This window comes from Phragmites australis, chromosome 12 (genome assembly GCF_958298935.1).
Source record: "Phragmites australis chromosome 12, lpPhrAust1.1, whole genome shotgun sequence".
NCBI classification, from domain to species: Eukaryota; Viridiplantae; Streptophyta; class Magnoliopsida; order Poales; family Poaceae; genus Phragmites; species Phragmites australis.
This window is the reverse complement of record NC_084932.1, coordinates 18545322-18617410: the sequence shown is the minus strand read 5'-3', so window position 1 is coordinate 18617410 and position 72089 is coordinate 18545322. Positions and strand designations below refer to the sequence as shown.

General features: G+C 44.6%; 1 protein-coding gene and 2 pseudogenes across 1 annotated transcript; 1 reads left to right on the top strand and 2 right to left on the bottom strand.

Annotated features, from left to right (window-relative positions):
• Nucleotides 1-24916: 24916 nt before the first annotated feature.
• On the bottom strand, nucleotides 24917-25906 carry LOC133886094 (mavicyanin-like). Its single transcript, XM_062325824.1, has 2 exons — nucleotides 25597-25906; nucleotides 24917-25504 (listed from the first exon to the last, which is right to left on the bottom strand). Exons 1-2 carry the CDS (start codon nucleotides 25775-25777, stop codon nucleotides 25158-25160), a joined length of 528 nt encoding a protein of 175 aa, XP_062181808.1. The 5' UTR covers nucleotides 25778-25906; the 3' UTR covers nucleotides 24917-25157.
• Nucleotides 25907-27398: 1492 nt separating this feature from the next.
• On the top strand, nucleotides 27399-29619 carry LOC133886366 (aldehyde dehydrogenase family 2 member C4-like; annotated as a pseudogene).
• Nucleotides 29620-47172: 17553 nt separating this feature from the next.
• LOC133887547 (WAT1-related protein At5g07050-like) lies at nucleotides 47173-67590 on the bottom strand (annotated as a pseudogene).
• Between the last annotated feature and the right edge of the window lie 4499 nt (nucleotides 67591-72089).

Below are 72089 nucleotides of genomic sequence, written 5' to 3'. Positions count from 1 at the left end.
TGGAGGTGCCAACCTGTAAGAAAAAGGTGCCACTGCCCCCTCAACAACACTACGCGATGGCTGGTGACAACACAGGGCAAGGAACATGCCGGCGGCAACAGCTACACGGCGGTGGAGAGCAAAGCTGTAACACCCTGAGTTTTAGCATTTAAAAATATAGCAAAATTCACTCCAAATTAAAAAAAATTCTAATTATTAAACTGGTATAAAATCAAGGAAATATATATTTGAATATGTATATACTTGTATGTGTGTATTCAAATATATTATTTGGCTAAGTATTCCAAAGATCACTGAATTAGTTTCTGAATTAATTCCTGCAATAAGTTGATCATATGCATTTTGGTTTAATTGTTCTTATGGTTCTTTGAGTGAAGATTTGGAATTGAAGGTCTCTCAATTTCAAATCTATTTCTTAGATTCAACTCAACTGAAATCCAAATTGAATTCAACTCTTTTGAATTCAAACCTGTCTCAAATCCCGAGGATTCACCTTCGAATCTTTTTCATAATTCAAATACCCATATTTGGATTAATGCCAAACTCAACTTCAAACCAACTTCAAATATTCTTTTTGAATCAATCTCAAATCCTATCTGAATCCATATTTGATCAAATCATTGTCGAATTCGTATACACATGCAATTCGAATCCTCTTTCCGAAGTGATTTCAATCTCTAATTCAAATACGATTTGAATTACTCGATCCAATTCAAATTCAAGTCATTCATTGAATCATCCATTCTGATCCAATACAATTTACTAAATTTGGACATTTACAAATTCAATTTAGTTACATTCGAATTGAATCATACAAATCTAGTTCAAATTCAAATACATCTATTTGAATTATCACACATTCCGTTTACCATTCAAATACATCAATTTGGTTGGTTACACAAAATATCTCACACTCTCTCACTCTTTCTCTCTCCCTTCCCTGGCACACTGCGCCAACCACCTTTCACCCATGCCTGCTCCTCTCTCCTCCCCCATGGCTGCCTCACTGATCTTCTCATCTGGGTGGCAAAAGCCAATTTCTCTTCCTCTCCTCTCTTCTTCACCTGCAAGCTTCCCCCATATATACATACACACACAAGCATGCATACGGAGCACACAAAGCACAAAATAGCAGCGGCAGCTCCCCTCTCTGCTCCTCTCTTCCGCATAGCACAAGCACCCTCACACAACAGCAGCAGCACACCGGCACCGTTCTGCTCCTCCTCCCCACCTGCACAACTGGCAAACATCCACACACAAGCATCACAACAACAATAGCAGCTCCACACCGTCACCCGCGTGCAGCCGTGCCGTGCTGCGCCCAGCCTTGCTGCTCCTCGACACCGCGTGTACAACCGTGAGTACTCCATCGTGCCATCGCCGTGCACGCGCCATAGTGCCATCATGCTGCTGGCTCACGTCACCGTCGCTCGTGATGTCACCGTCGTCCATGGTGAGCCTTCCCTCTTCCTCTTCGGCGCCTCCCTCTGCACCGCACGCGCCGTGTTGTGCCGTGCTGTGCATGCCGCCCAGCCCGCTGGCCCGTGCCGTGCCATGTGTCCCTCCAGTGCGCCGTTGCCGCTGTGCATCCTCCGGCTAGCCCGCACCGTAGCTCAGCTGCCCGCTCCTCCCCGTCATCGTTTAAACCTTTTCAAAAGTTTATTACCTTATTTAAAATTGTTTCAAAAGCTTTGTTACCAGATTATCTTGTTTTGAAACTGTTCGAAAGCTTTGCTACTAGGTTATATTTGTTTCAAAAGGTTAACAGTAGAGAATATAACTGGATACCTGCATAAAACCTACTTTATGGTGAAAACTATGCCGTAAAGCCTTATTCTTGGAATATCCATTATGCATCTATCAACCCCTTGAAGTAGTATAGGACTTATTGAGTACCTTCCTTACTCAGTCTTGTTGCTTTCAGATTGTTGAGATGGAGATCAATCTCAACCCAGATGAAGTTGAAGAGAAGAAGTCTAAGGTTGCATCCGCACCCGAGTTGCCCGTGGCATTGTGTTGCATCGTTGTTTGCTCTGTTCCGCTGTAGGCTCTTCTGCCTAGCTGGTCTGTTGTGGATCCTTGTCCACCAGACCATCTTTTTGCTTTTCAGGTAATTATTTTAATTATTTTGTTTGAAGTATGTATTTGATATAATTCTGTTGAATTCTGGGCGTATCAGCTACTTGATCCAGGGACTAATACGTGAGGCACAGGGGAACCCGGGTTCGGGGTGCTGACAAAAGCTCACAGCAACGCGCGACAACTAGCTAAGAGAGGGTCATGGGGATGCCTACAAGCTATGTACGTGGTGCTAGGGGGACAAGAGGCTCACCGAAAAGGTCGACGATGGCGTGTTGCTTGCGGTGGCTAGCGGCTTATCGAATAGGTGATGGCAGACGGCTCGGCTCCGTTCGCAGGCAACTCATGTCAGCTTCCGGTGGACGGGCGGCTGCACAGGGATGGCATCAAGCTCCTAGGCTCCTCGGCAGCAGGTCGACGGTGAGTTGGCGACGGTGAGCAGCGGTGGGGTGAGAAAGGGGCGCGGTAGTGGCAAAACAGGAAAGGGGGAGGAGAGGAGAGTGGGCCTGCTATTTATAGAGAGGAGAGGGAACTGGAGAGAACATGTGGTGCGCTGGTGTCATGGGACATCGGCTGCGAGGTGGCGGCCGGCGCCCACCTTATTTCCCGGAGCATTGGCATGCTCTGCGCTAGCCAAGCGCGTGGGCAGCGAAAGTCACGGCGCAGAGGCATGGGTAGGATAGGAGAGAGATGGAGGGAGAGAGAAGAGAGAGGGCGGAGAAAGGGGGAGCCGGTCAGGAGATTTTTCCGGAGGGAAACAACGGCCGGTGGTGGACGTGATGCGCTGGAAAGGGAAGGAGGGAGGAGAGGAAGAGGAGGCGCGCTGGTGATGGTCAGATGAGCGACACATGGCCCAAAGGACGGCCGAGGGCACGCGAGGCGCGCGAGCGCGCGCCTGAGTGGGCCGGCGTCCAGCGCGAGGGAATGGTGGAGTACGCCGGTGCACGTGAGGAGAGGCTGGGTCAGCGGCTTGGCTGCGGCCCAGTTGCAGGAGAGGGAGAGAATGAGAAAGGGTCGGGCCAAGACAGCGAGAGGGAAGGAGTTTGGGCCCGGGAGAAAATGGAAGAGAAAAAGAAAGAGAGAAAGGAAAGGGATTTTGGGATAATTCAAATTGGGAAATTTGAATTTGGTTTTGACTGTGGATTATGATCAATTCAATTAAACATATTTGAATCATATCTTGGACTTGGATCCCAAGACTTTTTGAAGATGATTTGAATCCAAAGGATTCGAATTCGTATTTAGATTTGAGCTGAATAGAATCTAAGAGTAGATTCGAAATTGACTTCCGCCACCGCTCTCTCCCGCTCCACCCCCGACTCCTCGCGCTCTGGGTGGTCCTCTCTGCGGCCGCAGATGGACCTCCAATCCGCACTCCTGTCTGAGGACACCGCCGGCGATGCTAGGGCCGTCGCGGAGCTCCTCAATGCCGCGCTGGAGGGGGACCTCCCCCGCACGAAGAGTAAGGCACCTCAATCTCTATTCAATGCTTGTGTATCTAGGGTTTGGGGTTTTTATATGCTTTTGTGGTGGTGGGGTTTTTAGGGTTGGGGTTTGTGGTGTGATGCAGAGCTGACGAAGGAGCTGAGCAAGGCGGGGAAGGGCGTTGCCGAGGCAGTGGCGGACGCCATCTGCGTGCCCCAGAGCAAGCGTCGCGGGTCGCTCCACCTGGCCGCGGCGACCGGGAAGGTGGAGATGTGCAAGTTCCTCATCAGGACTTGCGAGGTCGACGTCAACGCGACCGATGTCTACATTGTGTTGGATTTCCTGTCACGTTGCCTTCCGCTTCTCGATTGTGCAGTTCTGCGAGGTTTTGGGTTCTGCTCAGGGTCGGAGGTGAGAGGCGTTGCAGAGTTTGTGTGGAAGGGGAAGAACAGTAGGTTGGAGAAGGCCTCAGTTTCGTGGGCTTAGCAATTGGGGCTGAGTCCCCCAGATAGAGCCCATTAATTCCCCAATTGGGCTTAGAAATTGGGCCTCCTTGGGCTTGGGCTAAGCATCATCACCAGTACCCGTTTATGCTCATCCTTTCTGTTAGTTGTGATGTCTGGCTATCATATTTGGATCTCACTGAAATTGGGCGATAGATGGAAGAAGCAATGTTACTAAATGTAGGTGGAGAGGTTTAGCTTGTTTTGATTATTAATTGTGCCGAATCATGTCTAGCTCAATGCTTTGCTTGCTATCAAAGTTTTCCCAGGTCCCCTAAAGCCAAAAAGATTTGGGTTGCATGCGCTCTAATTTGCGGAACAGTGTGTTTGTTTATGTGGTGCCTTTAGTGAGTCGTGATTCGTGAATGCTGTGGCAATGCATCCTTGCATGAATTTTTATTTGTTTGTCAAAAAATCATTGCAATCTGCTTGTGTCCATGTGCTGACGCAAAATGCGTAGGACAGCAGAGGAAATGTGGTAATCAAATGACCGATGGTCCTGCCTTGTTTCATGGAGTGGGATTAATAGTTAGATTTTTGTTTACTTAATATTATTTCGCATGATTCACTTGTAAAATCTGCTTGGGCGAAATTCTGGTATGTATTTTGCGGCTGCTAAGATTCTTGATTATATAGCACCTTGTTTGGTCAGAAGTGAGAATCATTGGACATGCTTATGAAGTGTTCGCCATTTCTTATGCTCCTGTTAGGTGCGACACCTCTAATTTTTGCAATACAAGGTATGGGATCTACAGCTGTGGTAAAGCTTCTTCTCAGTTGTGAAGCTGATCCGAACAAAGCAGACAGCGGTGGGATTGCTCCTCTCCATATTGCAGCAGAATGAGGTTCCCTCTGCCCTTGAGTATCTTCGTTTTAGATTTATTTAGCTGTAGTTTGATCTCTATTTTGGATTGAGTAAATTGCATCGCTAGTACAACAAGTTGGGAGGTGGGTACAAACTAGTCACAAATCTTGAAAACTGCTCATATGAGTCACTAACATTGTTTTTGTGGCGGATTACCAGTCAAAACCTGACTCATGAACTAGTTCTGTTCTATTTGTCTTCCCGCGTGGTTGTTGAATCACAGTTATGCGAAATAGAGTCTAATTGGGGTGTCAAAACTGAAAATGAAAAATATACTCCTTCCGTTCCTATCTAGCATTTGAACTCATTGTCTTGCAGCTGTTTCATCCACTTAGATACTCCTGTCCTGCACGATCACCCTGCTGAGCAGTGTTGCATTCGTCCAAGCAACTGGCTTGATTTTTGCTAGTATGATTCATGGTCTCCTATGTAGACCCAAGATTTGTTTCTTCGAAAGGACGGCACTAGAGATGCTGATGTTATTATAGAAGAAGAAAGTTGACTCAGTTTGTGAGGGTAACCGGGTCCAAAAACCTTAATAACTGAACAGTTGATTTAAGGCCAACTGACGAAAGACCCAACAACTTAAGCACCTCGACTACAAAAGCCAAACACAACAACACACCGGAAACACGCAGAGTCCGCCGACTGGTCCACCAACAAGTCATCGTTGCTAAGCTCGTCACACGTTCCGCCCAAGTAGCTTCAACTTCCCGTAGAAGACCACGGCCTCTGTGTAGATTACCCCATGCCCCTGTCCATGGCAATCTCATGTCATCGTTGCCAAGCTCATCAGACGCCCCGACACAGCAGCTCTGACTCCACCATAGGTTGCACGTGGGCAGAAAGGCACATCACCAACATAGCAGAGACCCCGGCGAACAACTTGCCCCTTAGAGGACCGGTGTGGTCACAACCATCGCTGAAGTAGGCTCCTGCAACAACCAAACCATCGATCACCAAAAGCGGTGTGAGATTCTCCATAGCAACGCCTCTAGGGAGGTCACAACGCACCAAGCGCCATCGTCGCCCACACGAAGAGGGTTTTTTTCCTGAGAGATCCCACAGTAGGGGGGAGAAGAGAGGAGCACCTTCAACAAACGCCACCAAGGAGAAAGCAGCGCTCGAGGGCGTCGCCCCTGTCGGCCCAAGCCAAAAGCTGGGCAAGGATTTTGCCAGCAACAACCACTCCCCACTCTTTGTGCATGGCCAGCGTACGCGTGAGCCACGACCAAAGTAGTAGCATCGCCGCTTCCTCGCAGCCGCGTTGTCCCACAGCCATCCAAGTGTCATGAAGCTCCCCATGGGCCCAACGTGCAGAAAAGGAGGAGACTGGGCAAGGGGTGGAGCCACACAAATGGTAGGAGCCGGGACCAGCATGAATGAACACAATGAGGGAACGCACCACTCAACAACGGTAGCGATTTTCCTGCTAAGACAACTTATGGAGAGATACAAAGAATAGAAGATGGATTTACACAAGCAGTTTCCAAGAAGTATATCTTTTGATATTTAGGATCGATGCCGCACATCAACAGTGATGCTGATGAAAATGTTAGTTATACAATCAAGGTGGGTGGATGAAATGGCGTCAAGCATTTGGCAACCTTTCTGACCCGAAGGTACCCAAGAAGCTAAAAGCACTACTACAGAACAGTGCATCACTGCCGGCTCCAAAACTCCCTTCACTGGCGGCTCCGTGGACCGGCAGTGAAAGGGGTTATCTCTGCCGACTGAAGGATTCGACTGGCAGTGATTTCCTGGGTATCACTTCCAGTTGGTGGTTTCAGCCGGCAGTGATTCCCAAGGGCATCACTGCCGGTTGAAAGCTTCAGCTAGCAGTGTTGTGCCTCCCCCCTCCAGCCCTGTCCTCCCTCTCTGTCCTCGATCTCTCCGTCTCTCTCCCACTCAATACATGCATACAATGAGACATGTAATGTAAATCAATAATAAAGATACCTTTATTAATACATAGTAATTCATGCCACCCCCCGAAAAGTCGGTCAAGTTGAGCCAATCCAGTAACCCTCTACCTCTCCCGTGATTAGGACTACGTCTCTGCATGGACGTCTGATGGCGCGTGTACGTGCGGGGACAGGGGGGAGGGCGATGGTGGTGGAGCAGAGGACAGCATGCCTTTTGTTCGCGAATAAATGCTCCAAACGGGGGACTATAGGAAAATACCGCATCACCTTCACGGGACGCCTTTTCTTCTTTCCTTCACCATCGATATCATCACCGTCACGCTTGTACCGTGCTGCACCACAGACGAGACATGCTTGCAAGTCTGCATGCTCTCCGCGATACAACATGCAATTGTTTGGACATACATGTATTTTCTGTACTTCCAACCCCAATAGGCACACAACTTGCTTGGCCTGGTACGTGTTTTCTGCCAGCCCATTTTCCTTTGGAAACAATTTCTTCAAGAACAATAACAACTCTGTGAAGCTTGTATCAGACCACCCATTGCATACCTTCAATTGGAGCAATGAAAGCACGGTACACAACTTTGTGTGCTCCTTCTTGCAGCCCGGGAACAACGGTTTTTAAAGTCCTCTACCATACGCTGGAACTTTTGAAACTCTCTTTCATTGGTGTAGTTTCCCTCTCCATCGCGCAACATCTACTCCAGATCATCGATGTTGGCATTAGCCAACATCTCCTCTAGATCATCATCGGCCAACGTATCTCTGGTAGGCGGCATACCGATGTATTCGTCGACCAGCATATCGATGCATATGTCTTCGTCTTCTCTGCCAATGTATTGCCCTTCCTTTACGATCTTAGTTTCACTATGCTCGGTCCAATGGGTATAGCCAGGTATAAAGCCCCTTGGCATCAAGTGGGAATGTATCTGTTGGGTGGTGGAGAACTGCTTCTGGTTCTCGCAATTAACGCATGGACAACACATGCATTGAGACTGTGTATTTGACTTGTGCGCCATAGCTGTTACCAGGAAACCCTCCACCCCATTCTTGTACTCTGCGCTCACACGACTCGCATCGTACATCCATCTTCTGTCCATCTACAATTATATCATTATTGTAAATCCAAATTCAAAATATCTACAAGATTTTGCGATCAACAACAAATAAATTATCTTGCCATCTCCTACCGACAATTAGCCTGGGTTGGAGGAGCTACCTTTTGTATGCTATTGCGTTCGCTTCCGATGAGTATTTGTTGGTGCCATCCCTAGAAATTTTCTTTATTATTCAACCCCTGAAAAATGAAAAATAAATACGCTCGTACCTAAAGTTTCTATATTGGAGGTTGCTAATTAAATAAAATATAAAAAATACAACAGGATATTGCTACATACCTAAATATCATGGATAATTTGTCTAATTCATTAAAAATCAAAAATAAATATGCTCCTACCTAAAGTTTCTATATTGTAGACTTCTAAATTTATTTCTACGGTTCATTAGGATCAACTTTGAAGATTTGCCTAGGTCTCTGTAGGGATAAGATCAACTTTGGTTTTTCAGGTAAGATTTTGAGTTAAAATGCTAAATATAGGATTAACATTGGGGATTTCAACTTACTTGAACTCAACAGGCTCCTGCTAGAAGCTTGCTTGCTGTTGGGGAAAAATCCAGAGTTCATTTTCCCTAAAAAATAAAGAAAAGACAAATGAGCAAATGGATAGGAAAGAAGGGATTTTGTTTGGATAGCTAGAGAGAGCTCATCTAGACCTCCTTCTTGACCAAAATTGAGCTTGAGTGGTGGGGGATCAATGCGGGAGAAGGGATGAAGTGGTTGCTGCTATAGGAGATTTTGTGATAGAGAGAGTTATGAAATGACTCTGTTAGCTCGAGGCAGAAGAAGGTGGGGAAGAGGAGGACATCACTGCTAGATCATATAATCCGTCGGTAGTGATGTACATATATCACTGTCGATTAGTGGATTAAGCCGGCAGTGATGAGAGTGATAGGTATCACTGCCAACTCAATCTATCAGACGACAGTGATGACCCTTATCACTACTGGTTCATAAGCCACGATGGCTGATTCTTCCCGCACGGCTTATGAACTGGCAGTGATGCCCCATCACTGCCGGCCTATGAGGAACCGACAGTGTTAGGCTGGCATATAAGCTCAGTTCTGTAGTAGTGAAGGTAAGCTCTATAGGACTGCAATTAGGCATGCAACATTTTATGGCACTGAGTGTTGGCCTGCAATGGTATATCGCTGCAGGTACATTTCCAGTTGGATGACCACATGAATTGTTTGGTCAGTACAGCCTTATTTAGCTGAACTTTCAGCGCGCACTGGTTTGGTACGTTTCAAGATTTTCATAAATGTCATTTACCTTGCACTTTGTAGACAAACTTTCCTTCTCTAAATATGCCTGCACTTTTAAAAAGTTTTAATTAATGCTAATGAATCAGACAAAATAAGTCAAAATATCACAATTCACCCACCCTTTGTTCACTTTCCTCTATCTTTAGTTCCTCCTCTAGCAAAGCACATTCTTTTTCCTCGAACCGGCAGGAGAGCTCTAGCAAAGCATATTCTTCCAAGAAGTACTCCTTTAATTCCACAAGCATGCTGAATGCATCCAATTCTGGAAGATTGGTCTCTAATTCATTATTCAAAGAAATTCGCAGTTGTTTGTTGTGTTCCCGGAGTTCCATCATAAACTTGTGCCTATGCTGTAAAAGCAACTACATCATCAGCCAGGATAAACACATATAAGTCCAAAGGTAAGACGGAAAATCGTATCCAAAAGTGACATGTGACTCATTAACTGGAGAAGCATTGCATATATAACTTTATTAGATAAATTATTGGTTTTCTATCTTTAGCCTTGTGTGTTAATAATTAAATACCATACCATCACAAGCAACAAACTTTCCTTATGATTATTCAATTTTGAAACGATTTCCACATTTGTGTCCTTGTTTTCGTGGATGTCATTTGCAGTGCACAACAACCTGAGTTCTTTTTGCTTCAGCTAATCTAGCATCAGGTCCTTATTTGCCCTTTTTCCAGACATCTTCCTTATTTCCTATTGCATCTATTTAGTATTTTGACAAAATTTCTTTCAAGTTTCAACTCCTTAGAGTTCACCTTCACAAATAAGATTTCCTACACCAATTATACATTAAAAACATAGGTCACAAATCAGACATATTAATCTTGATAGTTAATTAACTGTATACGTACCACTTCAGAAGGTTCAGTTACATGTATATTCTTTCATCAAGAATTAGAACAAAAGAATATAAAGGTTCAGTTACATGTATACGTACCACTTCACTATCATCCTCTTCGGTGTATTCAGGAATGCCAATGTCATGATCCAGTACCATGCCCATACCACCTGAAGAAATGTTTGATGGATGACCCCAGGGTGGAGGACCATGTAGTTGAGGTGCTGTCATAGGTTTCTCTCTCGGCACACTTTGCACTTTCTCCTATCGCAAAGATAACTTATGGTTATTGCATATGCATGCAAGCAAACAATAAACTTGTGCTTACTGAGTATTGCATGCAAGCAAACAATAAACTGCTCCTCGATAAGTATTTCCAAACACTCCAGTGAAGAACAAATGAGGGGCACATCCAATGGGGTATTGGATGGACGCGAGAGTCTGTCATACAAGAGAAAAGTAAATACACACTATGGTACTAGAGTAAAAAAGTATTTAGTTGGATAATAAGCAATTATTAGCAGAAGAAATAAAAAAGATACAAAAAACAACACTTTATCACTTTGGTAAAATTTCCATACAAAATAAAATAAAAGATGCAAATGGGAAGCATGTCATTGGGAAGCCACAAATTGGCAATGCGTACCATCCTATACTAATACAATGCAAAAATAGCATTCCAACAACTGGGTGGACCAAGTATGCTAAACTTCCAGGGTTTAGGCTTGGGAAGGAAACTTAAGGAAAGAAAAGACTGACTAGAGCAATTATAGGCAGATATCATGATAGAATACTAACTTCATAACATACTAGTATTGATGAAAAGAGCAACTAAAGATGGAAAGAAATATTACATTGGCATTATGCTCTAACAATAGTTTTAACACTTGCATTTCCATTCGCAGCAGCAACATGTAGTGGTGCTTCGCCACTTTCACATATGGGGTCAACCTTAGCTCCTTTGGACAATAAAAGCTCTACTACTTCATAGGAATCTGGTTAAAAGCATGAAAATAATTGCAGTTAACTTTAGGATAGATTAAATAAAATATGTGTTTCATAATGAAGTTTCAAACATCACAAGAGGTTATATTTTAAAAATCGATCAGTTTGGCATCTCTATAGACCAACAAGCCAAAATTCAAGGAGTGTGCTCGACCCAGTCTGAGTATTGATCAAGTTTGTGTCTTGTTCAATAGAAAATATGACAAACTTATGCACACATTCATGATACTATCCGACATGCTATCTGATGAATGGGCACACTTCTTGAGTGTAAAAAAAATTTCACTCGATTCTTGATGGATTGCACAACTGGATATATTAGCCCCAAAAGTGGTCCACACTAATCAAGGTGTTTCTATTACCACATTTGGCCAAGAAAAATACAACGTTATGGAAGAAAACATATTCAGATAAAATATTGCAAACAATTTGCGATAAAAAATGTGACAACGATACAGATTTGGCAGGCTAAATCCAAGATGAGTAAATTGCATGGCTGGTACAACAACTTGGGAGGCGGGTGCAAATAAGTCACATATGTTCAAAATTGCTCGTAGGAGTCACTAACATTGTGTTAGTGGTGCATTAGCAGTCAAAATCCCAATGTATAGCAGAAACAGTGGCATGGGATGGTGACCTATGTATAGGATAGAGTGCATGAAACTCATGTGCTTGGCCAGTTGGCTTACACAGCAGCAAATCTACAAAATTAAATGACGTAAGTGTTGCGTCATATCTTACTTCTGCCTCATCAAATTGAACCTCGCAATGTACACTGCTAGCATCAGGTTTCAGGAACATCAAATTGAACCTCGCAATATGACTGTCCAACACGCGACAAGAGGATAGGTTTGCAATTTTTCAAAGAAGAGGCATACATTTGCATTTTTTATGTTTTCAAAATTAAAAATATCGGTCCAGTTTAAAAATTTACAGATCTATATGCCTATTGCTCATTGGATGGGCGATAGGGACATGCTCGCTCATCTAACATGCGACATGTTTAAAAATAAAAATAAAAGATGTCTTTCAATGCTCCCAAAATTGAAAACACTATCAAAATATTCACAAAAGTTTTTGGCAAAATTTGTTGGGCCAGAGGTTGCAATCATCTAGGTCTTCAGATATTGCAGGACAAAAATATGACATGTAAGATGAGAAACAGAACATACAAAATCCATGTCTTTGTGTTAGTCATTGTACAAGTAAGTTTTTGAGCTGAAATTTTTAGAGCTAAAATATAGCATCATCGACAGCGCCAAATTTTTTTAATAATTTGTCATAACTGTTTCAATATTTTTTATTTTTACATTTTTTGGGTTTTAAATTTTCACCCCTTGGATAGGCGATTGGGACACATGTCGCTCGTCCAACAGGTGACAAGAGAATGTCTTTGCAATTTTCCAAAGCAAAGGCATACATTTGCATTTTTTATATTTTCTAAATTAAAAAAATCAAAATATAGAGTGTTCTCTTTATTCCAATAGCACAACTATTACATAAGAACATACACAACTCTTCTCGGTGGCCATCCTAGCTCTCACTCTCCTCTCTTATTCTTCTCTCACTCTAGCTTTACCATGCTCTAATCTAAAATGCTCACTTAGTGTGGCATTGCAAGGGGCATTCAAAACCAAAAAGATCCTAGCCATGACATGCTACAAATATCAAGACCCTAGAATGTTCATGTAAAATATCTCCATCTAGACAATTCTAATTTTTATCATGACAAAAATAGTTCTAGTAGCTTCCTAAAATATCTTGGCTCATGTATATGTGAGAGAACTTTAGAAGTTGCCTTGCTCTGCATCGCTTATTTAACATGGTTTATAGTAGGTAACAGCGTCAGCAAAACCTTCAAGGGGATCTTGCTGCTAGCAAACAACTTCACCAATAGCAACACTAATCGTATACTATATGTGTTCTTCTTTCTTGCTCATGTACCTATATCAGTAGACATGTACCTATGTCAGTATTAGCTAGAATTTAACCCATGAAACCTCTTGTTCTTGTAGTCTGCATCTTTAGTTCTTGTAGTCTACATCTCCCTCAGCAAGTGTTCCTGCGACATATAAAAGAAATGAAATTTAAGAACTATACCTAAAAGATTTTTAATTTAAAATCAATTATCATAAACAATATATTTATAAATTAAACTCATCAATCTGAACAGTGCTCCGGGCCATGTGTGAACTCATCCCTCATCAGTTTGAAGACGCCAGTGTGATTACTTTCATATCCTCCTTAGGTTTCCGAATGATATCCTCAAACACTTTCACTGTGGACAGGTGAATGGGATAACTACTAAGCGGGCCACTTTGTGTCATTATCCTTTTCCATATTAACTGCACAGACTGACGCAAGCTCTTGTACTTCCTTCTCAAGAGCACCAGCAAAATTCAGGACTCCGTGCAACAGATATGTGTCTCGATGAACATTCTTTCTCTTGACAATAATGTTGTATAGCTTTGTGACCCTAGATACTCTATTAAGTTCTCTAGATAGGTGGGAACTTTGAAACCAAACTTTACTTGTTCGAGGAGAAGAAATGTTTTATCCAAGAACCAACTCTTTCAAATCAGCTTTCAAGGAATTTGTGTCAAGGTTCAGTGTGGCATGGGTTAAAAACTGAACATGTTCATGCACTACTATGAAATACTTTAGTGTAAAACTGCCTGACCAGCCCTTGCGTTTAGCAAGTGTCCTTGTGAAGCACCTCAATCATGATTAAAGAATTCTGCAACCTTTCTTAGCCATGTCTAATTAAACATTACCATCTGGGAGAGTAACCTCCCTTAAAAGCATGTCTTTGTTGTCATGAAAATATTCATCTAGGTAGGAGACCTGGAATATGTATAATTTAATTATTAATGAAACAAAAATATGAAAACAAAATGTAAAACAATAGCTGCAATGACAAAGAAGTACTATTGAAAAGGAAGTATTGAAATGTCATACCTGGTTTTAATTGACAAAACCAGATGCAACCGGGTAATAACCAACGAGAGACTTGACAAATGTTAAAGGATATCCAGAACATTGGCAAATGTTAGCGGACAAGTTTTAGGGTTTCATGTTACTGTATCAAGTTCACCATCATTATTGTATATGTCTACTAATCTTGTAAATGACACTTCCCAATATCCCGACAGTATGGCTAAACAATTATACCAAAAGACTCATGTCAACCACACTTCCACCAAATCTATACAGCGAGATTTCTATAAGTATATACCGCTTCCACCAAATCGCTCACAAGTTAAATACTTGGTGCTTGTATTTTTTTATTCTTGATATGTTGTTCACGTAATTAAATGTTCGAAATCCCATATATACAATACTCAACAAACAAGATTTTACCTAAGTGTGATAGAAGACAAAAACAAAGTTGCTTTACGACAAAACATCTCTCTCGCAGATTGTTTGCCCAGGCTTTTGAGGAATTGCAATCCCTTCTCACTCTTGTAGCCCAGCGTTCCAATGAGCAGAAGGACGTCTGGCTCTATTGCTGGGGAAATTCCTGCTACTCTTCAACGAAGTTCTACGCCCTGCCGTTCAAAGCCATCCACCCCCCTTGCCCCCCCCCCCCCCCCCGCCCCGCGGCTCCCTTTTGGTGGATCTGGAATTCCAAGGTTTCCAAAAAGCTTAAAGTGTTCACTTGGTTGCTCTTTAAGGACAAGCTCAACTCTAGAAATATTCTCAGAAGGAAAAATCTCATAATTGAAGGAAATGACTACTCCTGCGTGTTCTGCAAACAGAAGTTGAAGAGACCTCCTATTATCTTTTCTTTGAATCTCTTCAGCCAGATGTTGGTCTTACATTGGTATATCCTGGGATCATGCTTTAAGCTTCTTTGGTATGCTTCAGGAAGCAAGGACCAACTTCCAGCAGGTGTTCTTTATGGAGGTTTTTTCTATGGGGACTGGGAAATCTGGAAACTAAGGAATGATAAGATCTTCAACAGTTATAATCCCAGCTTCTCTATCTGGAAAGTGTGTTTCCATGCGCTGGCCAACATTCAATTGCACAGGATGAACCATGACCTTAGTCTTCTCCTCTTCTCCTGACTTTCTAGTCTTGTTTAGCCTCTCTCCCTCTCTCTCTTTCTATTTGTTAATCCCTTCCCTCTTAGTGTAGTGGGTTTATTTCCCCCTCTTGTACAGTGTTGTGCTCCGTGTGTATGTATATATATATATATATATATATATATATATATATATATTAGTTGAATACCCGTGTGTAGGCCTGCCGGTGGAAGTACAAGCGTGGGCCAAAAACAAGGGCAAAACATGAGGAAGGTAGGACGTGGAGGTAGAATACATGAGGGTGCAGGAAACACTATGTATATTTTTTTAAGTATTAAATAAAATACTACAGTAGAGGTTTGCTCTGCTGTCTCCGTTCAAAACAAAAGTTGTTTTACTCTTGTGAAAAGAACATTATCATAACCAAATCTATCTCGTCCATGGCACATTTACTGACTTAAGTTTACTCCCGGGGAGAATCAACTTTTTAACATATATTATATGTGTATGCACTATAAAAATGGGTAACACATCAAAACATAATACTCAGATGAAATCACTTGGTTATGAATGAACAACATCAACCAATTGAGTAACACATAGGTAATTAAAACAAGGAAAAATAAAGCTGGTCAAACAATTGGAATACAAAGACAGAATATCGCAACGAAACATACCCAGCTTGCTAACTCTTTGACAACAAGCTTGCAGACATCTCGTATTGCAACTAAAGTTGCAAGAAGCCATGTGACATACTCACTATTTGAAGCGTTATCGTACAAACTTTTGAAAACCTGGATCTAAAGGCACCACCAAAACAAGCTTATCGTAAAGAACAGCCTTTCCAAAGAGCAAACAACTGAGCAGTGCATATAATAATAACCAAAACAGAGCGATTGATTACCTTCTGTGCAACATCTAATGCAGCCTCATCCCGGCTAACACACCTGAGTAAGATACCGGGAACCTCCGCAATAATGGACTGAATACAGATATATAGATAAGAAAAAAGCTAATCTATTGACGAAAGCGAAATATAGGGAGGGAGGGTGTGTGTTTAGGTAGGTTGCCACGCTTCTTAGACAATACAGTAGAAGGTATGCGTGCTCTCTTACCACGCTTTTCACATATTCTTTAAGAGGATAAAAACATATATATGGGGCAGAGGCCACCAGGCTGTAGCATGCCACGCTTTGCTAAGCAAATAGGCCCTGAATTCCTACAGATAAATATTACATTGATGTGCTGTAGCGGTACAAATGAGGACTGCCGACCTCAATTTCCACGTCTTTACCGTCCTTGGCGGTCAAGGCTTCTAGCTGGAAGGAAAAAATACATGAATTATCAATCAATAGGCTACCCAAGCTGAGGGCTATCGATCCAACTGGTTTTTAGAGACAGCTCTTAGGGGAGTAATTCGGGTTCGAGTTCCAGTGCTCTTTTGGAGGCGCTTGTGCAGCTCCTGTGCAGCTATGTGAGTATGAGCCTCCTCTTTAAAAAAAATAGGCTACCCAAGCAAACAAGGCAAACCACAAGTAGGAGATTACAGGCAACTAGCAACTGCATATGTATTATATACACGTAGAATCAATTTATGATATAGTAATCCGAAGAAACCCGGTGGTGGTAGACACAGTGTGGGAGACGGCGCACCCTATAAAGACAAATATTTGACGTATATATATGAAAGGCAAATAATAAGAGATTGAATATATTTTTAGAATGTATGGAAGGCAAATATTAGACGTCTAGGTATAGAAGGCAAATAATGGGAGATTAAATGTATTTTTAGAAGGAGAAACAGAGTCGAACTTTGTATGGTGACTATTTAATCAACTCAAGTAGACGGTGGAGATCGATCGGATTTGTCACGACTCGAGCATTTTAGAGGAGTAAAGATGCGAGGAAAATACTAACAATACCTAAATATGTAATAAAGTAGGATTGAAACATCCCTTAAATAAAAGGGTATAAGATTAATTCACAAAGCCATGTTATTGTTTTCTCAAACCCATGCATGACACAAAGCCATGTTTAACAAGAAATCCTTAAGGGAGGATTAAATTAATAGAACATACAATCTTGAAACATGGAAACACTACTACAAAAGCTATTTTTCAAAACACCTACTGTTCATTTCTACAGGCGGTTCATAGGATAAACCGCCTGAGTACTCGGCTCGGGCCCCGTGAGGTTGTGGACCACCTGTGAAAACTTGTTTCCACAGGCGGTTCCTTATGTGAACCGCCTGTGGTTCCACAGGCGGTTCACATAAGGAACCGCCTGTGGAAACAAGTTTTCATAAGCGGTTCACATTAGGAACCGTCTATGGAAATATCCCATAAATAGTGCCTACCTGTGGAGAGCTCGATTCAGATCGAGCTCAATGTTGTTCGAACAGTGTAACTCAAGTGGCGGACACAAATTTTGATACAAGGGGGGAAGGTTTTGTTTTTGAATTCCTTGAAGGAAACATCTAAGGTAAGAGTATCTCATCCCTAGGTAGCATCTTTTTGAAGTATAGATTTAGATTTATACCTTATTTAGGGTTTGAAAATGTTATAGAGTGCTCAAGGTTCTAGCCATTTAGATCCTTAAATTAGCTAAAATTTATGGAAATATTGATTCAACTGTGTAGATTCACATGATTCTAGCATTATATTTCAAAATTGTAGCTTCAATTTGATGTTTTTTAAGCCTCTAGGAGGTTTCATCATGAATGAGGATTTTTTTTATCTAGATCTAGATGTAGATGTAGAGTGAGAGAGAGTAATGAATTCATATTGTTTTGAGCTATCAATTTGCGCCAATGTAGATTCAATTACGTAGACATATTATAATCATAAAATGCCCAATTTTTTCTATATTTTAAAATATTCTTTTTTAAAATTGATCTTATTATTAATTAGTTAATTTATGTATCTAATTCTATGATTGAAGTTAAAGATGGATAGAGCATGGATGTACGATGTGCTAAGATATGGAGAAATATACATCAAATGACTTTCTACTTTTATTGAAGCCGTCGAGAAGGACACTTTGATTAAGAAGACAAAGGAAATCTATTATCCATGTTCTGACTGTAAGAACCAGAAATTATGGGTCAAATTAAGCATAATCAAATCACACTTGATCTTGAGAGGATTTGTTGAGGATTACACATGCTGATACAATCACGGCGAACAACGTACAAGCGAACCAAACGATGAAATCGCTGCTGATCAAGTGGATGGTGATGATGAGGGAGTCGAAGGCGACACTGATGTTATGGTGGATGATGATACCGATTTTGATCTGGAGGAAATGTTGTGCCACGCAAAACCGCATGTTTTAAGGGACACGAGAGGTTTAGATAATTTTGAGGCGTTACAGAAGGCATCGAAGGAACTTTTGTATGAAGAATCAGGCTGTGATAAGGAGCTTACAATGTTGCGTTCGGTGCTTGAATTTCTAAGGTTGAAGGCCAGCAATGCATGGTCCGACAAAAGTTTCTCGGATATGTTGAGCCTCTTGGCAAAGATGCTTCCGAAGCCTAACTCCTTGCCCACCACCACTTATCAGACGAAGAAGCTTATATGTCCATTGTCATTGGATGTGCAAAAAATACACGTGTGTCGGAACCACTGTATCCTTTACCATAAAGAGTACGAAACCTTGGATAGATACCCAGTGTGCATGCGAGTCGGTACAACAGCAATGATGATTGTGAGGACGAAGATGCTTCCGCCAATGCAAAGAAAAAGAAGAAGAGTACTGCTGTTCATGACGAAGAAGACACTTCTTCCGACGCGGAGAAGAAAAGAAAACGTCCTGCCATGGTGATGTGGTATCTGCCAGTGATCTCCCGCTTACAGCGTTTGTACTTGAACCCTTGGGACTCTGAACCCTTGGGACTCTGAACCGCGTCTGTGTACCTTCTGTACTCACAGAAGGTAGTGTACACGCGACACCGATGGTTCTTACTCAGAACTTACAGATACTGCAACATGAAGAAACATTTTGACAACACGACTGAGCAAGGTACTGGCCCAAAACCTCGCAGCGGGGCACTAGTGTTTGAAATGGTTAGGAGCATCAAGGTTGTTTTTGGGAAGCCACCGAAAGGTAAAAAGAGGAAGAAAAGTGAGACTCCGACCGGCATGCTATGGAAGAAGATGCCAATTTTCTTTAAGTATTTTCCCTACTGGAAGGACTTGGACATTCACCACAGCATTGATGTAATGCACGTATCGATGTCATGCACGTTAAGAAGAATGTGTGTGATAGCATCCTTGGCCTCTTACTGGACATATCAGGCAAGACAAAGGATGGAATCAAGTCACATAAGGACTTGGTGCATTTTGGAATCAGACTAGAGCTACACCCTGAAGACAGACCAAATGGAAAACATTATCTTCCCCTGGCTAGCTACTCTCTGACACCTGAGGAGAAAAATGCATTGTACAAATGCTTACGTAGGGTGAGAGTCTCGACTGGTTACTCATCCAACATCAAGAAACTAGTCTTGATGATAGATTTGAAGCTAATCGACATGAAGTCTCACGATTGTCATGTGATGATGATGCAGATGCTCCCTATTGCAATCAGGGGTATCAAGCCAGGATACATAAAGGTGGTCATCACACGGTTATGTCACTTCTTTAACGCAATTGCTCAAAAGGTGATTGATGCCGAAAAACTGGGTGCTCTACATAGTTACTTGGTAGAGACTCTGTGCCAACTTGAGATGTGCCTCCCTCCATCCTTTTTCAATGTCATGGTACACGTCTTGGTTCACATCACGAGATAATTGCACTAGGCCCTGTATTCTTACATCAGATGTATGCATTTGAGCGGTACATGGGCATTCTCAAGGGCTATGTACGGAATCGTGCTCACCCATAGGGTTCCATGATCAAGGGCTATAGTACCGAGGAAGTCGTTGAGTGTTGCATCGATTACATAAAAGATGCTAAACCGATTGGTGTATCTGTATCTCGACATGAGGGGAGGTTGTCTGGAAAAGGGACCAAAGGAAAGAAAGATTCATCGATCATGATTAAAAAGCAGTAGAAGAAGCATATTTCACCATCTTGCAGCAGCTCCAGATAGTGAGGCCATATGTCGAGCAACACCTAAATGAGCTTCACACGGAAAATCAAGGCCGCTCATATGATTGGATCTTGAAAGAGCACAAGCGTCGCTTCACCATATGGTTCAAGAACCAAAACATTCCAGATGTTGAATTTGTAGATAAAAAAAATGAGAAAATGTTGGCTTGTGGCCCATCAAGTTTAGTTACGTCTTGGCAAACATATGACATTAATGGCTACACATTTTATACTAAAGCAAAGGACAAGAAGAGCACGACCCAAAACAGCAGCGTTCGGATAGAAGCCTATGAGACAACAGGGTAAAAGATCACCTACTATGGGTTCATAGATGAAATCTGGGAAGTCGACTATGGAGTGAATCTGCAGATTCCCGTCTTTCGGTGCAAATGGGTTAAACACCCAAATGACGTGGCGGTGGATAACTACGGGTTCACAACTATCAACCTCAACATTGTAGGCCACAAAGATGACCCGTGGGTACTCGCTGATCACGTCGCACAGGTTTTCTATATAATTGACGCCGCAAATGAAAAGAAGCATGTAGTTGTTGTTGGAAAACAAAGAATTGCCGGAATTGAGAATATGGAGGATGAGGAATAATACAATCAGTTTGACGACGTGCCGCCTTTCAAAGATTCAGAAAAGATCAAACTTGTAGAAGCAACCCTCGATAGATCTATGATACCCTACATGTGCCTTGATGGTGTAGTGAACAGAGAAAGCCGCCAAACAAAATGCATTGAAAACTATGAGAAAGAGCTTTCAGGGCTAGAAGAGTGAGCTAAATAAGGACTTCGTGAAGAAGAACTTAGTACCCTTTAATAAATACGGAAAGATTACGCCAGACCATTGGGCAGAGTTTGTTAGGCAGAAGACAACACCTGAGGCCATCAAACTGGGTGAATCTTTTAAGCACCTTGCGAAAAAGAACAAGTACCACTATTACCTGGGCTCGTCTGGGTACACCTCCAAAATTTCTGAATGGAGGAGGCAAGAAGAAAAGGTTGTCTGGGCTGGGAAACCTAACCCTTTGGAAAATTGTGACGAGCGAAGCTGGAAGTGGGTCTATGCTTGGTCACAACGAACCGAATCTGGGGACTTAGCCTTCAAAAGCCCTGAGACCATGGAAATCACCCAGACCATTCAAGAGATTGCTAACGAAGGGTCTCTAGAGCCTGACAGGGAGAATGACCTACTTACCAAGGCCTTGGAAACAAGGAACACCCGGGTTGCACTTGAGGCATTAGATCAAAAGTGGGCTGAAAGCATGGGTTCCAGATGCCTTGGGCCAGTACAAGACCCGTAAAAGATATACGAAGACCCTAGAGGAAGAGATACAAGAACAGGTTAACGTTCAGTTTATGAAAATGTGGAATGAAAAGGAGAAGGAAAGGGCAATATTATTGATGATAGAGCAACCAACCAGGCCAGGCTTTCAGAGCAGCGTCAGGTCCACACAGGCCAATAACCTGAGATATCATGTGGATGATATTACAGAGGCTACCCCTTGCATGCTACATGTTCTGGTCGGTAAGGGAGACTTCACTATCGAGGCTGCCACGGACAGGCCATTCCAGGCCGTGCGTTTCACAATCAAGATATTCCGACCGGTTACGCCAAGATACAAGTGGACTTAGTACATCCACTTTTCATGAAGTACAAGCTAGACATAAGCACACCTGAGGGTATCAAGATTCTCGATGAGGCTATTGGCAACTTCATTCTGTGGCCCAGATGGGATATCATCTTCAGCCGTCAGAAGTCACAATCGCCAGCGTCACGGCCGCCCCCACGCCCAGCATCTCTGCCTCAGGCATCTCCGCCCCAGAGCTAAGCCTCTCCACCTTAGGCACCTCCGCCACAGAGCCAAGTCTCTCCGCCGCAGGCACCTTCGCCCCCGCGCCCATTATCTCCGCCTCAGGCACCTTCGCCCCCATGCCCATTATCTCTACCTCAGGCATCTTTGCATCCTGCTTCACCATCTGTGACTCCGGCACCTCCGCCTCCAGCGTCTACGACTTTGGCATCTGCGCCTCCAGCATCTGCACCTCCAAATCCTTCACTTGAGCATCGAAGAGTCCCTATCATGGTTACCCCATATGAAAAGACTCTAACATCTCCGGTGAAGAGGTGGCTTCTGTCCTCCAAAGCAAAGGCATCATCCGCTCCGGAATCTCCAGCGAAGTGCAATCTTGCAAAAGAGACCAGCAAAACATTAAGTACCTGTCAGTTGGATTTCTTGCCTACACTAGATGTTCCTGAGTAATATGAGAATGGCAAGCCATTTATTCCATTGTTTCAACTCCAAGAAGGTCCTTGGGAGATGAGGAGATTCCACGAATGGTACATGAGGGCATGTCACGCGGGGTTCTCCATAATCACTGCTTCTGTCCTCGCTAACATTTTTCTAAGCAGAGACTCCTATCTCATGCTGGATTTTAAGGACATGCACGCTTTGTTCCGCCGTGAGAAACTAGATATCAATCTCATAAGCGTGTAGTGCCTATAAGTGTATACAATCTATCCCTATGTTCATATATCTATTGATATATGCTATGAAAGCTAATGACTAGTGACTTATTATGTAGAATTCAATTTAACGATGCAGAAAAGTTGAATGTACCAGTCGGATTCATTGATCTGCAACGAATTTCCCAGCCCAACTTGGTTGTGAAGTTGAGGACAGATGATCCCCGGATTAAGAGGAAGAGTAACAAGGAGAAAGCAAGGGTCATAAGAAAAATGACCAAATCATACAGGCTTGACATGTCAACCTACGTAGAAAGGGCTATGCTAAAAATGCAAGACAAGGACTACATCATGGCTCCCTACAACTTTAAGTAAGTGTGATACGTCCAAAATCTAACATAAGTATTCAATTTAATTGGTCGATCAAGAACCTAATATAAAGATTCATGTAGCGATCACTTTATTTGTATAATGCTGATGCCGAAGTCGAGCAGACTTGTAGTCCTTGACTCAGTCGATGTCCCCCAAAAATCGTACCAAGATGTCATCGATGTTATACAGAGGTAAAGAAAACTATCATACATAAAATTCTTATAAATTATTTATGAATTGATAATTACTTATTGGCATTCGAATATGGCCTACAAGTGGTACGTAACGAAAGGTAGGATACACGATGCAGCCAAATCGGATGCGATGATGGTTCGTACATATTTTTCGGTAATTACACACCTCTAATGCTTGAGACGAAGAGTTCTATTGAACTAACGAATACGTCGCGTTTTTATTTGAAGTGCCACAAGTAAGGTTTGGACACCATTCTTTGTGCATATTATGTTTGCCAGTTTCTTAAGGTAAACGGGAGGTACATAATGAACCCCGAGAACGTAAGTCATCATTGCGCTTGCACATTCTTATTTGGTTCTGTTTCCGTTGTCAGTAGTGTTTTAGCTCTTTAAGTTGTGTTTTCATTTCAGGCATGGATGATCGAACCTATCCACACCTCTCTCAAAGATGAAAATATTCAAAACGTTCAACGTGATATGTGCTGGTTCATCATGCACGAAGTTATCCACAAGAGTGGCAGATTCTTCGATCTTGGAGGTGAATTGGCTACCCATCCGAGGCTTTGTGAGTGGGAGATGGAATAATACTTGTGTTGAATATTTGGCTTGTGATGTAAATTAACTTGTGATGTAAAAATATTATACTTGTTAATAATTTTGTATTTGTGTTAAATATTAGACTTATGTTGATTCAAATGTGTTAAAATCTGAAGAGAATAAAATATATGCTCTTTCTTATTTTTTAAATAAAATACATACCACAGCGGGTTCTTATGTCGCTCACTTGTAGAAATCTACATATCTACAGGCGATTACAAAAGAGACCGCATGTGAAAACCTATTACTATATGCAGTTTACTTAAGTAACCGCCTGTGATAATCTTATACATACGGTTTCTTAAGCGAACCATATGTAATAATAGTTTTTCACAGATAGTCTCTTTTGTGTCTGTAAAAATCGTCCATTTGCACATGCCTTTGATCGTAGATGGGTTAATTAAATACCTATGCAAATAGGTTATGACTCATCTTTAAAAATAATTTTTTATAGTTAAAACCATTAAATCTGTCGAATTTAGTAACTCATATTCCAACATGACACACACATCATGTATAACATATCTGCTCCAGAGCGCCGTGGCGAAAATTGAAGCTTCCCTGCGGCATATAGAGCGTGTTTGGTTTGGACTCTAGCACGCAGCTCGCCCGCCGGGCAACGATCCTAGCCCCAGGCAATCGAAATCGAACGCCTAGGGGCGCTGCCTGGCCAGACGGCTTCGACCAAATCTCAATCCAAACAGGCGCATAGCATACTTCCTGCAGTGTCCTAGCAGTCCTACTCCCTAAAAATATCATGACAACCAAGAAGGGAGAACTCAGACCACGGCTTTCCCACTAGTTCGATCCGTCGCTTACCTTCACATACAGACGTGCTTAGCATGTCCGGCCGCAGTGTGGATCGGAGCATGTCGCCTATGCTCGCTCTCCCGTCGTCTGCGCGCAGCGTGACGAAGGTGAGCGCCATGGCTGCCCAGACAAGACTGCTACGGCGAAGTTGGTTGGCAAAATCCCTAGCTGGGCGGCCGACACCTCCCCCAGCGACAGCCAGCCACCTTCAGCACGAACCGCCATTACCCAACTACCCAAGAACAAAGCGCTCAGAGAGGACCAAGAGGGCAACAGACGGTAGTGTACGTTCGTTAACAATTAAGAAGCTGATCGAAATAAAGATAAGCTGTCACCTCTGAAATCAATATACAGAACCCGAAGGTTGGAATAGAGAACAATTAATAAACTACATGTATGCTAGCTGATCGGCAGGTACTGTACGTGTGCATGTCTCTCTCTCTATACATACAGTAACATATATCTCTTTCTAAAAAAATACACAAATGAGTACGTGTCTAGCTGCTAGTAGTAACGTACGTAGCAGGTAAATGCATAAAAGGAAGGGAATTAAATTGAATTAGGCCATGAGGCCGGCGGCGAACATGACGGCGAGACCGAAACCGGTGGCGGCGGCGCCCTTGGTAGCGGCGGAAGCGGGCGTCGACGGAGGCGGTGGAGAGTTGGCGCTGGGAGCACCGGCCGGGGCGGGGGATGTGGCCCCTGGCAGGACGTCGATCTTGAGCTTCATGCCGTTGGTGCAGTGGGTAGGGAAGCCGCAGATGAAGTAGCGGGTGCCGGGGGAGGTGAGGGCGATGGCGTCGTTGCCGGAGTTGTGGGTGGCGATGGGGTTGGAGGTGGAGCAGGAGTCGTAGCCCGCCTCGTTCACCTCCAGCACGTCGTGGGCCTGAGGCGAGTACTTGAACACTGCGTGCAAAGTACGTAAATATATATATAGTTAATCTTAATTGTTCGAATCGATCAACGATAGATGAGTGAATGAACCAGTAGGCACCGACCGATCTGGTCACCGGGGTGGAACCTCTTGGAGGAGACCCAGTTGGCGTAGTTGGTCTGCAGGTCCCAGGAGCCTCCCGGCTCGCCGACGTTGTAGGTCGCCGCCGACGCCATGCCGAACACGGCTGCTGCCATGACGGCCGCGACGGCAAGAGCTCCAGATCTGCTGCTGATTCTTGCCATGGCAGCTGCTGCCTGCTGGAAGGGGCGATCGAGCGAGCAGAGGAGATCGATCGATTATTGGTATAGAGCTGCGCGCTGCTAGTAGTGCTAGGCTTGAAGGATGGATGGATGGCTGATCCTTGGGGTTGGGTTTGCGTGGATATATATAGCTGCATATGTGTGATCGCGGTAGGTGATCAGCAGCAGCATATGCGTCGTCCTCGTTGCTGTGCTACTAACTAGTATAAGCTATGACCTGTTCGCAACTACTACTTGGTCATGCATTTCATACATCATCGATGGACCGATCGACCCGACCGAGTAATGAGTGGATGAAGATTATTCGAAGAAGGCCCTGGCCGTACCTGCAGCTGCATGCATGCGTGTCAGCCGGCCTGGCTTGCTCAGCTGACTTTTTCGTGCATGCATGCTCTTACTCTGACAAAATACGCTTCTCTTTGAATTGGAACAGAGTCGTCGCGTGTTAGGCATGCCTACCTGGTGTGCGTGTGTCGTTGTCGAGGACCAGGTAGCTGGGACTGGGATACATATATATTTTGTATCTCATCAGGTCATCACCTACGCATATCTGCATGCGTGTTTGCTAAATTGTTTAGCTGATCAGCCGTCTTTGAGTTGTTGTTGATGGGAAAATGGAGTTGGTAGAGCTGATCAGCCGCCTTTAATTTGTAGCTGAAAAGTCTGGGACTGACCTGCATGCTGTATATCATCGAAGCTTAATTCCGTGCTGTTGACTTTGAGTACTCTCATCTATATACATCGCACCGCGTGCAATTAAACCATGATACGTTGCATCCAAGCCTGAAAACCTTGAAAAAATGCCCATGTAGTTCGCATGCAGCTACATACGTCTGAATCCAACACATTTGACCGCGGACACTTGATTCGGTTTGACGCGGTCAACCTCTTCCAGAAACGCGGTTTCACTCCTTTTCTTTTTTCAGTAGACCAGAAACACATTTTCTTCTCTATTATTTAAAAAATAAATAGTGGTTCCTGCACTCTCTTGTATCCTGCCTTCACGTTCTGCCCTCCTCCTACCTCCCCTTGGTAAAAAACCAGAAAAAAAACCACGCCGGCCAGCTGTCTAATAAAAAACCACACCGTCTGGCCAATGGCCAAAAAACGGCCCGAAAAAGGTTCGCACGAGGGGGGTGGGGGTGTCGCGTCCAAAGCGAGATTCATGGAAGCACCGAGAGAACCGGACTACATGCATTATCCATTCCATTCCCCACATCCTAGCTCACGCGAGCCGCTCGTCGTCCTCACTCTGCTCCTATCCCACCCCGTTGTCGTGTGCCGCATCTAGTGAGGGGAAGGAGCTCTTGTCGCCCCATTCACGGAGGAGTGCCCGCTGCCACATCTGGAGAGGAGATGGAGGGCCTGCCAATCTCTCATCGCCACCGTCTCCCACCGCAACTCCTCCGTCGGTCTCCACGGCGTTGCCGGTCCTGATACCATTGGCCTCCCAAATTTCTCCCAGGAGCTCCGCTACTTCCAGACCATCACATGCCACCAGCTTCTGTGTGGATCTTAATCTGGTTGGTTGATGACTTGTTTGCTTTGTTCGTGGATTCAGGCGGTGGTGACCAATCTAGACGACGCTCACAAGCATATCAACATGGCACTGAGGGAGAGCAAGCCGGTGTACCTCAGCATCAGCTGCAACCTGGTAAGCTTATCCAACAAAAAAATGGTGCAGGAGAGGAGCCGGATCATGAGCAAGCTTGTGGACCTGGTGGAGCGCACACAGAGGAGCTGGCGGCGTTGGACAGTGCCGAGTCGGTGAAACTTTTTCGGCGATTTATCGGCGATAAACCCGATTTATCGCTTTTATCGGTGGGCACCGATAGAAAATATATACCGTGTTTACCGGTATTATGTTCAAATTTTGTTTGAATTTGTTTGAATTTTATTTGAATTTTGTTTGAATTTTATCCGGTATATCCGATATTTCCGATAAATCTTATTTATCGGTGACCTCCGATAAATTTTATTTACCGATATTTTTTTTGTCCGCGACGCTGGGAAGCTGCTTTTGCTGGGCAAGATCATCAACGTCCCACGCGGCGATGCAGATGCTATGCTACTACGCGGGTGCTGCCAACAAGATCCACAGCGAGGTGTTGCGTGTGTACGATAAGTACCAGGGGTACACGCTCAAGGAGCTCATGGGCGTCGTCGGCGTCATCATCCCTTAGAATTTCCCCACCATGATGTTCTTCCTCAAGGTCAGCACCTTGGTCGTGAAGCCCGCCGAGCAGACGCCGCTTCTACGCACACCTGGCCAAGCTGGTAATGTATTTATTTTCTTTTCTTTTCCTAGAATTGTGGTAGATGTTTCAAATCTCAATTGAAAATTGATACCATATATCTTGTGATGTTTCCTGTGAATTTCGTCACGCAGGCTGGCATTTCGGACGGAGTGATCAACGTCGTGCTGGGGTTCGGCCTGACCGTCGGAGCCGCCATCACTTCGTACATGGACGTTGACAGCGTGAGCACACCGATCATTCGTCAGAATTCTGCACGCTATACATACATGTGCTATGGCTGCTCACAAAAATAGACCATTAATTAATTACATCAGGTAGCATTCACCGGCTCCACAGAAGTCGGTCGCCTTATCATGGAGTCCACCGCGAGGAGCAACCTAAAGACGGTCTCGCTGGAGCTCGGCGGCAAGTCGCCGCTGATCATCTTCGACAATGCCGACGTCGACATGGCCGTCCATCTTTCACGGCTCGCCATATTCTTCAACAAGGTATTGCAGGCAGCATTAATTTTACAAGGGATGTGCAGAACTGATTCTGGTTCAGAGCAATAAGCTGACCGACCAACCGAGCGTCTCAACTTTGAATCTGGGGGGAGGTTTGCGTGGCCGGATCACGCGTTTATGTTCAGGAAGGGATCTACGACGAGTTTGTCAAGAAAGCTGTGGAGGCGGCGCAGAATTGGAAAGTTGGAGATCCTTTTGATGTCACCACCAACATGGGTCCTCAGGTATACTATTTTTTTTTTCATTATTTGGGCTGAATTGTTAGGAGCAGTGGATGTCAGATTAGGCAAGTTTATGGCAGAAGCATCTGAATAACTTTTCCTATTCGTTGTGCTAGGTTGACAATGACCAATTTGAGAAGGTCTTGAAGTACATTGAGCACGGCAAGAGCAAGGGTGTGACTCTGCTCATCGGCGGAAGCCTACCGGCGACAAAGGGTATTACATTGAGCCTACCATCTTTGCCGATGTCAAGGTGAGTGAGTTCCACGAGCACATCATATCATATCTAATTGAGCCTACAATTAGATAGATTGATTGGCATGGCATGCTCACATGGATGGGATGGATTTGCCAGGACGACATAAAGATAGCACAGGATGTCCCTCATGAAGTTCAACTACGTCCGATCCATAAAAACGAAGCCAACCTTGCATTCTGAGTTCTGGCTGACCCTTAATTTTGAAATATTTTTGCATGTTCTGGGTGATCCATCAAAATAAAGACCGATGTCAGACATGTTCTTTGAGGGGCTTGTCTAGAACTGTCTCACACATAAAAAGAAAGCCTCACAAACTGTAAGTGATAAGTTGTTTGTCCTGGCTTGTGGATTTATTCTTGTGACTTGTAAAACACATAAGCAAAGGGAAAGCAAAAGAGAGGTAGGAATGCTTCAGTTTTCAATGGTGATATACATGTTCTGGACTAAAATTGATGAAATAGTGCCGTACAAAGATCTTTCAATAAGCCAACAGTGGCGGGGAATGTAAATTGTGGCCAGGCTACATTGTTATCTTTCAAAAGGCTCTTTGCTTATCTTAGTGTAAAAGAAGCAGCTGTGCAAAAGGAGGCATGAAGGGTCCCATAATTTGATATGAATCATTTGCAAGGTCTTTGTAAGCAACTGTGCAAAAGGGAGGCATGAATGGGTTCGAGTTTCAATAGTACAACCACACTGAAAACCAGGATTATGCCTGATACTGAACAGAAGCCCAGTGGAATCCGGCTCATCTAAACATTTAGAGCCCAAATGCTCATAGTGGGGGACGCAAAGAGAAAAAATCTAGAAAATTTGCCTCAATAGCACTCTCCACGAACCGTTTTGCAAACATACTACTTCGCCGGCTGGATTACTAATTTAGCAATGCTCATTTCTCCGTTTTGCTCTGTTATAGCACTTTGTCAAATATCGCCTCTCGCGTTATCTTCCTCCCCTCCAGCCACTGACGGCCCCTGGATGCGCCCCTACAGGCCACCTTACCATGGTCGCAGCCCACTACCACACAAAGCACCATCTTAGACGGCTTAGAAACTTTCATTCTAGATGATTTCTGAGCTGTCAGAATAATTACATTAGTGATAATGGCCGGTTATCTCAAATGGGAAAAAGCCGTCTCACATAAGTTTTATCTCAGATGTTGCTAAGCTGGAACTGTTAAAGATAAAATTTTATGAACAGTCTGTTATAGTTGGTTCAAGAAGTTTAAAAAAGACAAAAAAAATAGAAAAACTATTTGGAAAAAAGAAAAGAAAAGAATGGATGATCGCTAGGTCACCCACTATTACCGAGTCTCATCATTTTCTCTTTCTTTTTTCCCCAATGTATCACCAGGGACTCGACCTCGCTGCTCAAGCCTGTGAGTGACCCATCTTAGCATTTGAGCTACCACCAAAGTTGGTATGTAAGTAATTCAAACACAAGATATATTCCTTTTGACATGTAAGGAATGAATTTAATTGGTGCCAAACTTTAACCACTTAGTAATTTAACACAAGAATTAATTTAAACACTTAACAATTAAATTTTTGAAAGTAGAAATTTAGGCTAAGAAGTGAACTAATTTTCATTTACGCAAAAGACGACGAAGAAAACAATCCTTTCATTATAACACAAGAATTTAACGGTAAGAGAATTTTATTTAAGAACTTATCTTTTCATTATGCACAAAAGAAAATCAGTACATTATCACTACATATTTTAGCCTTAGAACCAAGCTGATCCTTTCATCATACACAAAAGAAGATCAAACATCATCCAGATTTTAAAAAAAAAAAACTATTTCAGATCACAAAAGCCTAAAATCCGAATTTGCTAAATCCAGATTGCAAAAGGGCTAAATCTGAATTAATAAATTCGTATTAGCATGCATTACCTACATACTAACACTAAGCCTCTGCCTTTTCGTCGTAAGGCCACCGAGGATGTAGCAGCGTGACCGATGGTGATGAAGCTGTCGACACCACTGTAGTCATCGCTAGAGTCGACAAAGTCAAAGTCGGCGCCAGCCTCTGGTTATGCACATAATATTACTACCGCAAGCGCACAGATCATATGTAGCTAGCCTTTCACCTTCCAAGGTTATCGTATCCACAAAGATCAACAAGGAAACCAACTAAGAGTAACTACTTTATTCTAATAGACTATGCAACACCGATACGGATACATGTATCGGTATCGGACTAATACTGATATGGGGATATGCCATTTTTCCAGAAAACCTAATACGCAGAAACGTTTTACTATTTAAAAAACAGTAATAAGTTACTCTCGTGTTCTATTTAAGTTCTATCTAATGTACTAGTGTTGTTTATCTAATGTACCAGCATTGTTTTTAAGGCGATAAGACAAAGCATGGTGACCCACACTCCTCTAGCCGCCAGGGCGCTTAAGGCACGTGGCGAAGCGATGCCTGACACACGTATGCATCAAACAAGAAAAGGAAAAACCAGGGTTACACATGGACCTTTATCATACTTAGTTATAACCCATTAGCCAATCAAAAGCCCAATACAAGGCCTAGCAAGCCCATAAAAGCCCTTCCCTTTGTGCCCTAACAAAAGCACCCATCTGCATCTCGCTGGTAGGAGCCACCACCCATCCACTCTCATGCGCATCACCTTCTTGTGCCTCCCTATGGCAACAACTGCCTGCCTCCCATTGCCTGTAGTCCACAACATCCTCCCACACCTCCACTTGCGTCAGCAGTAGCCCCTCCACTCCCATCCGTAATAGCCCGAGCAAGTGATGGTGGAATCAAATGGGAGATGACGGAATCAAGCGGGCAGCAGTAGAATCGAGCGGGCGATTGGATGCGCATAAGCCGGACTGCTGCTGGGTCGAGCCATATCGTCGAGGTATCCATAAAGTATCCAAGAGTTTTCCACCATTTTTCAATTTATTTTTTCCCAGATACTCAGCGGATACATATCCAAACCGTATCTGCGCCATATCTGTATCGGATACCGTGTCAGATACTAATATGTTACTGTTGGGGAAGCGCCCCAACCTGGAGATATTTAGATGGTGTGATGTGGTATTACTGTAGCGATCATAATATTCCTGTTACCACGTGGTATGCAAAAGGGTGAAAGGTCCAGAATACCCTCCTGTGCACATGATTGTAACATAATATCTTAAGGACAGAGTGGTAATTTCTCCAACCCCTTGTCTGTATTAAATAGGCCCTCAAAGGGCCGTCGAGGGGGACCCTAAGATTTTTCCCCTCTATATCACATAGACTCTCTCTTCTCTCTCTCACTCCTCTTCTCAAAGCTATTAGCCCTCTTCAAGCTTGAGTCCTCCTTAGTGAGTAGGATTCTCACCATATTCTGTTTGGGGCACATTTTCGTGCTCCAACAATGGCACCCTCTGTGGGAAGAGGCACAAAAAGCTCCGTTAGGAAGGAGAGGAGTAGGAAGAATCTTCGTGAACTAGAGTCCTGAGCGCACCCTCACCTTTGTGTGCAGGATGGCCACAACCCTCCGCGGGCTCATCGTCGTTGTCGCAGGTTTGCCGCACAGCACGACGCGCACATGGGGAGCACCACCACCGCTGCAGGCATGTGGACTCATCATCACGGTCACTAGCTCACTGCGCAAAATGGTGCATGTGGGGGAGATGGCCGCCGCGTCACCACAAGCATGTAGGTTGGTTGTCACCGGCTTACCACGCGGAGCGTCGCATGGGCAGCGCACCACCACACTGAGGGCTGCAGCAGCCCTCATTGAAGTCGCGAGGCATGTCTGCAGCCTCGGGACGAAACGCCTCCAAATCTGGAAGCAGTCCCTTGCGAAAGTGAACACGGAGGTAAAATCTATGCAGGCCTCTGCGCACGAGGTAAGAGCAAGCGCCCATTTATTGTACAACAGTTGGATGTACCCTTATTTATTATTAGTATCAGCTGGTGGCTAAGTGGACCAGCAAGTACTCCTTCTACCTTTCCAAAAGCTAGAAAGTATTTCTTAGTATAGAGTCTACCATAGTCCACATCCCTGGTGCAATCAGCACATTTTCACAGTCACAGGGCGTGCACCACAACGTAATGCACCTAGAGTACCTTCTCATTTATTGCGACATGACGTTGTGTGGGCCGCAAGCCACAGTGCGATCCAACCTAACATGCACTCGATGTGGGCTCTTAATGCATGCGCCGCAGTATTTGACTAGAGTCCTCACGTGGTTAGACCGTATCATTGGGGTGCTTTTTTACTGGGTGCAAAGGGTAATAGTGTATTTATTTACTTACACACACTTACAGCTTTTGCTAAGTTGCAGGGGTCGATTTTACTTCTTTCGGTCATGGGTAGCTCACTAGCTTGATCATGTTGTAGGAGTTAATTCACCTGCTAGCCACTCCTTTTTTGAAAAAAGGTTAAAATATCTCAAGGTGGCTGCCTACTAGCCACCCTTTTTTAAGAGAGGTGGTACACTTAAGTCAGTCTAAGGAAGAGGACTGCAGTTGGGACACGGCACCCCTTAAAGCCCTCCATGCAGTGTCAGGTGTCATGCCCCCATAAAAGCCCACTTGGGGCTGTCACACACCGATGTGAAAGGTAACAATAGAAACTGTGTATTAGCGCAAGATATTTTGTACACGTTGCCACCCTGCTGCTAACCTTTTCATGCAGCAACTTGCTCCGAAGTTCAGAGGTGTGACTGGCTAACCACGATTGGAGCTCCCTCTGTGCTCTCGTCTCTATGGCTAGCGCAGGGTCAAAAGCCCACTTCGGAGGCACCTCACGCCCCGGACCCTCCAGTCTTGCCGCGCCTCGAGCCGCCCCCTCGGGCTGTCCCTCCACGCAGCAAGACACCTGCGCAAGAGAGCCCTCTCCAGCTCGTGTCCTCACTGGACCCTCCGACTCACCACGCCGAAGGAGCCACCATCTGGCTCACCTCCACACTAGAGGCATCTCCACTCCATGGTCGAAGCCCGTCTCTGTTGGCTCCGGAGCCACCTCCACTCCATGGCTGAACCCTGTCTCCGTTGACTCCGGAGGCACCTCCGCTCCATGGCCGGAGATCGTCTCCACCGACTTGTATTCCCTGTTTGAGGAATATGTCGCGACGCCCCTAAAGATGTGGTGGACCATGTGATCGGCCTGCTGGTACCCTAGAGTTGATGGGTCGAGGGTGGCCTCCTCCTCATCATCATCACCGTGCGTTGTTTTACGCTCCACGAGCTCCTGGTCGATGATGCCTCGCACGACCTTGCACTCGGTCAAGTCATGGGCGTCTATACGGTGAATCGGGCAATAGCCTCAACCCTTCTTTCTGTCTTTCTCCTCAAAGCGCCAGCATGGCTTGTCGGTTTGCTTGACTGCTAGGACCTTGGGAGGTTCGGCCTTGAGCTTGCTCTTCTTGTCCTTCCGACTGCCTCCTTTGAGAGAGGTGGGCTGGTTGGAGGAGAGTCATGGCCTGGTGTTGATCTGACACTCTCGTGCCTCGACGGCCTGTGCGCACTTGTTTGCGAGCTCGGTAGTGATTCGGATTTGTCTGGTGGCCAGCTTCTCGACCATCTTCTAGTCTTTGACCCCCCCTCTTGAATGCTATGACCATGGATTCTCCCGTGATCACTAGGATGGTGTTCTAGCATTCGGTGAAATGCCAAATCAAGTCTCGCAGCGACTCTCCTTGTCGCTGCCTTACCTGATATAGGTCATCCTCGACCCCTGGCCGGGCGTAGGTCTCCTGGAAGTTGGCGACGAACTGGTCGCATACGTCCTCCTAGGAGTGAACCGACCCACAGGGGAGGCTCATTAGCCAAGATCACGCTGAGCCTGCTAAGGCAGTTAGAAAGTAGTTGACCATGACCTTTCCATAGCCTCTCGCAGCATGCACCATGGTGGTGTAGATCTGCAGGAACTACTTAGGGTTGGTCGAGCTATCATAGTTTTCATCCAGGACCGACTGGAACTTGTCTGCACCTCCCGCAAATGGGCGGATAGGGCGTTACACCCCGTCCCATAACGAGGAACCACCCGTTGATGGGTGACTGCATGTGCTCGGGGGAGAGACAATGGCCTCGGAATCCTGGTGATGGGGGTGGAGCCATCTGATTCCTCCCTACGAGGGGAGGGCGTATGGTAGGGCTACTTAGCCCTTTCCTGCTCTCGCCGAGTGCGATCCTCCTGCTCTCTGGAGGCTACCTGGCTTTGGATCACACCATGGAGATCGCATTGGAGTAGAGAGTCGTGCAGTTCAGAGGGTTGGATGTCCCGACATGGCGGTGGTCTCCGAGTATTTCCTGTTACTAAGGGTGCGCGGGACCTATTCCACCGCGAGCCCTGTCGCGATTCCTATCGATTGTAACCCTCACCGTCCCTGGTGACGAGCGCGGTGTATGCTGATGCGATCTGGCGTCAGGCAGTCTCAACTAGGAGAGCGAGATCACGCAGTCAAGGCACCACTGGTGAACCCTCCGGCACTGGTACTGGCTGGTGGCTGAGAAGCACTCACAGGGTCTGCAGATTCTGTGCAGGCATCATGGTCTCATAATTGAGCCATTGGGTGAGGAGCGGGGATATGTTGCGAAGGGAGGAGCCCCCGGTTTTCATGCGGCACGATGGCTTAGGTGACGACGCCACTGTAGACTGTACCCTAGGTGGGAGCTCCGCAGGGCGGCACTGTAGTTGCGGAGGCTATCTCAATGCACCTGCCTATCCGGTGCCGGGCTAGTTTCCCTCGGGGCAAGCAGCCTGGGATTCACTGCTAGCATTCAAGACGTGAGGGCCTCCCACGCCTCCATCTGCATGGTCAGCCATGCAAAATTGGCGTAGGGTCCCGGAGCTCTCGGACTCCATCTCGGTGTCCCATGCTTGGAGCACACCGGGCTCATCTAGGTGGTACCCTATGACGAACACCTCACGGTGACCAAGGTCCTCAAAACGAGACTCAACGGTTGCCATGGATTCAGCCATGGGTATCCCAATCAAGCTTTTTTGTACCTTACTAAAACGTAGAAACGCATCCCCCGACCTGGCACGCCAAATGTCAAGGGTTAACCGGATGGCGGACCATGAACTACAGCTCGGCTGGTGTATGTAGGAAGGTGTGCGATGAACTCAGGGACACTAGGGGATTATCCAGGTTCAAGCCTCCCGGAGGATAACAGCATTACGTCCTGTGTATTTGGTTATGGATAATGTGAGCCGGGTACAGATGAGTCTCTACTAGGAAGCTAGACTTGTTCTGCCGTGTGTTCTATAAACGGGGTCCTCCTTCCTTTATATACCTAGGGAGAAGGAGAACTTACAGGTGGGCCCAACCAGAATACCCAGGCCTATTTAGATATTCTATCTTTGGCCATCACCACAGCGGACTCGGTGTGCCCCACTTATTTTGACTGCCTTGCATGTCTGTCCCATCCGTGAAATACCCCAGTACTCATCCTTCTCCTGGTCGTCCTACCTATCTCATCGATGTGTGCCGCACGCTTGACTGCCAACCCATCCCGGCCAAGCGCTCTACATGTTCCCGCATAGAGACGTTCACTTGCCTGGTCGTTCTACAGATCTGTCTCATCTGTCGTGCGGCGCCAAGTTGGCATGCAAAGCACCATCCCATAACATTTATTGCTACGGGATGGGGCACTGTCTGTCTGCGCTGGCCAAGACTTTGTATGCTTGGAGGAGATGCCTAATGTGATTAGACGGGTTAGGTAAAGATTGGTCCAGGGACCAGTGAGGACTGGTCGTGGAATTATTAAATATCGTAGGGATGCTGGTTGCGCAAGCCTTGCCCTGGTCGCGCAATGGGCCATGGTTCAGAAAATATCCACCGTTGGCTCCCCCCTCCCTCGTGGGAACCAAACGCTAGAACACCCTCTTACTTAATACTGTGACAAGCACCTATCACCGTCTTTTGTGCAGCAATATATATCCAAAACGGAATCCTAGCTTTGGGCTCTCTCAACATGGGGGGTGATAACAAATATTTCTTGATCTCATCAAAGGCTTGTTGTTGTTTTGCCCCCCAAGTGAAATCGGCCTCTTTCTTCAACCAAAGTATAGGAGTGAATGCACTAACCTTGCCGGATAAGTTAGATATGAACCTCCTTAAGTAATTAACCTTTCCTGCACATCCCTTTTTTATTGAGGTGCCCCCAATTTGTTTATAGCTGCTATCTTATTGGGATCTATCTCTATGCCTCTCTCATGTATTATGAAACCCATAAACTTGCCCGCCGATACACTAAAAGCACACTTAAGTGGGTTCATCTTTAAATCATACCAACGCCTTCTTTCAAAAGCTAAATGCAAATCGGCTAAATGACTATCCATAGCATCTGATTTGACAACAATATCATCAACATAAATTTCTAAAATGACACCAAGCAAATCATGAAAGATCAAATTCATAGCTCTTTGATAAGTAGCACTGGCATTCTTTAAACCAAATGTCATGACAACCCACTCAAATAAACCAACAAAATCCGGACAACAAAAAGTCATTTTAGACATGCCTTCTTCGGCTATAAGGATTTGATTATAACCCGCATTTCCATCCAAAAAACTAATAACTCTATGACCCGAAGCATCATTAATCAACATATTGGCAATAGACATAAGATATTCATCTTTAGGAGTAGCTTTATTTAAATCTCTAAAATCAATGCATACTCTCAACTTACCAATGTTTTTCTTCTCAACCGGGACAATGTTGGATATCCATTCAGCATACCTACAAGGACGAATAAACCCCGCAGCGAGCAATCGACTTATTTCTTCTTTGATTCACCCATACATATTAGGATTAAACTTTCTAGCCGGTTATTTGTGAGGTCTAAAACCCGATTTTATGGGAAACCGATGCTCTACAAGCTCACGGCTAAGTCACGGGATCTCATGATATTCTCAAGTGAAACAATTGACATATTCCTTAAGCAGTGCAACTATTTTGCCTTTTTGGACATCATGCATATTTTTTTTCACAAATGTCAGCCTAGGAACAGTACCATCCCCTATATCTACCTCTTCTAATGGGTCGGTCGACAAGAAACCTTGTCCTAGCTTTTCTACCTCATCAAAATTATCCATAGTTTCACAAATATCGTTCTTTTTAGACCGATATTGTTCTACACGATGTTGTAGCCACTCTAAATTACTTTGTTTATCCATTTATAACATTACATTGCTAAGCCAAGAAGAAGAAATCGACTGTACAGACACGGGTACAAAACCATCCCTAGTAACACTAAGAAAATCATAACCCGAAAGGTCTTGACCGGATAAACATTAAACATTCTCGTGTTGCCAATCTACCGAAGTATCAGCTAAAGCAACAAAAGCCGATGTATCCACATGTACAATCTCTACTTCATCATCTACCTATCGAATCAAGAATTGGTGCAAACTAGAAGGTACACAATGATTTGTATGAATCCAGTCATGGCCTAGTAATACATTGTAGTTACCTTGCACATCGACGATGAAGAAAGCCGTACGCACCGTCTTGCTCCCAATAGAGAGTTCCATGGAAATCACACCCTTGGCCTCCATAGGATCACCGGTGAAGCTATTAAGCACCAAATTTGTCTTCACAAGCTCATTGTCTTCTTTTCCTAGCTTCTTGAAAACTAAATATAGCATTAAGTTCATGGTAGCTCCACCATCTACTAGCATTCTAAAAATCGGCCTCCCATCAATATGCCCCTTGACATACAATGGTCTCAAATGTTGGCTCGATTTTTTAGGTTTATCAAATACAGCTTCCTTCGGACTAAGATTTAGTTGAGCAACTTCTTCATCAACAGCTCGAAACTCTGAAGGCAAAACGAAAATCATATTGACATCCATGCTATCATGTGGTGGAATTTCATCTCTAATCACTGGAGAGTCATCTAGCATATCATCCTCATCATCACTAGGAGTCACAATAGGTGCTACAACTTTCTTCACTCTCCATTCTTGCCGAATAGGCAACATCAGCTTGATTTCATTAAACACTTGATCCCTAACCTTTTCGGCTTGAGCCACTCCCATCTCTTGCTTGCGTAATCTTTGTAGTCTTCTCTTTTGGGAGTGTGAGAGGCCTCTAGAACACCATCGGGGTTTTAGTTCCAGGAAGCAAGGACATCTTTCTTTCAATTTTTCAATTGCCCAAACCATCGATAGGCTTAACACTAGAAGTGGCTTCTTCAACACTTGGCGCCACTGGCAATAGTGCTTCTGTAGGAGGTGCTAATTTGGTCCCAAGATCAGTACCAACTACCTCTACAACTTCCTCTTTGTTGCCGCCTACCAAACCATCACTAGCCGATTGTTTTTGCACTTTGTTTTTGGTTGTTTTCCCTTCTTCTCCAGATCTGATTTTTCATTAGAAATGCTTGTATTCTTGACACGATATTCCTTTTTAACTTTCTTTTTTATTCCTCCCATCATTTGATCGATTGTTTGAAACAAACCGATCTTGTTTAGGATGAGATAGCATGTCGAATGCCAATTGCTTTGTTGTTGTCCATCTCGGATGGAATGGTGCAAACGGCATAGAAGGTGACGCCCAAGATCCATACCAACCCCACGGCGGACACTAAAGACAAACCATCGGAGGATGTCCCTACATCATAGGCATTGGTGACCCGAAAGGAGGAAACAGAGTTGCTGCAATATTATTCTCACATTGCCTCTTTCTCCCTCCAAACTCATGTGTTTGGAGGTGATCTTCAGCATTTAAGAGTATTTAGCCGGTTGCTTCCCTTCTGGCCGGCCTTGCCACTCTCATATTTATCCAAAAGTGCACTAAATGTAGGTTTTGGCTTTTCGATCTTCTTGATAGCTTTGCTCTTGCTTTCATTCACTTTCCAACTACCAACTTCTGGACTTTTAGGTTTGATCATCTTTGGCCTCACATTATCCTCACCAATGATCACATCCTTGCATTTAGTGGATTTTGCTTGAGATGGCCGAATCAAGACTTTCCTCCCCTCAAAGTTCACCATGTTGACGTGGAATGGATCATTATCTAACTTCATCTTTGGGCTTTTGGCAAATTTCAACCGTCCTTCATTAATGGCCGATTGAACCTGTCGACGGAAGACATTGCAATCATTAGTAGCATGAGAATATGAATTATGCCACTTACAATATGCATGCTTTTTAATCTCCTCAAGTGGTGGAATAACATGATTAGGAGACAAACTAATTTGTTTTTCTTGTAGCAAGAGATCGAATATCCTATCATACTTAGTAACATCAAATGCGAATTTCATCTCTTCTTGCTGATTCTTTTGTGGAGTCAGCTTTAACGCGAAGCATACAAATGGTTTAGATTTAGACTTCCATGTCATTCAGCTACGCACATGTCTACACTATCATCATCCGATGAATCGTCCTCATATTCAACTACATTAACACCCGGATGATCCACTTTGTGTTTTTCACTGAATTTTTGAACTTTTCTATGCTTTTTGGCACGGCATTCTTGAGTCAGAGCCCACTGCAAAACTTGGTTTACATCTAAAAATTCTTGCCCCTCTAACATCTAAAAATGCATGCAACCCGGCAAAAGCTAACTCAGCTAAATCTCTATCAGAGAGCGATACATTGAAACATCGATTTTTTGTATCCCTAAACCTCCTAATGTATTCAGAAATGGACTCATTATGCTTTTGTGTAACTGATGTCAAATGAATTAACATCAACTCCGTGTCTCTGGTATAGTAATATTCAAGAAATTTTTGCTCAAGTTCTTCCCATGTATGAATAGAGTTAGGGTATGGTTTTCGATAAACACGTGATTTACCTTTAAGTGCTACCCCAAAATATTCCCTCAAAATATTAATCATTTGCTCTTTGATGCTTTTAGGCCCCAAAAGTGTTTCGGCCATGGGCCGATTGGATGACACATTAGCATATGGTTGCGGCCTAAAAGGTTGTGGTTGTGGAAAATCATGAGAGTGTGAAGTTATAGGCTGCATGTGTGGAGTATTTTATGAAGGCACATTGAAATAAGTATCCGGCAATGGACCATAGGGTATGCCGGTACCTTGTGAGGGTATAGGAGGTGTGGTATAAGCCACTGTGTTGTAGGGAACTAGTGGCATGCTTGCTGAATTTTTGTTAGCTCAGCTAATAGCTGTATGTGGATCCAAACTAGCTATGCTAGATGAAGTCGTTAGAATCGGAAAAACAAATGAAGAGACCTCCGGTTTGCTAGTACTCCGTGTATTAAATGGAGGTGTCACCATGTTGGCCAAACCCAAATTGGCTCGGTCGTGGGTTTGTTGCATCGGCATATTTTGTTGTGTTGGCAAAGGTGACATAAATTGTGCTGATGAACCTAAGGGTGCTTGCTGAATTATGCTATTGCCATTAGATTTTGAGGTGCTAGCATCATGCAATTGGGGCTGTTTTTTACCTTTTTCATCTTGCAATTCAATAAACAAAGCCCTAAAACGACTAGATAGTACATGATCTAGACTTTTAACCAACGCTTCAAAATTATTAAACATAGCAGCACCAACAGATTGATCAACCATATGTGCAATGTGCTTTTGTAAATCATGAGCAGAATCACTTACATTGGTCTTTACCTCATGCTTGGTGTGGACGATTGACATCGGATCACCCTTCTTGATGACGCCTTGACATGTTTTTTCATAGCATGCAAGCATCATATTCTTCACCTCTCACTTTTGAGCTTCAATAGTTTGGCGATACTCCTCGGGAAGCTCTTCAAGTGTCGGTGCAATAATGTTATCGGGGTGAAGTTCGGCCTCCTTGCCGTCCATGACCGAACAGCAATGCGCAAAGGGAGATGATGTCAAAACCCTAGGCGTGGATGTTGATGGAGAACCGTCGTTCCCCAACGGAGTCACCAATTTGTGTTGGAGAGTCGCCAATTTGTGTTGGCGCGGGATTTGGCAATCCCGTGCAACATGAATCCGTCCTGGATAACTATCGCTTTTCACAGCGACATGGGACTTGTTTACGAGCAAACAAGCAAAGAATTTCGACTGGCAACCTTGAGGATCGCCGCCCGGATGATTTACAAGTAAATTGACAAAGAACTACCACCCAAATCATGGGGATTCAAAGTAGCAGCGAAGAACTACTGTAAAACTACCCTAATGTGCAGGAAAGTAAAGGGAAACAAAAAGTAGATGCAATTGTTGCGATTGACTGAGTTGTTGTTGCAATCGGCCTCCACCCTCAACCATTTATAAGGGGGACGTGGCCTTGGTCCTAGAGAATCAAAGTAGGAATCTATTCCAACCCTAAACACGCTTTGTTCGGCCAAAAACGGGAAAAGAATCTGAACATATCTACAAATCCAACTCGAGTCGGACTCGGACTGAACACCAGATAGTTTGGTGAGAACAAACTTTTGATCACCGGACTATCTGGTAAGTTCAACTCAGCTAGACCCCGAGCTCTTTGCTAATATACACCGGATAGTCTGGCGTTCAAAATACGCTCATCGGAGGCTATCGACGAACTAATATTTGCAGAGAGAAAATCCTGCTGCAAAAATTTGAAATACATGCACCGGATGATCCGGCATTGACGCCGGAAGCTTCCCCGGACTAATTCTTGCATAGAGCAATTTTTCAGCACACAACTAAGCTATGTTCACCAGATAGTCTGGCATTAACACTAGATATCACTGGACTAATTTGTACACAGAACAATTTTCTCTGCAAGTTTTGCCATTGAGCTCACCGGATAGTCTGGCGTTTGCACCGGAACCCTCGCGAACTATTTTTTGCAGAAAACATGTTTTTGGCAAATATTGACTTACAAGCACCGGGTAGTCCGGCATTTGCACCGGAGTACTTGCCAGACCAATGTATACAAAGAGCATGTTTTTTACACAAAATCCCCTTCTACTCACCGGATAGTCCGGTGCTGGCACAGGCTTAATCACCGGACTATCCGGTGTGCACAAAAAAGTTTGGTCGTGCCATTTTTTGCTATCAACAAGCCTAAGTCCATGGCACGACCCGTGAAGGAGAATGTCGTTCTGAGCTGGCCCGGGCACGGTTAGGCCCGTTAGGCATGGGTGGGCCCGATCAACACATTTAGGCCCGGTTAGCCCATTTAGAAAGAAAAAACCCTAAAAATAGTGAAAAAAAATCCCGAAAACCCCCTAACATGTCAGGCTATGCCATGCCAACATGTCATACCGAGGTCTCGACCCAAGCTTGGCCCGGTAATTATGTCGTGCCAACTCGATCTGTTTAAAATCGTGTAGTGTCATGTTGTGCTTGGGTAGGGCCAAAAAAAGTGTGCCTCATGCCGGCCCATTTGACCAGCTCTAAGGTCCAGCATGGCCCATGATTCATGCCAGGCTCACTACTAGAGAAATGATTTGTACAGATAGTTCGAAAACCCCATATGGGACACTTTTTTGAATTGTCTGTACTAAAGAGCATCCAGGTCGGGTTAGAGGACTTTCTAGTTACGAGAGTTGGAAGTATGTGTGGCCTTAACATAGTGCCATGTATAAGAAGAGAAAGAGAAATGAGCCTATGGACATTGAGTAGCTTTCTCAAAAGATTCAGGCTGAAGTCACTAAGGATGTCATGGCATAGGTGAGCAGCTTACTTCAGGCCTAGGACTTCAGATTGTACCAGCCACTACGAACCCTGATGTCCTGGGAAAGAGTAGTTGTGCATTCATTGAGGTGGATCAGAGCTTCCATGATCCCATAAATGACCTCGACAGGCCCATGCCATGTGCTCTTGTCTTTAGGATAGGTGGTTTCACCGTTGAGGTCGCAAGGGGTCAGGTGCAGGCACTACAAAAGACACTCCACTATGTTGAGGTGCGGCAGGGCTACGCAGTGATCCAGGTGGACTTGGTTCATACCAACTTCATAGAACATAAGTTGGAGATCCCCCCTAATGATGAGATCACAGATCTAGGGGAAGCTCTCCTATAGAGGATCCGGTGGAAGAAGAGTGACATCTAGTTGAACCCTCCAACGCTTAGCATATTTTCCATGCCGCCAAGTGCACCCACATAGTCTCCTCCAGCACCTACAACATTTTCAGCACCTGCAATTCTTTGTCCACCTCAGGTACATCCTGCCAAGAGCTTCGAGAAGGAGACCAAGGACGAGCAACAGGTCATCCAAAAGAACTCCAGATTCAAGAATGGCCACCCATTGCTTTCACCTATTGATGTCACAAGGGCAGGATCTGCATGTATTAGTCTGTATAACTTCTACATGCAAGAATGCAAGGCTAAAAAGGTATACATCTTTGACAAATATGTGAATAAGCATTTCCGCAACAACAATGGGTACTTCTTTATGGGCTTCAATAACTTTTATGACCTCTATAACCTTGATGCCCTTAATATGTCATTCCTGAGGTGCTTCATATTGTAAGGACTTTCAATCGCACCTTTAAATCATTCATAGCACTATATATATGACATATAACTCATTTCTTATGTATAGGTACATGATACCAAAAACAGGATGAACAAACAGCCTGTAGCATATCTTGACCCTCGGTCTCTCGTCATACAGAGCATTGAATTAGAGGAGGAATATGTCATTAACTATCTTACAAAGGAATTGTCACATTACAGTACCAAGGATTTGTTTATGTTTCTCGATAAACTGGGTCGTCATTGAGTTTTATTTGTTATAATTCCTAAAGTGAACAAGGTGCGGTGCCTTAATTCCATAGAGTCGCAAACACGTGACTATTCTAGATTGCAAAAAGTTATTGATATGTGAGTTCTTTCTGACTATACATGGTTCATTTCAGGATCTTTGCAATTAAGAAATTTAATTTATATTATTGTTGTATGCATGTGGAGCTTTCGAGATATACATCAGTCAGAAAGGAGGTGCGTAGAAGAAAGGATCAACCAAACTGCACCATTACTTCAAATTCCCAATATAGTAAAAAAAATTAAATACATTCTTATTGTTACTTTCTCTCCAACCAACTTTACACACACACACACACACACACACACACACACACACACACATATAGAGGAAAAACTAGTCTGTACTCCCAAGAGTACATACTCCCTACTATGATATACCACATAAATAAATTGGATATACTCATTTATCACTATGAGTATAAATATATATATAGGAAAACTATGATATACTCCCAAATAGTAGGGAGTATGTACTCCCAGGAGTATATAAGTATATATATATATATATATATATATATATATATATATATATATATATATATATAGGAAAAACTAGTCTGTACTCCCAAGAGTACATACTCCCTACTATGATATACTACATAAATAAATTGGATATACTCATTTATCACTATGAGTGTATATATATATATAGAAAAACTATGATATACTCCCAAGTAGTAGGGAGTATGTACTCCCAGGAGTATATAAGTGTGTGTGTGTGTGTGTATATATATATATATATATTTGTGTGTGTGTGTGTGTATATATATATATTTGTATGCTTCCAGTGCTACCAGCAATCACCGGGTAACAAATGTAGCTTCTATGTTACCTGCCACATGCAAATCATCACCGAGATGAGGGAAGATCCAAAGGTTGGTAAACAACTTCAGTGATTGGCTGTTATTCTTGATTTACACATGCTCATGACTTACCTTTTTTCCCTCTCGATAGACTTTCAAACTGCCAACAACTCAACTTCCAACTACAACACTATGTGAAATCCGAGGATGGGTCGCCATTTTCTTAGTTACTCAAGTAATAGACAAGAAAGCGGGGTTCCATTGTCCTGCAGGTGCTATGTGATGTTTGGTTTTGAACTATGTGATTTGTGATGTATGGTTTGAACTAAGTACCATTCTGCAGTAACATCGTGTAACATTCTGTTTTAGTGATATGTGATTGTGTATGACTATGTAATATTGCTTGTGTACATTTGATTGTTTTGTGATTGTGCTATGTCCAGAGGGCAGCCAGGGAGAAAAATAGGTGCTCAAGGGGAAAGGGGCGTACAAATGGTTTTTAAAGAAATACATATGAAATCCTTAGACATAGATGATTTTTAAGGTAACGCATATGTGAAATTTGATCTGAAAGGCAGTCTGTGTCATAGGACATAGACAATTTCTCAGAATATCTGTCTAAAACCGTCTTAGAGTCACATAGAGTTTCTTAGAAAATCCATTTGAAACCGTCTGAGAGTCACTGAAGATTGCATAGAAAATCCATCTAAAATTGTCTGAGAGTCACAGACGATTTTTCAAAAATCCATCTGAAACCGTCTGAGAGTCAGATGATTTTTCAAAGAATCCATCTGAAACCGTCTGAGAGTCACAGATAAATCTTGTTTAGACCCATTTGTGTGTAGCTATATTATAGGTGGAGTGTTGTCCATCTATGATAAGTTCGATATCACAGACACTTTTGCAGAGACGGAACACAAACCGATCTGTGATAGTGTTTAACAACCGTACGTGATTACCGGTTCTGAGGTAGTGGACAAAATATATATACACATATATATGCATATGTATGTGCTATTCTACACTTAGGATGTGTAGAATAGCACCTACATATGTGTGTATAGTTGGACCAGGGTATATATATATATGTATATGTATATATATATATGTATATGTATATATATATATATATATATATGCCTAACAACATAAAATTTTCATACATAATGACATGTCATCGCTTGCTATCAAAGTGACCATACTGACAGTTATAATCCTTCTAGCAATAATCCAAAAGATACCAAATCAACACATGCTTGCCAAAAGGCATCATTTACTACATCTCTTGCCAAGAACATTTCCATGCCGTTGCAACTTGGATAAGCATAAGCAAAATAACTTGGACAAATAGTTGGCATTCTGCCCTTGATATAACCTTTCAATGGCCATTTTTCCCAACAGAATGTTTGCCATTTTTTTTTCTTCTGCTGACAGACTTCTGCCGCCAAAGGTATGTTGTGGTGTTATACGAAGCCGTCAGGGCACTGCACCAGCCACGTACATGCGTCCGACTCGTATGCCTCGTCCAACTGTGAACTGTGCAAGTCCGACTCAGTCGGTCCCCCGGTCAGTCCTCTGCACCAGGGAATCAACAAGCCGCCTCCCTTTTTTTTATTCGGCCAGCATACCACCAGCTATGCATAGGTCTATCTCGATTTCCTTTTCGCTGCGAAGTGCAAACACGGGCAATCACACTTGATTTGCATGCCTTGTTAATTTCCACTCTAGTTTAAATCGGGCAATCACAGTACATTTATAAGCTGCCTACAAATGTTATGTTCTGTTCAACCAGTCTCACCATCACAACAGCTGACAACTAGTTTATTACGTACTCCGTCTGTCTGCTCATCCAGCGAGCCTGCATGCCCTGCAACTACAGTACTTGCAGCTAGCTAGCCACATAGGCTAGGCGATCTCGACTCTGGCTTCTGCGCGGTCGCCGCCGCAGCAGCGCTCGAGCTTCAGCTCCTTGCCTTTGCCCCAAAGGAACGCGTACAGCCCCACAACGATTAATATTGTCCCCAGCACGCTGCACATGCAGATATACATTGCAAAATTCATCATAAACATTTACATGTACTCAATTGTCGTATTTATTGCAATACATATGTATAGAGTTCGACTACAACTGCTCTAATAAACTGATCAAATGCTGATCCCTCGCTCACCTCCCCAGATAGATGTTGATGCCGAGCAGTAGAGTCCATGACCGTGATGATGATCAGCGACAGCGAGTTGAACATCGGAGGGTAGATCGGTCCACTCCGGCTAATCACCCATGAGAGGAGCACGAAAGCGAGACCCGTGTTGAACACACCCTGATCATCATATGGAACGCACACCAAGGATTAGGGTGAATTGATCAAGTTCACAGCATGCATGCATTTGGCAATTGACATGGGCCTTGTGAGACTAGCTAATTACCGAGTAGACGACCGTGAGGAGCTGAAGGTCCCACTTGAGCCTCCATTCTGCCATGTCATGACTGAACCAGACGCCCGCCACAAAGGATTGCACGCTTCCCACCAGGCTGGTCAGCATCGTCATCCAATACCTTGATGGGAACACCTTCACAAGTCACAACCCTTGCCTGATTTTTTTTCCCCATCAATTCGCAGTTGCAAGTGAGAATCATAGACTGAACGTTGAGCTAGTCACAAAAATTCCAACTTCCAAGCAAGACTGGATTGGCAGCACCTGCACGATGAAATACAGGGCGTAGCTCAGGCAGCTACTGCACAACAACAGTGAGCCCGCAACAATGCCTGGCGCCGGCGGGGCTCGCCGATGCCTGGGTGTGGGAGTATAGGAGCAGGTTGGTAGGCCACAGGTGCAGCAGAGGCCTTTCAACAGGCTCACCACCATCATGCCGCCCATGCACAGCAGAGCGCCAAGGAGCTTCATCTTGCCAGTCCACTTTCCCAGCGCCAGCTTCTCGGTCCTGAAGCACATCACGCAGATGCAGATATGTCAACGGCTGCATGTGCCAATCACATCATGTACTTGTGGTTTCATGCTGAGATCATACCGGAGCACTATGGCAAGGATGAAGGTGGCAATGGGGATCAGGTTCATGAAGATGGCAGAGTACGCGGCGCTTGTAGCCCGCAGCCCGTAGAAGTACAACCCCACTGCCAGGACGTCTCTACACCACATGAGGCAATTTTACTATCAAACAGATACAAGGTATGTATAAATGAAGTACCTCCAAATTTTAGTTCAGACTATGACAGCTAAGGTATTGTCGCCTCAAATTTGGGTGCCTTTCTGCTTTGTAGTGCAAAAATGCCTAGCTACTCCTGGGTATTCTTATTTTTATCTCCAAGTCTAACATTCACTTAAAAAAAAAGTATGACTACGAAAATCCAAGGCTGAGTGTGAGTGCTCACCCGAATGCAGCATTTGCAAAGATCCATCCCCACACAGCCAAGTTCACATTTTTCCACATTTCCCTGCAACACACAAACAAGGAAAGAAATTATGAATCAGAACTTAAGATGAGAGGATGTATACTTTGAGAAAGAAAACAACTCATGATGTAATACTAGCAACATGTTTCTCATAGAAAATTACTGTATGGGCAACAATTTCCGACTGTTCTTTAACATGTTAGTAGTATTATCATGAAGGATTACAGGGACAGCAGAAAGCATGAGTAACAAAGAAAAACATCGAAAATGAAAGAGATATCAGTCTATCATCCAGCCTGGCATATACATTGAACAGATATTTTTTATTGACGTTTTCTCTTTTCCATTAGCTACAGATTTGGGAATTTGTAGAGAACTACAGATTTGGAAATTTATAAAGAACAGCTACGGACTGCAATTTGTAAAGAACAGTTACAAAGGTCAAATACAAATTTTGTGAAATATGATAGGACCACTGAAAGAAAAAAAAATCTCACTGAAAGAAGCATCAGGTTTACCAATTTAAAGCACAATTGCTACCATCTGAGCATCTAGATGTGTCAATAGTTTGAGGACAATGACAGCTAGAGATATTGATAGAAACAAACTAAAGATGTGAGTAATGAGTACCAGCTAGCACTCTCATCTCAACAAGCATTAGAAAATCAAATCTTGTGAAAAAACCTTCAGGTCTACAATATGCACTCATTACAACAGGCTGCTGCACAGAGAACACATGAAGCAGCACTTCTCAATTTTTCTGATGGATCAACATCAAATTGTCATAATCTAAATATCCAGAAACATCAATTTTATGTTGTAGAAGAACAAAGAAGACCGCTTCCACATCAGTACACTTATATTTAAATAAATCTCTGTCAACTGATCCTCTTTGGCTTGTGCTGACAGATCCGCAACCTCCTCGCGCCGCCTAAACACTCTGATTTTTGTGCCCCATCGCCACCACCGCCTACTGCCAGCTCACTCACCTGCAACTCCGGCGGCACCATAGCAGCCTCGCCGCGCAGCCATACCACCACCCTCCGCTGGTCTACCGCGTTACCTGCCTCCCTCTAAATCTGGGGGGCCCCTGAACCCCGAGCTCTAACCTCCTGGGTACATAAACCCCGTCGAGTGAAATTTTATGCAATCTCATACGACTTTGACTTTTTGAATAAATAAATATGGAATATGGGGTCATGCATGATCCAAACGTACCTCTCGTAGATGAGGGCGAGAGGTGTGACGACGGCAGCGGCGATGAGGCTGCAGTAGACGACGAGGACAAAGGGGCTCATGTTGGCGTTGAGGCCAGCTCGGAGAGAAGCATCATGCCCGCCATGATCAACTGGACCAGCAGCATGCTCAGTGGCAGCATCACCGCCTCCCACGCCGTGGGCATCGCCTTCTCATCCCCCTCCCTCGGTTCGTCCGTCATATTTTTGTCACAAAGAATCAACACAGCCGATTAGCGAGGTTCCTCGAGGGGGATGAAAAGGCGCCGTATATAAAGGAGCTAGCTCTTTTACTGTACCCACCAGTGAATAGGGGCCATCTATTTTTCTCAATCCTAGGAAGTCATATTAGTTAGGGTTTGGTGGTACTCCCTCACTAGAAAAAAGATTGTTTTACTCCTCTCAACAAACCGTGTTTTGGCATCTAAACTCTCAATAAAATAGTCTCGACATAGTGTCACATACTATTAATACCGGCTTAAATTACTACTAATCCGATTTTGAAGCGTTCATCTGTCGACGTGGACCGGTTTTGTCCTGGTCAACCCGAAATCAGGGACAACTCAGCCGCTCGACGTGGATCTAAAATGAGCGCGCGCGGCCAAAAATACCTTCCTTGGATTATTTGTGAGGCGGTTGCAACCGAATGTGGATGGAGATCCAGTCCCTTTTTGCCACTCGAAATGGTTAGGAAACTGATCTACTCAAGAGTTTTTGGGCTATATTCATTAGATTAATGAAGAGGGAGAGATCTTAACCGCTGTAAATGTAGTTTCTCAACACGTTAGCACCTCGCTCTACCATTGACATCATCACCTCCACCGCTCCTCCGCCGCTGCCGATGCCTGTGATATCGCTGGATCCACTGATGTCGTTGTTGCCATCTGCCTCGACATTGCCACGGCTGCGACCTAGGCGGTACACTCATCCTCGTCATTGTGATCTTCTATGACTACATCGACTATGATTGTTGCTGCCGGAACCGGATCTGCTATCTTTGCACTGTATTCGGGTCTACACAGCATCGAGCTACTCCCTATGTCATGTGATCTACCTACATCGACTTACACGGTATGTTCCTAGATCGCATAATGCAGTACACTATCCCGACCTTCATGTCAGGAAACCCTATTGTTTTCTAATCTACACGCATCAGTGCGAACGCATTGCCAATTTGCAATGCTAGGATCGAGCCCGAAACCTAAAACCGGGAAAAAAAAAGGAAAAAGATATTTTTCTAGCTGTGAGCTAGTAAAAAGTTTAGAGTTAAACAAAACTATTATACTTCTGCAGTTCTCACAAAAGTTTAGAGCTCTCAGAAAAGTTTAAGCTCTCGCACCTATAGCATGAACAATTAAAGATCCGCAACATCATCATCAACCCTCAGAATTACAGTACGACGTTATTACCTTCATCAGCCCTGGAGTCTAGGAGTTGGTGCAGCGGTTTCAAACGGTGGGGGATCCAACCCGTTTTTGCTACTCCAATTTACGGTACGATGTTATTACCTTCCTCAGCGCTGGAGTCTAGGGATTGGTGCGGTAGTTTCAAAAGGTGGGGGATCCGGCCCGTTTTTGCCACTCCAAATTATGATGTTACCTTCCTTGCTCAACGCTGGAGTCCAGCCGGGGTTGGTGCGGCAGTAATTGAGACGGTTGCAAATTACTACATTAGCTACGTAGAGCACTGGCGGTTGCAAATTACTATATTAGGTACATAGAGGATTAGCACTCGTCTCCCTTCTATAAATCTCTCGTCTCCCGACTCCTCTTCGACGTGAGCAACGAGTGATTCTTCCATTTCGACACCACTAAGCAACCAAGGCACCTACGAGAGCCCCCACGTCGCCCGCTCTAGCGACTCGGGGGCCACTCCAACCCCGCCAGTAGCCCTCCCCACCCAGATCCGACAGGGCCACCACCGCCACAGGCCAACAGCGGCGGCAACGCCCCTCCCCCCTCCCTCTGTTCCTTCCTCTCTTCCCCCTCCCTCGCTCGCCCCTACCCCGGTTGTTTGTTGCGCTTCCTCCGGTCGTCTGCCGTGTGGTTGCTTGCTCCGGCTAGATCCCCGTCGTAGCTCTTAGGATCTGTTGTTTCCTAGCCGGATCCACACGGTAGCGTGTCACGCCTGCCCAGTTCCGCTTGCGGTCGGTGTGCCTTGCAGTCAACCGTCCTGCTGTTGGTCGACCGTGGGTCTGCTTCTCCTTGCCGTCCTAGTGGCCTTCGACCGGTCATGTCTTTCGACCGGTCGTGGGTCTACTTTTGGCCGTCAATGGCCCTACGACCTTCTCTATTGGCGGGTGTGTCGCTCGGGCCTTCATGCTCCACTTCTGTGTGCTGTCGGTTGATCGCCTGCAAGTGCTTGGTCCAGCCGATCCATCGAGCCTCTAGGTTCACTGGGTTGTGCCGTGGTTTGGGGGATTTACGGGCGAAAACCTTGACTGGCATCTTTGCCGACGATGGTTGCACCTGTGAGCGTGATTACCTTTTGGAGGTGTCGTGTTGAAGCTTCCCCCTGAGTTCTCTCCGAGTGAAAACCCTGTTCGGCTTTCCGGACGAGCGATGACAGTTCCTCTGTCGCTTCCTTCCTGAAGGTGTTGTTTCGGAGAGACCCACTGTTCCTTATCGTTACAGCCGGCAGCATCCCTTTGCAGGACACACTCCGTTGTTGATCTTTCTCCTGTACGGCGGATCTTCCCACCACCTTTCGACGCTTAGCGTCTGTGGCTGTGCTCCGACGTCCCAGGACCCCGTCTGTTGTGCTTGTGGTTTGGTGTGGGGCCGCCATCCGAGTTGGTTGTCAGGCGTGGGAGCAGGGCTCCGCCTGTTAGGGTTCTGGTCGAGGTGCTAGCTGGGCACGATTGCTTGCGGGTTGATGTTGCTTGGTGTAGCTACCGCTCTTCAGTTTTGTCGCTTGGCCGTGTTGTATGGCGTGCGGTTGTTATGTGTGTGGCAGGTTGTATGCTGCTTCGCCGGACCTTGTTGTTTGGTTGCTTAGGGGCTTAAGGGTTTCTTTCTTTCTTTTTCTGTGTCTTATGTGCGAGCTCAGCTCCGCGGGTTGTAATGCTATGCTTGTTAAGGTTTTCGAGCACGGTTTCCTTTATAAACTGGGTCACCTTTTTTCTTAATGTAATGACGCGCAGCTCTCTTGCGTGTTCGAGAAAAAAAAATTATGCCTCGACACCTGCCCTCAACAATGTCGTGTGTCCAAGAAGAGCTCAACACCCAGCTCCAAGGTTACATGGAGCTCTATAAGTTCGGGCCCAAGTCATCAGCCCTCACTTGCACAACTGAACTCGACATCTTCAGCGGCATCCACCGTCACAGCGTGGCGACAATCTCTGACCTCATCACCGAAACTGGGCTCCACCTGGCCAAGCACCCGTACCTCCGCTGGCTAATGCGCGTGCTTACTGTCTCCGGCGTCTTCACTGCCTCAACCTTTGGGGTAACTGTCTCCGGCATCTTCGCTGCCTCGACGCCCTTTAAGAAGAGGAAGACAGTCTGTCTCCCTCTCCCCAACGGGCGTCGAGGCGGCGAAATGACAGAGACAGTAAGCACGCGAATGAGCCGGCGAAGGTACGGGAGCTTGGCCGGGTGGAGCCTAGTTTTGGTGATGAGGTCAGAGATTGTCATCGCATCGCAGCGATGGACGGCGCTGGGGATGCCGAGTTCAATTGTGCACGCGAGGGCCGAGGACTTATAGAGCTCGACGTAACCTTGGATCTGGGCGTTGAGCTCTTATTGGACACGCGACATTGTTGAGGACAGGAGTCGGGGCACAATGGCGAGCTCGGTGGTGTCGAAATGGAAGAATCTCTCGTTGCTCACGTTGAAGAGGAATCGGGAGCCGAGGGATTTATAGAAGGGAGACGAGTGCTAATGCTCTACGTACCTAACGTAGTAATTTGCAACCGCCAACGCTCTACGTACCTAACGTAGTAATTTGCAACCGTCTCCAATTACTGCCACACCAACCCTGGCTGGACTCCAGCGCTAAGGAAGCAAGGTAACGTCGTAATTCGGAGTGGCATAAACGGGCCAGATCCTCCACCACTTGAAACCGCCGCACCAACCCCTAGACTTCAGTACCGAGGAATGTAATAACATCGTATAGTAAATTGGTGGCAAAAACGGGTTGGATCCCCCTCCGCCTGAAACCGCCGTAACAACCCTTGGACTCAATTGCTGATGAAGGTAATAACGTCGTACTGTAATTTGGAGTGTTGATGATGATGTTGCGAAACTTTAATTGTTCATGTTATAGGTACAAGAGTTTAAACTTTTCTAAGTTCTAAACTTTGATGAGAACTACAGAAGTACAATAGTTTTGTTTAACTCTAAACTTATTGCTAGTCCACAGCTAGAAATTTTTTTCCCTTTTTTCCGGTTTTAGATTTCGGGCTCAATCCCAGCATTGCAAACTGGCAACGCGTTCACGCTGATGCGTGTAGATTAGAAAAAAAAAAGGGTTTCCCGACACGAAGGTCGAGGCGGTGTACTGCATGATGCGATCTAGGAACATACCATATAGGTCGATGTAGGTAGATCGTGTGACATAGGAAGTAGCTCGATACTATGTAGACTCGAATACAATGCAAAACAGCTCTGGTTCCGGCAGCAACAGTCATAGTCGATGTAGTCATAGAAGATCACATGACGAGAATGAGTGTGCCACCTAGGTCGCAGCCGTGGCGATGTCGAGGCAGATGGCAACAACGACATCAGTGGATCCGACGATATCACTGGCATCGGCAACGACAGAGGAGCGGTGGAGGTGATGACGTCAATGGGTCAAGTCTCGAGTCTACCTCCCCACACCGTAGTCCTGTCCGCAACCAGCTCAAGCAAGGCGCCAAGCCAGCAAAGTTTTGCTGGAAAGATCGCTTCACTTCCCCGGTCACCTCCTACTTGGTTATGGGAGAAGGTGAACAGAATGGGGTTGTACCCTATTTGTTCCTGGAGGATTCTCTCCTGTTTCGTCAGTCGGAGTATGCTCCTCTCAACGGCCCTGATCCCATGCTTGATGAATGTCTTGCCTCGCCTGCTGTTATCGTGGTTGCAGGAATGTTGAAGCCTCTTCGTAGCATCATCAGTAGCTTGCCCCCTCCAGTCCAAGAACCAGTACTGACACCTATGGAGATGGTTGTGGGAAATGTCAACTCCCCACTGGAGCTCACAGGTGCACAAGACTGTGGCGGAGACAGCTGCTTGGTCCCTGCCGGCGATACGATTGTGGCTGGTCAGGAAACATTTGAAGCGCATGAAGATCAGAACCAATCCAAATTCCTGGAGAATGTGTTCATGCCTGTCGACAAGCCCCTGCTTCCCACGCCGTACAAATCAAAGTAAAGGCGCCGCATCCTTGCGGTCTCTGCGACGGTGTCGCGATCCAGCAAGCGTCTGAAAAAGAACGCGTCCACCATCCCGGTTGCGCGCTGAGCACAGCACCGGCTCATCCATGAGTTCGATGTAGTGCGACCGGGTGAAACGATTGGCGAACAGGCGATGGTGAACTACCTCAACATGTTCAAGGAGTCAATCCCGTCAAAGGCGATCCAAGCAATCCGAAAGCTCACAAGCTTAGATGCCGAGGAGGTCCTGAGGGCTACTTCGGCAATGGTGGGCATAGCTGATCCGGTTAAGACAGTCCTGGAGGCAACACCATGAGTCGTCTTTGGGATGTTGATGCCACTAGTTGTCTCTGCAGTACCTATTATGACTTCATTCATGTTAGGTTCAGTTAACTTCATAGTGTTCGTTGTGGTGGGTTATGTGGCTGGTTCTAGGCAGGGCTTGATCTTGGGGTGGCCCTTTGCGGGTGCAATAGTCTTGCCCTGTTTCCTCCAGGTTGTGTCTTCGGCTGGTGTGTCTGTGTGCTTGGTTGATGTTGCTCTGTGGTTGTGGCTGGTAGTTGTTGCTCATTGCATCAAATCTATGGTTGTCGGACATGTCGGCAATGTATGACGCCAACCTTACAGCTCTAATATGGAATGTCCGAGGCCTAAATAGTCTAGCTCGACGTGAGGCCGTCTTGAATATGCTAAGCGTTGTGCGACCAAACGTTGTGTCATTGCAGGAGACTAAGCTGAGAAATGTGGATCCTTCTCTGGCTTGTGAATTCCTGGGCAACAGTTTGAGTGACTTTTGTTATCTGCCAGCAAATGGTACACGGGGTGGACTCCTGCTTGCTTGGGATAGTGAGTTCGTGACTATAACGAACCCCTCTCTTAGGAACTTTTCCATCATGGCATCAGTTCTTCTGCAGTCAACAAACGTGGCTTTTCTATTGACGACCGTCTATGGACTCCCGCAAACAAGTTTTCTTGGACAAGTTGCAAACTCTAAAGCCTCAACCCGGGACGCCTTGGATGATAGCCTGTGATTTTAATCTTATCTACGAAGCTAAGGACAAGAACTACCAAAATCTAAACCAGCGCCTAATGGGCAAATTCAGGACTGCAATTGATGTTGCGGAGCTGCTGGAGATTGCACTCCATAACCGCAAATACACCTAGTCCAACGAGCGAGACAATCCAACTATGGTGCGGTTGGATCGTGCCTTTTGTAATGCGGAATGGGATCTCCTCTTCTAGTCGCACTTCCTGCAGGCTCTCTCGTCTTCGTCCTCGGATCATTTCCCCCTCCTCCTTGCACAGCAGGAAGCTCCACCCAGGAAGGCCAAGTTTAAATTTGAGGACTTCTGGATCAAGGTGCCGGGTTTCATAGAAACCGTCAAGAGCGCTTGGGATCAGCCTTCCCAGGGGCCGGCCATAGCAGTGCTGCGGGCAAAGATGCAAAAAACAGCCACGGCTCTCCGGTAATGGAGCAAAGCGCTTTTTGGTCGGGCCAAGCAACAGCTGCATATCGCGCAAGAGGTTATTCTACGCCTTGATATGGCACAAGAGGAGAGGTTGCTTTCAGATGACGAGTGCAAACTGCGCAAAGATCTTAAGGTGCGTATTTTAGGGCTCACCATCGTGCAGCAGCGAGACGACATTAGTGACATGGCTTAAGGCTGGGGATGCCTGTACACGGTTCTTCCATTTGAGAGCTAATGCGCGCCACAGTCGGAACTACATCCCAACCCTCACCAAACAGGATGGATCTTGTGCGTGGTCACATGAAGATCAGGAGGCTAAACTATACTAGTACTTCAGTGGTATTTTCGGAACTGGAGAACAGCATCAATACTCTTTCAATTGGGAAAGACTTAGCCTCTCCAAGCTTGATGAGGACGCAGCACAACATCTGGATGAATCCTTCTCCGAGCAAGAGATTGCTGAGGCGGTAGCACAATTATCCACGGAGAAAGCGCCAGGCCCTGATGGCTATACCGGGACCTTCTTCAAGCATTGTTGGCCAATAATCAAGCATGATGTGCTCAATGCTTTTGCTAGCCTACATAGCCTCCACACGTCCACTATCCCAGCGGTCAATGGGGCCGCCATCGCTCTGATCCCGAAGACGGAGATAGCTCTTGCACCCAAGGACTTTAGGCCGATTAGCCTTATCCATTCTTTCGCTAAGCTAATTTCTAAGGTGTTAGCTCTCTGCCTCTCCAAATACATCGATGGACTGATATCCTGTTCCCAAAGCGCCTTCATTAAGGGCAGGTGTATTCACGACAATTTCTTGTATGTATGCAATCTAGCATGATCCTATCATCGAAACCGTACTCCAGCCTGTTTCTTTAAGATGGATATATCAAAGGCCTTCGACACGATATCCTGGGGATACATGTTTGACCTCCTACAACACAGGGGCTTCAATGCGCGATGGAAAAGTTGGTTAGATGCTCTCTTCTCTTCTTCCACTTCTTCAGTCCTCCTCAATGGAGTACTCGGCCCAGAGATCCAGCATGCAAGAGGACTAAGGCAGGATGACCCGTTATCCCCTTATTTGTTCATCCTTTGCATAGACACCCTGCAGCGGCTTTTTGAGATGGCCACCTAGGAAGGAGCCCTTACCTCCTTGCATGGGCGGCATGCAACATTGCGCTTATCGCTTTATGCCGATGATGCAGTTGTGTTCACAAACCCAAACAACCAAGACATAAACATGATGATGGCCATTATGTAGTACTTCGGAGGAGCGACTGGGTTGCAAATTAATCTTAGTAAGAGCGCAGTGTATGTCATTCGATGCTAAGGTTTCGATATGGAGGCAACGCTTGAGAACTTTCCTGGCCTACAAGATTCCTTTCTGATCACCTATCTGGGATTGCCTCTCACCCTTGGCCGCCTTCGTCTTGTTCACTTACAGCCGATCCAAGACAGGGTTAAGACTAGATTGGTGGGCTAGCAGGGACGGTTGCTCACGTCGACTGGCAGACGGGAGCTCGTTCGTACCGTCCTGAGTGCGTTGCCCACCTATCTCTTGATAGGGATACTGACACCAAAAGGTTTCATCAAGGAATTAGACAAGGCGAGACGACGCTTTTTTTGGCAGGCGACCAAGAGCTCTCTGGTGGCAAGTGCAAGGTCAACTGGTCCCATGTATTTGAATTTGGATTTTGACTTTGGTATTGGCATGGATTCAAATAAGCATATTTGAATTATGAACAGTGTAAGGCTTTGAGATTTGGAAGGTGATTTGAATCAAAAATATTTGAATTCAAATTGGACTTGAGCTGAATAGAATCTAAGAATAGATTTCAAAATAAGAGACATTCAATTTCAAATCTCCACTAAAAGAATCATCAGAGCAATAAACCAATTGCATATGAAACAATCCAATGCATGGATTGATTTAGAATAAATTTAGTGTACTTTGGAATACTTAGCCAAAATAATACGATTGCGTTTGTATATATACACCCAGGTATATATATATATACATTCAATTGTATATTTCCTTGATTTTAGTTAGTTTAATTAATTATAAAAAATTTAATTTGGAGTGAATTTGGCTATAAACTATATGCTTAAACTCAGGATGTTACACTAGCTAGGGTTAAAATAGACATAGCACATAAGGTTTCAACATATACACTGTCTCTGACCATGGTTAGATACGGTTTTTATATACACCGTCTATGGCCATGGTTTTTATATACACCGTCTATGACCATGGCCATAGACGGTTTTCATATACACCGTCTCCAACCATGGTCACAGACAATTTTCATATACACCGTCTGTGATCATGGCCACAGATAGCCAATAGTTACATACGAGCTTATTAATGTCCATCTGTGTCTTATGAAATAGATGGTTTTTACTTTAGGTCCGTCTATGTCTTATGACAGAGGCTTGTTGCAGAACTGCCATCTATCTTTAGAATTGCTATATGTTTTCAGAGATGATATATTTTGTCATCACAAACATGATATATATTTCAATACAAACATAATATATATTTTGATCATCTGTTTTGAAAGTTTAAATACATATTTACACCAATTCATCCAAATGGTGTGATATTAGCAAAAGGGGGGCTCCATCAAATTGATTGTACTCTTCCTCGTCAACGACATTTTCAACTCAGATGATCCACCTTTTCCTGTTGACAACTATATGTCGGTTCTTTTGTGATGTATCACGCACATAAAAAACTTGGATAACATACTTAGCAAGAATAAATTGTTCTTCTTTATATCCGACACGTCGCAAATCAACAGTAGTGATCTCGTACTTGTCCAACATCAAGCCCTTTGGGCCCTGAATCCAACAGCATCGAAACAATGGTATCTTGATACCTACATAGCCTAGCTCCCATATTTCATCTATCTGCATGTCTTGATACCTACATAGCCTAGTTTGGATTCAATCTCGGAACCAAGTGTTGAATGTTTTGTTATGCTCTCTGATTATCCATGCATCGTTCCTTTCCAGATTATCCCGAATTAGCAATGCCTTGTGCTCCTCAATATATTTTGACACTTCATCCATTTGTTGCAAAACAAGAAAGTGAGCCTGAGCATAAGCCTTCTGTTAAGGATCTATTGTCTTTTTTCTAATGGTCCCTTTACCTGCAAGATGGCCCTCGTGTTGAGATATGGGCACACCGATAGCCCCTGATGAATCAATGAAATAAACACACCGCTCAACAACCTCCTCAGATGCATAGCCTTCAATTATGCAGCCCTCTGGTTGAGATCGGTTCTTTACATATGATTTCATAATGCCCATGTATCTCTCATATGGATACATCTGATGTAGAAATACTAGACTACGGTATTCTATCTCCTTGACAAGGTGGACAATCACGTGGACCATAATATCATAGAATGATGGTGGGAAATACATCTCAAGGTGACATAAGGTCTTCACCACGTTTCTTTCTAGGGCATCTAGTGTTGTGGGATCGATAACCTTCTGAGCAGTTGCATCCAAGAAAAAATGCAGGCTCATAATTGACTCTCGGGCATTGACTGGTAAAATGTTCCTAATTGCAATATAAAGCTTTTCTATCAACATCACGTGGCAGTCATGAGACTTCATGCCAATAAGTTACAAATCTTTTATAGAAACAAGTTTCTTGATGTTGGCGAAGTATCGAGAAGGAACTTCCACACCGTGCAAGAACCAAAAAAATTCTTGTATCTCCTACTTTAAAAGGTGCCAATACCCCATAACTAGGGGGGCATGCACTCTTTCTTTATCATCTTTTCGGGGATGAAGCTCAGGCCGTATGTTCAAATCGATCAGATCATTTCATGCCTTCAAACCATCCTTTTTTTCTCAGGGATATTGCACAAGGTACTAATGAGACTCTTAAAGGAGGATAGCATCAGGAGAGGCTGGAACCCATCCTATCGTTTCCTCCATCGTTGTTGCCGCTCGCATCGTGTCGATCTGGACAACGGATCCACTGTTGTCCACCCATCAACCAAGTACACGAGCCCTGCACTGGCCTCGTGTCGGGGAGTGGTGCCGCCTGCTTCAACTTGGGGCTTCCGCCTCCTATCTCCTTTGGCAACTGAGCTGCATCGGCTTGGCCGTGACTGTCGCTTCCGCATGGGAGCGGGCGTGCAAACGTTGGATCAGTGGTGTGGTGCCCCATTCACCTGACGCCTCCATGCGATGACATGGGGATCGATTCCCTTGTGGCATCCGCTATGTAGGGGAGATCAGCCAGCGGCAAATGGCGGCAGCGGTTGAGAAGGACCACTGAGTGGGCCAGCGGCGTCCTTCACGGTGGGTATGGACTATGGAGGTGGAGGCTTCTTGCGCCAAAGGGGAGGCTTGGGATGTAGCGGCAGGAGAAGGCGAGCCCCTATGGTGACACCCTACCGTAGGATGCAGCAACCTGCCAATGGTGGATGAGACCGTTTCAAGCGGAGTTGGTCACTTATGCATGTGGTTCATGTGGTGCGGATAGGATCGGTGCTCCCTTGGCGATCACAGGAGATAGGAGGTGGAGGATAGGCATGAGATTTCTGCGTATGCGTTATCTCAGGAAGGGCGATGTCGAGAGCGAGCGACGCTAGGGCTCACATGTCCTCGGACAGGAGAGGTGGGGAGCAGAATGGGAGAGGGATGCATGGCGGAAAAAAGTGTAGGAAACACTACATTCTTTTTAAGTAGTTGAGATTAAGGAAATAGTTGTTTCCGTCTGAAATAGACAACACCTGATTACATTCTTAGCATTTACCGGTAAAGCCGAGCATGTGGGCCAGCACTTACTCATAGAAACATGAATATAAGAATCAAATTGCACATCCAGTGTTCTCAGAAAAACCCCCGAAACATGAATGGTATAAAAAAGAACTTGAATCATCTTTGGAAGAACATTATCATGAAACTTGAATCGAACCAACACATGAAGATATGAGTATTGAAATAACATAAAATCAAGTTGTGAAAACAACCAACAAGCAAACCATGTGATCACACACAAGTTTGTCATGCACTTGCCTTAACCTCGGCGGAAACCCGACATCACGTCCTCGGCATCGGAAATCTCCAAACGTTAGGTGCAAAACTACACTTAGGAACTATCCGAAGGTAACCTCAAATCTTTATAGTGAATACCCAAACTAGTCTTTCAAAAAAAAAAACCTAAAACATTGTAACGCCCCAGAGTACAAACTCCACCAACCCGCTTACGTTTTCGTCCTCTCTTCGCATAAAAGGGTTAACCCGAGGTTGGTGGCATGGACTCATGGTGGCCTGATAAGTTGGCTCCACTCTAGCTCAACTAGCAAGATGGGACAAATCCACACCCTCTCACATCCATACCCCTCATGGGCCTTAATGGGTTCAATCCAATTTAGGCCGGGATGTCACAAACACCAAATCTAGTTTTATTCGAAAAATAGTATTTCTACGCTGCTCGTTGTTTTGACCATATCTTTTGATTTTCTTAACCAATTGCTAGAGATAAATACATCTAAAGCATCTACAGAAAAATCCTACAACTTTTCATTCATGGATTCGGCGAAATCCTAATCGTACTAGGTCAAAAACAGGTAAACAAAATACTGCACAGGTTAAACCAAAGCGGATAGGAGCATTGTTTTGATGATTTCTCCTTAACTGCTTATCAGAATTGAACTAGAAAATAGCGCGCCGGCGCGCTGTGTGGCCATCATCGAGGCTGGAATGTGTATTGTATGATAAAGGTGGCATAAATTTTGTGCCTGGCCACAATAAGACCCAGCTAAGAGAATGATCTAGCTAAGAGAATGATAGAAAACCCAAACACACAAATGAAAAAAAGTTGGTAGTTATGAGATGACCTAGCTAAGAGAATGAAAGAAAACCAAAATAGTTTATCTACCTCACAGTGATAGATTTAAGACCTTCCAGTGCTTCAATTCTAATATTTGGTAGAGTGAGATGGTAGAGTGAGATGCCTAAGGTTATGCAGCGGCAAAATTTCAAGAACAAACCCTAGAGAATTTCGAAACAAGCGCAAGACACGAAGCTTAGGCATTGACCTGTGGAAAATAGAGAATGAATTATTCAATTATGAACATCCTGAGACTAGAACTCAATAATGACAGTAATACAAAATCAAGAACTAATGAAAATAGAAATACCTCAGGATTGTCCAGCCAACACCTTAAAATATGACAAACATATCATTGACAAGCCTTTTTTTCCAGTGATGTTAATCTTAGCTGTTTGATATTAATGGAAGCAAAGATTATCAGTACAGATATTCAATTATGGTGAAGTAAATCTGCGCAAAGATTATCAGTACAGATATTCAATTTTGGAAGCAAAGATTATCAGTACAGATATTATGAAGTAGCCAGAATTTTGCAGGCTATTATCAGTACCCCTTTTTGTCACCGACAAATATGTTCAGAGGAAATGGTGTCGTTTACCAGATTGTAGCACCTGTTCTATTAAAAGCAGGAACTGGCAGCACGAGAGTCTTGTTTTCGGATAGACTAGAAAAAATGGCGCGGCAACAGCCTCAATGAGATGACCCTTCATTTTGCATTGAAGGTGAACCATGCATATTTTCATACAGATTTGCTTTCAAAGTTGGTCATGTTTATTTGATGATCTAAACATTGTCAAAAGCATAGAAGTGGTAGCATTGATTTTGTGACTTACATTACAACAAAATAACACTTGTAGGATCATGGGATTGCTTATATTATAGCAAAATAGTCAGTTTAGTAATTCCTTAGAAACGACTGCAGTTATATATCTGATTCTCACAGCCAATTTTATTGAAGTTGAAACATGTTCATCCTGCAAGAGAGAGAATGTAATGTTAGTCATCAATATAAGCAGTATTCATAGATAAAAATGATATCAGGCTATAAAATAAGTTCCAAGTATTGTAAGAAACAACTCACATTTGCGAATGCATAAGCAACAGAGTAAATCATGGCATGTAAAAAGAATCAGCAGAGGAGTGTTATTATCTTTGACGTCTCAAGCTCTTCTCTGGTTGTTTATGTTCTTGTTTATCAACAATGCATGATCAATATATAGGACTTATCACATTTGAATCAGGGAAAGGAACCAGAGGTGTATATATATAACCAATAAGCCCTTCTTTGTAAGCAATTATTAAGAATTGAGCTTATGTACACTAAGTGCAATCAATTTTCTTTGTAAGCACTTTATTTTTCAAGGAGCTTCTCAGCTTATAGTCAACAACATTAGTAGAAAACATGCTGGCATTGATCAAACAAGATGTGGATACAGCAACTCCATCCTTTTTTATGGTCCTTCCCTTAAAAACAAACTTTGCCTCAGCTACCTGCTACGCAAAATCAACAATTACTTGATAGGAAAAACAAAAATTTCACAATGTATGTGCAGGCCGGTTATAAGATGCAGTACACTCACTCACCTGCAAGTCCAAGGGGAGCAGCACAAAAGTCTTCTCCATCTTTGACGCCAAAGACAAGCAAGCCACTGCCAAGAGTTGCGTCATCCAAGCTTTGCCTTCCTGCCATGAGGAACCGATGGGATCATAATTTGGAAATCATACGCAACGTCACTATGGAATTTGAGTAGGATTACTTCCACTGATACTAAAAAGTGCTAGACTTACAGGAAGTTCATACGTGGAGAGGAATCTATCGAGGTAGCTCACAGACAAGGCAGCAAAATCCAACCAAGTAACTGTTGTATTTTCTGGAAAAATTTCAATGTTTTGTTGCATTGGGCCGCTCTTGGACTGCCAGAACTGGACTCTGTTCGGGTTTTGGCCCAGGCCCACCATGGGTGCCTTTTATGCGGCGTCTAGGGTTGGGAAGGGGATGAGCTTTTCCCTGGCTGGGGTGTTCTCAATGGCGAGAGGGCTGGCGGCGGCAGCAGCAACGATTTGCAGCGTTGGTGGCCGGAGCTGCAGCGTCGAGGCTCGCCCATATTGCGGTGGCAGTACAGTGAAGGGCTTTGTATCTCCGATCTCCTCTCACCGCCGGCGACGGAGGGTGATAGGTTTTCTGGGTCAGCGGCTTCCTAGCCGTGCCTAGCCTTCCTTCATATTGATTTCGATCAATTTTTGCTGTGAGTTTTCCTCCACTTTCCTGGATAGCATGCTCTGTGATGATGATATGTGTTTGAGATTGGGCTATTAGATGAGTATAATAGCTACGAACTTGTGATCTGGATAGTGATCTGATGTTTCTGCGGAATGCACATTTATGGACATAATTTGGTTATTGCCGTACAGGAAGGTAGTTGGATACATGTGAATATATATATGGTTGGATGTTGAATACAACCTGAAGCGCATGTATTGCTAGTCTTGCTGGTAGATCTGTCAGTTCATTAGATGATGCAGTGGGCAACTCTATTCTGTATAGTCTAGCCATGACATACTTCTGTTTGATCCCATATTGATCCCATACTTCTGTGTGGCTTAATTGGTTCTGTTTGGCTAGTGAATTATGTCAAAGAACTCAGATCAGTGACTGTCCAGAACATATTTTATTTTGATGTCCAAGTTCTGTAAGCTAGTTGAGATCTCATTAATAGCCCAATCTATGATAATGTTAAAGAACAATTAGGGAGCAAGACTTCTAAAGTCTTGGGGCCAATTGTTGCACAAATCTGAGAGCAATACTATCTATTTTACTTTTATGCAGCAATTACATTCTGGGAATCATACTTATATGCCTTATTTTGGTATTCAGCTATTACACCTGATTAAGATGCTTGCTGCTGTTAGTTTTATATCTCTCAGCTGCTTTTTCATGTGTATAAATAGCTCAACTTTTCGGTATCATATTTGTATATATGGAATAAGATATATGCTCATCCTTTGGTACTATTTTATACAACAGTAACCTGTCCACAACATGCAGACCTGAAAAAGAAGATGAGACATTCAATGGAACATTGAAAACCATACAAACGAAGTCTGACAGCGGACAGCCTAAGCTCAAATATAGACAGTACAGCATGCTAACAGGATAAGTTACTGACGCTGACTTTGCACGCAAAAAAAGAAAGGCTCAAATTCCATGCAAATGGATCCATTGTCAGTGATACACTGGACTGCTACAGCCAGAAAAAAGTAACAATTAAATTTCATTGTGCTTGAAAAGATTGCAGAGGAGCAAGTTGAAAAAAAATGTTTCTTTTAGTGAAAAATGGCTGATGCTTATGGATTTATGAAATGTAACACTAAAAATGCAGAGAAAGCTATGAATAATTTGAAGTGACCAACTATCTCCATCAGTCGATTGTACACCATGGGTCTGTGTAGTGGTACATTTTAGTCAAGAAACACATTTGTATGATTTTACTGCCATTGGCATGCATAGCTGTGCAGTTTTTTTTTTTTTTAAAAAGGCAGGAGATAGCTGTGCAGATTTTGATGTAGGCTTTTATCTACCTGAACACTTGATTACAAGTTTCACCTGCACTTGTATGAACTTAAAAGTTCCTTTTTACCATAACAGCCATACCCGAATTCCTACATCAAGATTACAGAATTACAGTTCGCACCATGTCCAGCAACAGACAGAAAATAAAAGAAGTGCAGAAATTAAAGTAGTTCCAGCAAGCTTTAGCGTTAGCTATTACATTCTAGTTAACCAAAATGTTTTTGCACCACTCCATGTAGTTTTTTTTTATCAAACTCGCAGAATGCATAGCAGTGATACCAGGAAAGCTCCAATTCTGATGAAACAGACAAGCCATCGTCCTATTGCGAGGATGGAATGACTTGTACTCCATTGAACAAGCAACGTGAAGATTGCAGCGCGGAATGTGCAAAGAGCAATGTCAATAGGGCAGTAGTTGGGTTAGTATACTTACCGAATCCGATCTGATCCTTGTAGGAGGAGAAGGGCTGGGGGCTGTCGTCCTTGCTGAGCGGCGCGACGTCCCTGACGAGCTCGGCGTACTCCCTCCTCTCCTGCAGCTCCCTAAGCTTCTCCAGTCATCGCTCTGAAACCCAGCCGAATGAGAATGAGAACCCGTCCTTTTGCTGCTCTGTACCAAGCGGGACACCACCACAAAGGGAAAAAAAGAAGACCTTGTCGCGAGGCTTGGGGCTGGGCAAGACAAAGTGGGCGCCCCGAAGGAGCGGCGGGCGGGCGGGCGTCGGGGGAGGCGGCGCACCAGAAGGCGCGCAGGGAGCGGTGCGGGACGGCGGGGTCCAAGGAGAGGGCGGAGGCGAGGTCCCGGAGATTGTGATGCCGGTGGTCGACCCGGGGGGGGGGGGGGGGGAGGGGATCGGTGGTTGACCGGATTTTGACCGGTCACCGGCGGTGAACGGCGCTGAGACTTGGCCGGGGAGGTGCACCATGAGCATCAGCTCACCGTGGCTCGGTCGGGGTCGGGGAGAGGTCGCGGCCCGGAGTTCGTCGGCGAGGTCGATGTGGTGCTCGGCCAGCGCGGAAGAAGAGGCGCGCACGGGAGCTCCGGTTGGAGATGCGGCTCGGGAAGACGGGAATCCGGCTGAGGAGCTCGCGAGCGCCCGTGGTCCGCCGCTGCCGGGCCTCTCGGCGTGGCGGCGAAGAGCGCAGAAGGCGGCGCCTTCTCGAATGGGCGAGTGAACTCAACCGAAGAATCGGACGGCGCTGTGTCATCAATTTTCCTCGCTGGAGAGCTTGATCCGACGGCTGGTGTTTTTTCGCTGACGTGGCTCAATGCGGTGCGAGATATCCGTCCAGGATTAGGTATTAGAAGAAGATTTCCAGGATTAGGTATTAGAGATTTGCAATATGCTGCAAATAAATGATATTTCACTACGCCCTCTACGATCTGAACATGCAACAATAATAAATCATGACGATGTCTAAAAAACCTGATAAAGAGGAATCTTCTTGACCACAGCTCCAACTTTGCACACAGCAAGTGACACCCAAGCATAGCATTTGCTCCAAGCTTTTGTTGATTCAACACCACATCAAAGGAAATCAGTACGAATAGTGCAAGATGCAAGCTTAGGAACCTAAGTACTAATTGCATGATACCTTTTGTTTGCACCAGCACCAATCGTTGGAGGTTCCATCAAGCTGTTGGACCATGAAGTTATCAATATCAACGTGCTCAGTAGGATCCTGAAACATAATTAACCGTTAAGGAAGCTATCTTGTTTACATTGTTCATAGCCTAGCAAAAAGCGAATATAATCCATTAGTCAACTGGAAGATAGAAAACCTTAGTAACATTGAATGGGCTTCAAAGCACCCATCTAAAGCACATAATGTTTGCGATTGCACATAATGTTTGCGATTGCTGAGACAGGTTAGCCGTGATAACAAACTTAAGCCATCAAAGTACCTAGCAACACCTTTTTTCCAACTGAAGTTCAGATCGTCCTTTATTGTGCAAGATGAAAGTCCTCCTCTAAGTCGTTGGTGGGTATCATCATATCTTCATCCTGAATTGGCTCGGAGGGTACTAAACTTTCACTAGCTACTGGAACCGGTGAGGGGACAATCTTGCCGTCTACTATAGCTATTGCTATATGTGCTTGTAGGAGAGGTACACCTGAAAAGACAATATGTTGGGTCCGACTCGCGGGTAGCGTGAAGGTATTCTTCCTGGCAGTTGTTCTGATTTGAAAGCCATTCATGGCATTCTGTCTGTTAAGATCCCTATGCCTATTATGCACCCTTACTGCCCTCTGTCATCCTTCGCGGTTCCTTACCGCGGTGTCCTCAGCGGCTGCGGCCTGGACTCTGATCTGATCCAACATCACACGGAGAGTTCTCTCCCGTGTCTCTGACTCCTCTTCCCTCCGGTGACCAGCCTGGAACAGCTGATAGGTCTCATTGTGCATGTGCTCCAATACGTGGAGGTACTGTGTTGTAATGTCCACGGTGGTGTCGTCCTCCTCTTCCTCATGTCCTGCATCCTCCATGGCAGTTTGGTGTGCACACCAAGCAGCTCGCTGGCCAGCGGCAGCTGAAAAATTCCTCATGGGAGTGTGTGCCACCTCTCTGACACGTCTTCCGCACAGGTGTTGAAGTGCTTCCTAGGTTACCAACTAGTACGTATCAGGGTACCGTACTCCAGTGGTGCTGACGTGCCATGGTCACTAGCTGGGGTATCTCGGACAATCAAAGATCTGCAGCAAAACCTGGCACTTCTGGGATCCATTCTTGTCGTACTCACGCCTGGTGTACTCTGAGCGTCGGATATATCCCAGGCCACAACAAGCTTCCCACAACAACTTGGGAAAACCCTTCACTCATAGACATTGCATTGTATTCCAGTCCTCATCTTCTATCTGCTGCGGAAAAAGGGGCAGCTTAGAATTAGGATAATAAGTTTTCAAAGGTAATAAGATAGAAGGTAAGTACGGAAGTAGTTTTGATAACATAGTTTTTAGAAAATAGATAGACACGAGCAATTTTATTCTTAGGTCATATCCTACAACCAAGTATGGCTCTGATACCACTCCTGTAAGACCCCAATCCAGAGATCTCATGTGCCACCCGTACCAATCTCTGGATCAAGTAGCTAATACGAACAGTATAACAGTTATAGTATCACAACAAAACTTCGTACATAAGTATTATAGTTCAGAGAATAAAATGTTACAAACCTGGCCGAACGGCCAACAAAAAGCATAGCGGAAAGCAAAAACCCAAAGCCACAAGCAGCTAGAGTGCGAACGTGACCTCTAAGACTACTCTTCATCCTCGTCTTCATCTTCGGTGAAATCAGTGCCAGCTTCGTCATCTGAATGACAACAAGAGTGAGTACGGAAGGTACTCAGCAAGCCCTATACTACTTCAAGGTATTGATAGATACATAAAGAGGGTAATTCAAGGATAAGGCTTTACGGTTTAGTTTTAAATGTAAAGCAGTTTATGCAGTTATCTAATTGCATCATCTATGATTGACTTTAAAAGAGTTTAAATAGTTCAAAGCTTCTGACAGATTGAGCCAGGAACCTCATCACAAGGACATCTAGTCTACACACTCACTCATCAAAATACACGCACCCAGAGTCTATTCAAGTGTGATCGTGCCTTCGCATGTCTATGACCGTGGATACACGCTATTCAAATAGATTTACATTCTGTAGAGGTTGTACAGTTTTACCCATGCGATATGCTCAGCCTCCAACTGTTGCAAGCGGAGGAGCGAATCATACCGAGACACTCCAATCACCTTTCCTGTTGGGCTTTTCTACGAGATTTACCCCCAGGCGCCAGAGTCCATGTATTGAAGGCCAGTCCCCTTTTTAAGCCTAGGCCGATACTAGCAACCTTCAAACAGAAGGATAGATGGACACTTGAGTGCTTGCTGCTCTCAACCTCCTAGTATGATGCCCAACTGAAAGTGCATCTAGGCCCCCTAAGTGGGTTTTGGCTTATTGATGACAAAACGATTAAAGAACTAACATGCTTTGTGAGTATTGAACAGGTATGAGCATTAGTTGTGAAGGTAAATGACGTTTGACGCCCGTTGAAACAATTGAAGAATCAACGAAGAATACAAGATAGGGTTTAAATTCATTTTACTTTTGAAATTGAGTCTAGGGTAGATTTTTTCCTAGATGGATGGATTCATTTGCTTGATTAGTGTCTCAATGCTCAAGAGATCCTTTAGAATCACCCAGTTGAGAGACACATTCACTCACGGACACGAAACTCTTTCTGAAAATCTTCAGAGTCCGGAGTCTCTGGTGTTCACCGGATACTCCGGTACTCAGCGTTCAGCCGGAGTCTCCGAGTTAGCCTCCGGCAGAGAGTCTCGGTTACGGTTTAATCTTTTCAAGAAAAGACCGGAGTCTCCGGTGTTCACCGGATACTCCGGTGTACACCGGATACTCCGGTAAGCTCTGACAAAAACAGTAACGGCTAGTCTGTGAGAGAGGGCTATAAATGCCCCCTCTCTTCATAGCATTTAGTGCTTGCTGTGGCTGGTTTCCTTGAGACCTCTTAAGCACTTTAAGAGCATTCAAAGCCCCTCCAATCATCTCTAGAGCCCAATTTGCACAAATTTGAGAGTGTGTGTTTGGAGAGGGTTCAAGCCACTTGAGCATTGATTTCTTAATCGAGCATTTTCTGCGATCATCTCCTTTGAAGCTTTGGGTTTCTAGAAGGAAAGGAGTCGCCCGAAGAGCACCCAAAACTTATGGTGTGCCTCGGGAAGTTTGTAAGCATCTTCATATTGAGTAAGAATTTCTAGCTTGATCTTTGTGGTCGCTAGAAGAGGATAGGGTTGGAGAAGACCCGGCTCTTTGTGAGCTCCTCAACGGAGACGTAGGCACTTCTTTGTGAGGTGGCCGAACTCCGGGATATATATTCTTGTGTTCTTACTTGCGAAACTTACTTGATCGTGTGCATTTGGTAATTTGTCATTTAAATTGCTATAGTATCAATCTTGTTAGTTTTAAGTGTTATTCTAGCTTAGTAATATCTACTTGACCTAGTGCAACTCTTAGAATCTAGTTGTGGCCTTTAGTTCAAATTTATTCTGAAAATTCCTGTCAGGCCGGAGACTCCGGACTAGACCGGATACTCCGGACCATACCGGAGTATCCGGACTTCACCGGAATATCCGGCAGTTTAATCCGCTGTTTTTAGTTTTAATTTTTCAGAAAAGCCTATTCACCCCCCCCCCCTCTAGGCACTTTCAATTGGTATCAGAGCCTAACCTCCTACAAGGCTTCACCGCTTGGAGGGAATCATTATGTCGACATCCGGAAGTCCGAGGGGTCTCAAAGATGATCCATCAAGAAGTGATGATGGTAATGGTAAAGGAAAGGGAAGTGAGATTCCTTTCAATTATGATCGTTTGAATTCTTCTAGCAATTACATTTCCGTGCCTTTCGGACGTGCACCATTCTTTGATGGTACACATTATGCCGCTTGGAGGCACAAAATGAAAATGCACTTAATTTCTCTTCATCCAAGTATTTGGAAGATTGTTTGCACAGGTTTTGAGCTTCCGGAGGAAGACCAAGAGCTCACCTCAAGTGAAGAACAAAATATGCATCGCAATGCTCAAGCTACAAGTGTGTTGCTTAGTGCGTTGAGTCCGGAGGAATTCAACAAAGTGGATGGACTTGAGGAAGCTAAGCAAATTTGGGACACACTTCAAGTTGCTCATGAAGGGACTACAAGT

Excerpts from the sequence above, each read along its gene's own strand:
- LOC133886094 (XM_062325824.1), bottom strand. The coding sequence starts at position 25,777 with ATGGCAAGAATCAGCAGCAGATCTGGAGCTCTTGCCGTCGCGGCCGTC. Across the intron at positions 25,505-25,596 it reads CCACCCCGGTGACCAGATCG|TGTTCAAGTACTCGCCTCAG; the intron begins GTCGGTGCCTAC and ends CTTTGCACGCAG.